General features: G+C 43.3%; 4 protein-coding genes across 15 annotated transcripts; 1 reads left to right on the forward strand and 3 right to left on the reverse strand.

The window, feature by feature from the left end:
* Positions 1 to 1,537: 1,537 nt before the first annotated feature.
* Positions 1,538 to 6,612, reverse strand: LOC135549537 (mucin-2-like). Its single transcript, XM_064979569.1, has 8 exons — positions 6,472 to 6,612; positions 5,558 to 5,661; positions 4,795 to 5,257; positions 4,526 to 4,627; positions 4,408 to 4,444; positions 4,237 to 4,308; positions 2,278 to 4,113; positions 1,538 to 2,180 (listed from the first exon to the last, which is right to left on the reverse strand). The coding sequence occupies exons 1-8, from the start codon at positions 6,568 to 6,570 to the stop codon at positions 2,083 to 2,085; spliced, it is 2,811 nt and encodes a 936-aa protein (XP_064835641.1). The 5' UTR covers positions 6,571 to 6,612; the 3' UTR covers positions 1,538 to 2,082.
* A 702-nt stretch (positions 6,613 to 7,314) lies between these two features.
* On the reverse strand, positions 7,315 to 40,333 carry LOC135549541 (transcriptional repressor CTCF-like). 11 transcript variants are annotated; one of them, XM_064979672.1, is made up of 17 exons: positions 40,116 to 40,333; positions 31,704 to 31,788; positions 31,237 to 31,358; positions 31,032 to 31,110; positions 30,828 to 30,851; positions 30,645 to 30,698; positions 30,265 to 30,414; positions 29,888 to 29,951; positions 29,677 to 29,720; positions 29,452 to 29,577; positions 29,016 to 29,164; positions 26,836 to 26,944; positions 24,558 to 25,250; positions 24,268 to 24,470; positions 23,837 to 23,939; positions 23,599 to 23,740; positions 18,613 to 18,729 (listed from the first exon to the last, which is right to left on the reverse strand). In XM_064979672.1, exons 3-17 carry the CDS (start codon positions 31,353 to 31,355, stop codon positions 18,710 to 18,712), a joined length of 2,079 nt encoding a protein of 692 aa, XP_064835744.1. In that variant the 5' UTR covers positions 31,356 to 31,358; positions 31,704 to 31,788; positions 40,116 to 40,333; the 3' UTR covers positions 18,613 to 18,709. The 11 variants fall into 11 exon arrangements, with proteins under 11 accessions (XP_064835675.1, XP_064835656.1, XP_064835664.1 ...); XM_064979646.1 differs by lacking the exon at positions 18,613 to 18,729 and adding an exon at positions 21,347 to 21,967 and having other exon boundaries at positions 40,136 to 40,333; XM_064979655.1 differs by lacking the exon at positions 18,613 to 18,729 and adding an exon at positions 21,347 to 21,967 and having other exon boundaries at positions 23,837 to 23,936.
* Positions 40,334 to 43,310: 2,977 nt separating this feature from the next.
* On the reverse strand, positions 43,311 to 48,839 carry vrk3 (VRK serine/threonine kinase 3). Of its 2 annotated transcripts, none has more exons than XM_064979694.1 (15): positions 48,689 to 48,839; positions 47,960 to 48,186; positions 47,708 to 47,851; positions 47,419 to 47,556; positions 47,147 to 47,287; positions 46,816 to 46,871; positions 46,643 to 46,709; positions 45,570 to 45,654; positions 45,143 to 45,245; positions 44,942 to 45,034; positions 44,725 to 44,857; positions 44,494 to 44,614; positions 44,316 to 44,374; positions 44,084 to 44,220; positions 43,311 to 43,776 (listed from the first exon to the last, which is right to left on the reverse strand). In XM_064979694.1, exons 2-15 carry the CDS (start codon positions 48,183 to 48,185, stop codon positions 43,753 to 43,755), a joined length of 1,527 nt encoding a protein of 508 aa, XP_064835766.1. In that variant the 5' UTR covers position 48,186; positions 48,689 to 48,839; the 3' UTR covers positions 43,311 to 43,752. The 2 variants fall into 2 exon arrangements, with proteins under 2 accessions (XP_064835766.1, XP_064835757.1); XM_064979685.1 differs by having other exon boundaries at positions 47,419 to 47,559.
* Positions 48,840 to 58,706: 9,867 nt separating this feature from the next.
* LOC135542323 (adhesion G-protein coupled receptor G2-like) lies at positions 58,707 to 59,607 on the forward strand. Its single transcript, XM_064969244.1, has 3 exons — positions 58,707 to 58,770; positions 58,848 to 59,128; positions 59,453 to 59,607. Coding segments are annotated over exons 1-3 (438 nt in total). The 5' UTR covers positions 58,707 to 58,768.
* The last annotated feature ends 11,597 nt before the right edge of the window (positions 59,608 to 71,204 follow it).

The following is a 71,204-nucleotide window of genomic DNA, read 5'->3' on the forward strand; positions in this document are numbered from 1 at the left end:
CAACAACATGCGCTTTTATCAGAGTGTTCTTCTCCTCCTTTGGCTCTGTGCCATAACTCAGGATGACCTGCTCTATCCAGGACTCCAACTTAGTCCTCCTACCCCGAGTCATGGCCACACACCCTAAAACACTGGAGACCGGCATTTACAGAATAATGTGACAGTTGAGAGTTGATGGCACTAGTCCCTTATACTATTTTCAGTATACTCGCTAGTTACCTGTTATTACACTAACTGTGGTGACTATAATATCCATACACAGTTGTGGATTTATTAACTAGCTAAACATTGCAGTGAAAAGCATCTCATGGTACTAACTTTCCCACACATATCTAGTTTACAAACTAAACTAAGATAAATTAGAACTAGGCCTAGCTAATAGAATAGATCATATCTAGAAAACATCAATACCAACTTTAACGTTAACGTTACTTAGCTAGCTTTGTGAACTGTACGGCGAAGTCTTCCTCCTACTCATGTGACAGCAAACTTAGCTGCTTACCCCTAACGTTAGCTAGCTACTGTAGATCCCCTAGGTCAGTGGTTCATAACCTTTTTTTAGTTACTGTACCACCAACTGAATTTTGCTTTGCCCGGAGTACCCCCTCGTGTGTATTTGGTCTTATGTGTCTACTCAATTACCACCCCTGGTTGGGAACCACTGCCCTAGGTCGTCATGTCGTTCAGATTTACACTATTACATTTGGGAACAGCGGCAATTATATATTGCAACTCACCTGATAGTAAAACAACGACAACCACCTTTGAGTCTGATTGAATGTAGCGGTTCCACTGACTGATGTTACTTTATTTACGTTCCGTTGGGGAACCTTTCCACAGCAAATGGTTCCCACTGCAATCCCCTATGATGGGAAACACTGTTCACGCCATTTCGATACCGAAGAGTGTCCTGTCCCACTGCACACGTTATATTCCTTTCCTTGTCCATTCATGACCCCTTATCTAAAATGTCTGTATTAAAGCACTTGTGGGGAACACCTGTATAGTCCCTTCATCTACCCTTAAAAAAAGAAAGGAGATGAGGAAATTATGGGGGCTGCAGGGTAGCCTAGTGGTTAGAGCGTTTGACTAGTAGCCGGAAAGGTTGCAAGTTCAAACCCCCGAGCTGACAAGGTACAAACAGGCAGTTAACCCACTGTTCCTAGGCCGTCATTGAAAATAAGAATTTGTTCTTAACTGACTTGCTTAGTAAAATAAAGGAAAAATAAAAATGTCTTTAGGAGTAACTTATTGGGAGCAACATCGCCTAGTGTAATTGCTCCCCTCTATTTGTCCTTGGAGACATGGCCAGACATGGTTCTGCAACCACATATTACCTTTATCAATCCAATAATTTCTGTCCGTCAACGTGTGTCGTTGAGGGAATAGGGCAATGATTCACTCTGGTACTACCATGAAGAAACACTTCTATCTCTCCCCTTCCACCAACTTTTGTCAGACATCTCTGGTTTAGGCTTAGTTATAGACATTCGAAAGAGATTGGGAGCTAGGAACTAACAGACGGACTGAAACATGATAAAGACATCATGACATTATGAATATTACTTTTAATTATCATAAGTACTGTATCTCATATCCATCTATTGTAAACATATTTCACCACAGTTGATGTATTACATAATCATACAATACGTGCAATGCAAATGTAAACATGGTTGAGAAAAAAAAGGACACGTTGCTGGGTCAGTCCATTTGTGTCACACAGAGGGGGTCTCAGTTCTTTGGTCCGATGTTCCACCCTCTGAGGTTTTCTGCTGTGATGCGGTCCCTGTACTCAGTCCCATGGACTCTCCCCCCATTTATTTTACTGTGGTCTCCCCTGCCTCTCTCACAGTAGTTGGTCCCTTGTTAGACTTGCTCTCTACCACCTCCTTAGTTTTGAACTCTTTTTCATCTGACATATTGGTCCCTCCTTCCCTCTTTTTATCCCCATCCTTTTTACACAACTCTCTTTCTTCATTTGATTTGTTCCCTTCTACTCCCTGCCTCATTATCTCATCTACCTTCTGCAGACCCTCCTCCTCTTTTATGGTTTTGCATATGTTGTGCGCCAATGATTTGTTATTTTTCTTTCTCTGTGGCCCTCCTGACATCCTCTTCCTTGCTACGTTTCTCTTCTGTCTCCTTGTTCCTCTCTACACTCTCAGCATTCAGGTCATCTGTAGGAGAGGAAAGGGAGGGACAAAATGTTATTTTCAACAGGTTAATTCCACATTTCAAGCAATATTATTATTACTATTGAACGCACACACTTACTTGTAGCCTTAGTCATGGACAGCAGTCCCATTGCAGGATTAAGGCTAATTCTCTCCTCAGGTAATGGTTGAATAGTGTTAGTTGGTGTAGGGCTAGCAGAGTTAGTGGGTGTTGGACTGGAAGAGTTAGTGGGGCTATGAGTAGAAGAGTTAGTGGGACTATGAGTAACATAATTAGTGGGGATTGAGATAGTGATGTGTGTAGTAGAGTTAGTGGTGTTGGTGGGATTTGAAGGGTTAGTGGGGGTGTTGGTAGTAGAGTTAGTGGGGTTGGGGCTACTGATGAGGACAGAAGAGTTAGTGGCAGTGGTGATATTAGAACAGCCTGTAGAAATAGTGGTGACAGGGCTAGAGTTAATGGGGGTGGGGCTAGTGGTCAGGCTAGTAGAGTTAGTTGGGATGGGACTAGTAGTGTTAGTAGTGGTGTGAGTAGAAGAGAATATGGGGGAGGAAACATTGGGGGAGTTAGTTGAGTGAGTGGCAGTGGGGATAGAAGTGACAGTGGGGGAGTGATTATTAGAGATAATAGGAATCGGACTGCTAGGGATAGTAGCAGTGTAAGCAGCACAGTTAGTGGAAGTTGAGCTGGTAGAGCAAGTAGGGATAGGACTAGTAGAGTTAGTGGGGCTTGAGGTAGAAGTGAAGTTGACAGAGTTAGTTGCGCTGGTATTGTGAGTTCCGGTTTGGGTAGTGTTGGAGTCCGTGGAGTTTATGGAGATATGGGTAGGAGTGGAAGCACCATTCATAGAATTAAGGGTCGAGGTTGTTATAGTAGCAGCAGGAGATGGAGGTGGGGTAACTGAATTAGTAATTAGGGTAGTGGGGGTGGGACACAGAGAGGTAGTGGGACACAGAGAGTTAGTGGGGGTGGGACACAGAGAGGTAGTGGGGGTGGGAGTAGAAGTGTTGTTGCCAGCAGAAGCAATTATGGAGATGGGAGTATTTAGTGTTGGAGTTGTCGAGTCAGTAGAAGTTGAGGCGGTAGTATCAGTAAGGGAAGGGGTAGAAGCATTAGTGATGGGGGTTGTTGATGTATGGGTATCAGTATTAGTGTTAACGGGTGTTGGGGCAGTAATGCTTGTAATGGTGATTGTGACTAGATTAGAGATGAACGACGCAGAGGTGGTTGGGGTGTTGGAGTCAGTGGAGGCAGGGGGAGTTTGGGTGGGGGTAATAGTGGGGATAGAGTGAAAGTTCATGTCAGTAGGGGGGGTGGAAGTTGTAATATTCATAGGGCCAGATGGAGTTGTGATGGAGGTATTGGTAGTGGTTGTGGCAGGGTTAGTACTGGGGATGAAGTTGGTGGTGTTGGGGGTGGGCGCTGTAGTATTGATAGGGGTAGGTGCAGACATTGTAGAGGGGATGATGTCATTGGGGGTTGAATTAGAGGAAGTAGCAGTAGTAGAAACGGGGATGGAAGAGTTAGTGGGATCTGGGACAGGGGAGGGAATGATGGTGTCAATGAGAATAGAAGAGTTAGTGAGATCTGGGACAGGGGAGGGAATGATGGTGTCAGTGAGAATATAAGAGTTAGTGGGATCTGGGACAGGGGAGGGAAGGATGGTGTCAATGGGAATAGAAGAGTTAGTGAGATCTGGGACAGGGGAGGGAATGATGGTGTCTGTGGGAATAGGGGTATCAGTGATACTAGGGGTGGGGTCTGTGGGGGAACATGCTTCTCCTTCCTGTATTTGGGATAGGTCATTCTCAGGGGTGAGATGACTGTAGATAGTGGGAGGTGGGGTTGGGCCTCGCTTAATTATTGGCTTAGGAGGCAGAGCAGGTTTCCCAGCTGACTCATGTGCGGACACACTCTGTCGGACCGCTCGTCTCGTATCTAAAGAGAAAGAAGATGAGCATAAAATACACAAAATTGTATACAATAGTGTGTGTGTGTGTGTGTGTGTGTGTGTGTGCGTGTGTTTGTCTGCATGAGTGTATTTGTGCATGTGTGTGTTACCTGATGAGATGGACATGGTCCGGGGCTTCATAAATGTGGGTGGGGGCTCAGGTTTATTATCGATGATAGTGCCTGAAACCGAGACAGAAAATGAAGGAAAACACACATCCATTACCACACACAGACTTGCACATATACTCTAGCAAGTGTTATATGAGTAAAAGGACTTACCCTCTGATTCAGCTTTTTTCATCTCTCCCTCCTGACTCTGTAGAATGGAATAAGAAGTTTTATGTTTTCCATTTAGACACACAACCACATACACACTCAGATAAATGCACATACACACCCGTGTCTCTCCTGGCTGAGCTTTGGACACACCAATACGTTGTAGCATGAGCTGGAGGCGCTGCTCAAAGCCATGATGGCTGTCAGACGAGTGTTTCTGAAACTAACCAGAACCAAGGAGAAGCAGTCAGTGCCGATAAGACCAAACTAAAGAATGCTCAAAATAAAAGCAAAAACAATCCTTTCATAGGCGGTGTAGAATTATTTACCAAATTGCTTTAACCCATCAAATTGTTTCAAAGGGTCGGTTGAACACATTTGAATATCTACCTTCCCTTGTGCAGTGTTCTTGGTGTTCCCAGCGTTGGCTGGGGATCCAGAGAGCAGAATGAGAGACTGTGACTTCCCCTCTCTTAGCGCACGACGGGGTAGAGCCTCACCCCTCAGTGAAGTGGGACCATCAGGAGGGGTTTCTGCTTCCACTGGATCTCCTGTCACAAAGCTGTCATCCACACTCTCCTTCTCTTTCACTTTTTCATTCTCCTTCACTTGATCTTTTTCAGCTCTGTTGGCCTCCCTAAGAGGCCGAATTAGGTCGGCGATGGAGGTCTTCTTGGCCTTCCCCTCTTGGCTTCCCTCTGATTTCACAGCCCTCCGCTTTTTAAGGGTGAAGAACTCGCCCAGCTTCCTCCGTAGGGTTCTGGAAGGGGCGGGGCAGGGGGCGGCGCTAGCAGGCGCTACTTCCACTTCCTGTTCAGTAATGGGAGGTTCCTCAGACTCATTCTGTGTTTTCCTGAAGGAAGAGTCAGAGTAGCACAGGATCAGCATGTGTGTGTTTGTCAATCATAGGGCCCAAGTTTTTCCTGGCCATGTGGCCTGAGCTGGACAAGCTAGGGCCTGCATGCAGGAAATGTGGTCAGGAAAATGTTATAAATTATATTCCTTGAATGTACTTATTGGAGGTTGTTATGAATATGAGCATCTCATAAATTACTCAAATTTAAAGAGGTTTATTGTGAGCTGGTTAAGTTGTGTTGGGGATGAGATAGTGAAGTGTCAGATTATCTAAAAATTAGTTTGGTCAGATACTCACATGGTGTCAACAGGAAGGACTCTCTTAGTAAAGAACTCTTCAACTCCCTCATCAACTCGCCCCATGTGATTAGGGACTGCATTTTCATTGTCAACCACCGATTCCTGTGTCACACCCATGCACACACGCACAGAGAAATACATGTGTTTTACGACATCTGTGATTATTAGGTGTTTGTGTGTGAGAATGTGTGTGAGTGCAGTTAGACTACCAGAGAAATAGAAAGCAAAAGGGTTTCCAATTCATGGAAAGAGTGCTATGTTGGATATCAGGTTACTGAGAGCAGTTTACTTCATATAGCACATAGTAATTATTACATAAAATTGTCACCTCATGGACTCAGACTTCCCTGACACACAGAATATACACATCAACACCTCATATATCCCCTAGATCTACATTATCACACTACCATTGGTATGTACAATTACCAATGACTGACTCAGAAAACCATTAATACCCTATGATGTCATCTCTTGTGGCACTAAGGCTGCCCATGTGATTAGGTTTGGTTTAGTTCATCCAACAAAACCAGCATTACATGTGCAACTCTGATCGTGACTGATACAGTACCAATGGCAGGCATACAATGGATAAGGTGATGATGGCTAAAGTAGAGAAAATTCACACATACCTACCAAGAAAAAGCCCACCAGCTTCAGACGAAGCATTATATAGCCCTAGAAATTAGCCACATACAATCACAATCCTATACACAAAGGCAATCCCCCCCAAACACACACTATTGGTGTTGAATATGCAAGCAGCTGGTTGCTGTTGCGATACAAGTACCTTGAATCAAGCAGGCACCAGGCATCTTCCCTCCATCCCTCCCTCTCCCCACTGTACCCTATCACATCTCCCCTCACCATTACGCCTCTACACAGCACCCATTTTTTTCCATCTCTCTGTACCTGTGGTCTGCTGGGGCGGAGGTGTTGGTTTTGTCGGTGTGGTCTAGGTCTGCTGCGGGTGTAGTGCCTCAGCGCCGGCCCACCCAATGGAAGCTCCATAAGGGGAGACACAGCACTCCGTTGTCGTGGTGCTCCGTTGCCGTGGCTCTGTTGCCGAGGCACGGTTGCTAAGAGCACCAGCAGCAGTATTCACTGCCTCCACCAAGGTAGGAGGGGCCAAGCTGAGCTAGACTGACATTTGACAACAAGGGGCCTCGCCTTTCTACCCCCCTTCCTCCGAAAGCGTGAGAAAGACCAAAAGAATGACAGAAAGAATGGAGTAATTTAGAGCTTGTGTTAGAGGGAGAGTGGTGCAGGTGCACAAGGCAGTCTAGCATGTATTAATTTATAATATAAATTAGGGTTCTTCATGGAACTGACCAAAATGCAGGAAGGGAACAATATGTGCTAAAATTACAAATTAATAATTGATTTTACATGGATGGGTTATAGAAAGTGATTGGCGATCTAGGCAATGGGTTTCTGGTGTGTAAATCTCCAAGAAGTGATTAAAATATCAAGCAAGGGAAAACCAGGGAGGGGACTAAAATTGTTTTAATGAAGCACTCAATATCAGAGGGCAGATCCTCTGAAAGAAATTCAACAGGAACAGCCAAAATATTCTAGTTCACCTACTACTCATAAGCCTTCTGTCAGAACCATGTAGCAGATAAATAGGGCAGATTATACTCTAGTGTAAACATGATCTAACATCCTATAGTGTCTATATTTCAGTACTACATGCCATACTAAATTAGCCTAATAACAGCTGAAACTGAAGCAAATTGACTCTTGACACCCCAGTAGGTTGATCTTTTTTTATTTGTATTATTGGCTGTACAGTCAAACATTCTCCCACCCCTCCAATCATATCTTGCCATTCAAGCCCCTAGCATTTCATTTCAATGGTACAAAAGAAAAAAGCATTAAACCAAAAAACAAATAAATTCTAAAAGCTTTAATTAACAAGAGCAAGGTATTGTGTTTCATTTGAAAACAGCATCACATTTTGTAAAAGCAGAATATTTCAGGTCCTCCTATCCCCCTAACCTTTGACCCCCGAACAGCTAATTCCATGGGTGAAAGCACATGATAATTGTTTTTAGACAGACAACAGAGCACAAGAGGGCCAACATGAAGAGATCAAATGTGGGCCAAAATATGCAACAGAGAAGGCATTCTGGAGGGCCTATAGAACATAATTGATAGCAGAATGAGCACATGATTTGACATAAGACATCATCATGATGTAAACCACCTCCCTCTCCTTACATCTTTTCCAGTGACAATCTGCATAATGATATCCAGATTCTGTATACAAACATAATTCAACATGAGGGTGTCAGGGGTTTCGCAGTGGGATGTAGATAGAGATCGCAAGAGAGAAAAATAAGCTCTTAAAAAAATAGAATGGGCTAAAGGTATCTTTAGACATGTCCCAGGCATTATCATCAACATCAGAGATAGATCTCAGGTTATAACTGGGGTGTGCATGTGTGGTATACGTGTATGTTTGATGGTGGGTACAATGGGGTGTATGTTAGTGTACAGATAGTGGACACTTTGTATTGTTAGATGTAGACAGAGACTTCGTCTTCATTACCGGTCCATCATACTAAGAATCATTTCAGGAGTGAGGTCACCGTTGGGGGGACCCTCTGTGACAGACAGTGCCATTTCCTGCACCACCTCCTCCCCCTGGAGTGACTCTACTACCTGATTGGCAGGTTCTCCTTTGGCATGCTCCACCTCTACTGCTGGCTCCTCATCCTCAACAGCTTCTTCCTCCTGGCTCGCCTGCTCGGCTTTCATCTCTTTCTTCACGATGATGTCATCCACCTCGCCTGTGGTCTCATCCTCCACCCGGATGATTGCCGCCACTGAGGGAAGAAGAAAACCACTTTTACACATCTGTCCAGCTGTTTTGGGACTTTTGAGTCCCTCGGGGTACTGATTACTGATCTGCACCTGATTAAATATGTGAAGGCCAAAGTATTCACTCTAAGCTATGTCTGCATGAAAAGTGATTCCTTCAAGAAATTAAGTAGGGAGGGTGGTATTTTTATTCCAACAAGGTACCAGAGTGACACTCACTTGGGGCAGGTTTGGCCTTGGGAGGTCTTCCACGTTTCCTCTTGGCTGGCGGGCCAACAGGGGCAGGGACAGGGACAACCGGTGGTGCCTGCTCCACCTCAATCTCAGCTAGCAGCTCCTCCTCCTCCTCTTCCTCAATGTCATCCAGCTCAGGCTCTGTGGAAGAGAGGAACAAGAAAAACCTGATTTTAGCGATGTACTCTTAAGATGCATAATAAACAATATTACATGATATTGTTGCATTGCATGTATAAGAACAATAAAGTGAACTGTGACATGGTCGTACCGGTGTCGTCATCGTCGTCATCCCGTCTGGAGCGCATCTTCCTCTTCCTGCCGCGGCGGCCTTTCTTGGGCAGGGTTCCGTTCTCATCGCCGGTGTTCTCACCGTTACAGTTCTCTGCGTGACGCAGCATGGTGTTCTGGGGAGCAAAGAGTCATATACAGTCACTTCAGAAAACAGTGAGATAATCGTCCAGCCCATTGACTCTCTTCATCAATCATCTTGAAAAATGTATACTAAAACCATGCAAATAAACCATTAACATAATGAAAAAATCGAATGATTTATTGAAATAGTATTGGCGACCCAGAAAAAATAATTTGTACAATTTAAGGCCATGTGGCAAATGCAGGTATTAGGGGATGGGGTGTGAGCATTTGGGTCTGGGCAGATGAGATGTAGTTGTTGTTCGTATGTATAACTGGTTTAAGAAGAATAATGGAAAATGGAAGAAATCAAAAAATGTAAACAGGGATTCATACCCGTTGACTTATTCCACTTTGTTGTGTTACAGCACTAAATTCAAAATGGATTAAATAGATTCTCTCGCACCCATTTAAAACACAATACTCCATAATGACTGAGTGAAAACATAGAAATGTTTTAGAAATGTTTGCACATTTAAAGATAAATACAGAAATCTTTGGAATGACACTCCAAATTGAGCTCATGTACATCCAATTTCCTTTGATCATACTTGAGATGTCACTACAACGTAATTGGAGTCCACCTGTGACTAATTAAATTGTTTGGGCATGATTTAGAAAGAAACACCTGTCTATATATGGTCCCACAGTTAACAGCGCATGTCAGAGCAGAAACTATACCATGAACTCCAAGGAACAATCAGAATTGTGATGAGACATCTGGGAAAGGGTATAAAACCATTTCTAGAGTGTTCAAAGTTTCAAAGAGCACAGTGGTCTCCATCATCGGGAAATTGTAAAAATACAGAACTACCCAAACTCTGCCTAGAACTGGCCGTTCGACCAAACTGAGCAACCATGCAAGAAGGACCTTGGTCAGGGAGGTGACCAAGAACCCAATGACCACTGACAGAAATACAGAGTTCCATGGCTGAGATGGGAGAATCTGCCAGAAGGACAACAGTATATACAGCACTTCCCCAATCTGGGCTTTATGGCAGTGGGCATACTGAAGCCATTACTGAGAAAAAAAATGCACCAGCATGCCTGGAGTTTGCAAAAAGGCACGTGAAAGACCATAAGTCAAAAGATTGTGGTCTGATAAACAATTTAACTGTTTGGTCTGAATGCAAAGCACTATGTTTGGAGAAAACCAGGCACAGCTCATCACCCCTTCAACAGAGGCGGCAGGGTAGCCTAGTGGTTAGAGTGTTGGACTAGTAACTGGAAGGATGTGAGTTCAAACCCCCGAGCTGACAAGGTACAAATCTGTCGTTCTGCCCCTGAACAGTTAACCCACTGTTCCCAGGCCGTCATTGAAAATAAGAATTTGTTCTTAACTGACTTGCCTGGTTAAATAAAGGTGAAAAAAAAAAAAAACATCCCTACCGAGATGTGGCAGCATCATGCTATGGGGATGTTTTTCAGTGGTAGGGACTGGGAGACTGGTAGGAATAGAGGGAACAATGAATGGAGGCAAATAAAGACAAATCATTGATGAGAACCTGCTTCAGAGTGCAAAATGACCTCAGAGACTGGGGTGAAGATTTACGTTCCAACCGAAAAATGACCAAGCATACAGCTGTATTTTTCGGTTGGAACGTAAATCTTCACCCCAGTCTCTGAGGTCATTTTGCACTCTGAAGCAGGTTCTCATCAATGATTTGTCTTTATTTGCCTCCATTCATTGTTCCCTCTATTCCTACCAGTCTCCCAGTCCCTACCACTGAAAAACATCCCCATAGCATGATGCTGCCACATCTCGGTAGGGATGTTTTTTTTTTTTACACCTTTATTTAACCAGGCAAGTCAGTTAAGAACAAATTCTTATTTTCAATGACGGCCTGGGAACAGTGGGTTAACTGCCTGTTCAGGGGCAGAACGACAGATTTGTACCTTGTCAGCTCGGGGGTTTGAACTCACATCCTTCCAGTTACTAGTCCAACACTCTAACCACTAGGCTACCCTGCCGCCTCTGTTGAAGGGGTGATGAACGCTGGAATGGCTTCAGAACAAGAATGTGAGAGTCCTTGACTGGCCCAGTGAAAGCCCAGACACGAATCCCATTGAAAACCGGTGGAAGATTGCTGTTCACCGCGCTCCCCATCTAACGTAAAGATGGCCTTTAAAAAGCAACGATTCCCTTTGAAAAACACCACGTGGCCCATATGAGTCAGAAACTCGCGTCAAAATTATTATTACAAGTGTAGACATGATAATTTGGGACAAAGTCAGTCGTCTAAAACATTCATGCATCACAATGGGTAAATTAAGATTGTTTTGATCTGACAATGTTCATTTGCCCACTATGGGATGAACAGCTACAGTGATTGCACTCAATCCAATAGCATAGACAGTGTGACAGACCTGCTCAACAGCTCCGAATGTTCACATAAAACACCCTGCAAAAAAAATGTTTGCTTGAGAAATACTGCACCAAACACCTTAGTTAGAAACAAAATTGTGTAACTAAAACATCCTTGGCAAAAACATACAAATGATTTACAGACTGAGTTATGTTAGATGTATTCAGTGACTCATGGTGGACAATCAATTAACCAAATGCAGAATTGGTCAGGAGACTGAAATCTAATTTTTAATAAGCAACAGAAAAAACACCTGACAATTGGTGTGTTCAGTGGCTCTTTAACAGAACTTGAGAAGATCTGGAAGAAATGTGAGAACATTCCAAATCCAGAAGGTGATACCAAAGACGACTCAAAGCTGCAATTGCTGCAAAAGGTGCTTCTACAAGGTATTGACTCAGAGGTGTAAATACTTATGGAAAGGAGATATTTCTGTATTTAATTTACAATATATTTGGAAAAAATTCAAAAAACATTTTTTCACTTTGTGATTATGGGTATTGCGTGTAGATGGGTGAGGGAAAAAATATTTTGAATTCAGGCTGTAAAACTAAATGTGGAAGAAGTCAAGGGGTATGAATACTTTCTGAAGGCACTAAGACCACAACACTGTGGTGCATCTAGGCTTCAATCCTCCCCAACCTGGTGGGAGGGTGTGTTTTTTGAGTGTCCTGTACCCTGCTCGGGAGGGTATGCATTTGGATGTGAATGAATCCTTTAGCCTGCAGTGTGGATGTGCGTTGTTCCCTTACCCTGCGAGTAAAGGTCTTGCCACACTTGCTGCAGACGAAGGCAGTGGGGATGAAGTTGGGATCATGGTAACGTTTGAAATGCATGTCCAGCAGCTGCTTCTGCCGGAAAGTTTTCTCACATTGGCTGCAGGCGTATGGCTTCTCCCCTGTGTGTGTGCGTCTGTGCATGATCATGTGACGCTCCTAGGAGTCAGAGGTTAAACATAGGACAGTCAGTGAATACACCGAGGTCTAGTCTCCGGCTGATTCCAAACATATCCATGGGAGGCATCTCAATTGTCTAAAGTGGCCTCTTCTCCTCATCTCTGAGATTGATGATGGCAAATATCTGGTGGACATCCACCATTTCAAATCAGGGAAGATTGTGAGGAAACAAGTAGAGGTGGTCTCTTTCACGTACCTGTCTGCAGCAATAGTCACACTGGTCGCACTTGAACCGCTTCTCGTTCTTGTGGGATTTCTGGTGCTGGATGAGTGCGTAACGCTCGTGGAACATAGCGTCACAGTAACGACACTTCCTGCCCATCTCCATGAACGAATGCTGCTTCCGCAAGTGCACACCTGAGAGTGAAAAAGGAAGGAAGGGATAATCCAAATGTAAGGAACACAGACTGATTCACTCAAGGTTACAAGACCATATTTCAGCAGAGGAGAAATGACTGTGCACAAGCGAGTCGCTTACCCAGGTCGCTCTTGCGGGCGATGACTGTGTCACAGTGGGGGCAGTGGAATTTGGCCACATTTTCTGTGTGCTTCTGCAGGATGTGCATCTTCATGGTGCCGCTCTGCGTGAAACGAGCATGGCAGATGTAGCACTCATATGGCTTCTCACCTGCCAGAGAGAGGGACGCTTTATTAGGTTGTATGTGAGGCAGATACACGTGTGTGTGTATATATAAACTTAGCAAAACAATAAATGTCCTCTCACTGTCAACTGCATTTACTTTCAGCAAACTTAACATGTGCAAATATTTGTAGACCCCACTCTCCGATCCAACAGGTCCCAGACGTGCTCAATGGGATTGAGATCCGGGCTCTTCACTGGCCATGGCAGAACACGGACATTCCTGTCTTGCAGGAAATCACGCACAGAACGAGCAGTATGGTTGGTAGCATTATCATGCTGGAGGCTCATGTCAGGATGAGCCTGCAGGAAGGGTACCACACGAGGGAGGAGGATGTCTTCCCTGTAACGCGCAGCATTGAGATTGCCTGCAATGACAACAAGCTCAGTCCGATGATGCTGTAACACATCGCCCCAGACCATGACGGACCCCACACCTCCAAATCGATCCCGCTCCAGAGAACAGGCCATGGTGTAAGGCTCATTCCTTCGACGATAGCTAAACTTGGATTAGCTAACGCAACGTGCCATTGGAACACAGGAGTGGAGGTTGCTGATAATGGGTCTTTGCCTATGTAGATATTCTGCCGTTTCCAGCTACAACAGTCACTTACAACATTAACAATGTCTACATTGTATTTCTGATCAATGTTATTTTAAATGGACAAAACATTGGCTTATTTCAAAAACAAGGACATTTCTTAGTGACCCCAAACTTTTGAACGGTAGTGTGTGAAAATAAATAAATATATATTCACACAAACAAAAGTATGTGGTCACCCCTTCAAATTAGCGGATTGGGCTAGTTAAGCCACACTCGTTGCTAACAGGTGTATAAAATTGAGCACACCGCCATGCAATCTCCATAGACAAACACTGGCAGTAGAATGGCCTGAAGAGCTCAGTGACTTTCAATGTGGCACCGTCGTTTTATTTATTTAACTAGGCAAGCCAGTCAACAACAAATTCTTATTTACAATGACGGCCTACCCCGGCTAAACCCGAATGACACTAGGCCAATTGTGCACCGCCCCATGGGACTCCCAATCATGGCCGGGTTTGATGCAGCTGAAATGCAGTGCCTTAGACCGCTGCGCCACTTGGAAGCCTCCTTTCCAACAAGTGAATTTGTCAAATTTCTGCCCTGCTAGAGCTGCCCCGGTCAACTATAAGTACTGTTATTGTGTATTGGAAACGTCTAGGAGCAACAAAGGCTCAGCTGCGAAGTAGTAGGCTACACAAGCTCACAGAATGGAACCGCTGAATGCAGAAGCGCATAAAAGTAATCTGTCCTCGGTTGCAACACAATAACTGTTCGTCGGGGGCTTCACGAAATGGGTTTCCATGGCCGATCAACAGCACACAAGCCTAAGATCACCATGCACAATTCCAAGTGTCGGCTGAAGTGGTGTAAAGCTTTCTGCCATTTGACTCTGGAGCAAGGGAAACGCGTGTTCTGCAGTGATGAATCACGCTTCACCATCTGGCAGTCTGTCGGACGAATACAGGTTTGGCGGATGCCAGGAAAACACTACCTGGCCCAATGCATAGGGCCAATTGTAAAGTTAGGTGGAGGAGGAATAATGGTCTGGGACTGGTTTCCATTGTTAGGGCCCTTAGTTCCAGTGAAGGGAAATCTTAACGCTACAGCATACAATGACAGTCAAGACTATTCTGTGCTTCCAACTTTGTGGCAACAGTTTGGGGAAGGCCCTTTCCTGTTTCAGCATGACAATGCCACAACATCAGTGCCCAACCTCACTAATGCGGTTGTGGAAAGCCTTCCCAGAAGAATGGAGGCTCTGTTATAGCAGCAAAGGGGGGACCAACTCCATATTAATGCCCATGATTTTGGAATGACATGTTCGACGAGCAGGTGTCCATATACTTTTGGTCAAGTAGTGTAGCATCGATCAACAGAACTACAATCAGGAATACTTGGGTGTAAGGCCGAGAGATTGGGGTGTGTGTTACCTGAGTGTGTCCTCATGTGTCTCTTCAGTTTGTAGGTATCTCGGCTGGCGTAGCTGCACAGACTGCACTGGAAGGGCCTCTCGCCTGTATGGGAGCGGATGTGTCTCTTCAGCTTACTCACCTGGGGCAAAGAGAGAGAGAAACATTTAAACAACATTCCAGTTATACATTGCAAATTAGTTCACAGCTAGATAACATGTAAAAATAGATCCGAGGTGCGTACTTACCTCCACACTAGCGTAGTCACACATGGAGCACTTGAAGGGTTTCTCAAATGTGTGTTTGTAGCGACGATGACGCACCAGCTCTCCACTGGTCACAAATGCCATGTCACAATCTTGGCATTTATGAGGACGAGTGCCTAAAACGGAGAGGGCAGTGGCAATAGTTAACATAAGTAACACTCACCCTATCCATTCAATAAGGATAAATACAGTTGAAGTCAGAAGTTTACATACACCTTAGCCAAATACATTTAAACTCAGGTTCACAAATCCTGACATTTAATCCGAGTAAAAATTCCCTTTCTTAGGTCAGTTAGGATCACAACTTTATTTGAAGAACGTGAAATGTCTGAATAATAGTAGAGAGAATAATTTATTTAAGTTTGTATTTCTTTTATCACATTCCCAGTGGGTCATAAATTTAAATACACGCAACGCTACCAAATACTAATTGACTTTAAAATTGTTTAACTTGGGTCATACGTTTCGGGTAGCCTTCCACAAGCTTCCTACAATAAGTTGGATGAATTTTGGACCATTCCTCCTGACAGAGCTGGTGTAACCGAGTCAGGTTGGTAGGCCTCCTTGCTCGCACACGCTTTTTCAGTTCTGCCCACAAATTTTCTAGAGGATTGAGGTCAGGGCTTTATAATGGCCACTCCAACATCTTGACTTTGTTGTCCTTAAGCCATTTTGCCACAATGTTGGAAGCATGCTTGGGGTCATTGTCCATTTGGAAGACCCATTTGTGACCAAGCTTTAACTTCCTGACGTCTTGAGATGTTGCTTCAATATATCCACATCATTTTCCTGCCTCATGAAGCCATCGATTTTGTGAAGTGCACCAGTCCTTCCTGCAGCAAAGCACCCCCACAACATGATGCTGCTAAACACGGGCTTCACGGCTGGGATGATGTTCTTTGGCTTGCAAGCCTCCCCCTGTTTCCTCCAAACATAATAATGGTCATTATGGCCAAACAGTTCTATTTTTGTTTCATCAGACCATAAGACATTTCTCCAAAAAGTACCATCTTTGTCCCCATGTGCAGTTGCAAACCGTAGTCTGGCTTTTTATGGCGGTTTTGGAGCAGTGGCTTCTTCCTTGCTCTAGCGGCCTTTAAGGTTATGTCCCATTTTACTGTGGATATAGATACTTCTGTACCTGTTTTCTCCAGAATCTTCACACGGTCCTTTACTGTTGTTCTGGGATTGATTTGCACTTTTCGCACCAAAGTACGTTCATCTCTAGGAGACAGAAAGCGTTACCTTCCTGAACGGTATGACGGCTACGTGGTCCCATGGTGTTTATACTTGCGTACTATTGTTTGTACAGATGAACGTGGTACCTTCAAGCATTTGGAAATTGCTCCCAAGGATGAACTATACTTGTGGAGGTCTACAATTGTTTTTCTGCGGTCTTGGCTGATTTCCTTTGATATTCCCATGATGTCAAGCAAAGAGGCAGAGTTTGAAGGTAGGCCTTGAAATACATCCACAGGTACACCCCCAATTGACTCAAATTATGTCAATTAGCCTATCAGAAGCTTCTAAAGCCATTATATAATTTTATGGAATTTTCCAAGCTGTTTAAAGGCAGTCAACTTAGTGTATGTTTACTTCTGATCCACTGGAATTGTGATACAGTGAATTATAAGTGAAATAACCAGTCTGTAAATAGTTGTTGGGAAAATTACTTGCATCATGCACAAAGGAGATGTCCTAACCGACTTGCAAAAACGACAGTTTCTTAACAAGAAATTTGTGGAGTGGTTGAAAAACGAGTTAATGACTCCAACCTAAGTGTTTGTAAACTTCCGACTTCAACTGTACATATATATATATATATATATTTTTTAAACAGCCTGTGACTGAACATGTGAGTCTGTAGATACCTGTGTGTGTGTTGAGGTGGTTCCTCAGCAGTGTGACCGTTCTGAAGGCCCTCCCACACAGATGGCATTTGTGTGGCCTCTCATCTGTGTGGCTCTTCATGTGGCGGTCCAGGTTAGAGCGCCGGGGGCAGGTGTAGCTACACAGCTCACACTGGAACGTCTTCTTCACACCTGAGACACAAAAGAGGTTATTAAACACATAAAAAAATTGACTCAGCGAAATGACGTTGCCACGAGCAGCACCACAAATATTGAGACGAGCGAAATTCATGATGCCGCGCTCACTGTGACACAGTGTCTGCACAGGCTCGCATCACGCTGCTAAGAGAGTGGTAGCCACGGGACCAAAACAGCACAGAAGTTGAGCCTTGCGCCTCAACGCTCATCGTTGTTGCAGAAATTTACCCTCTATGCGTTCTACTTGCTGCATCTACGTCATCGCCGAGTCTCCCTTTAACACACACAAATCTCCTCCTCACACCCCAAAAGAGGGGTTGCCATATCCCCACCGAGACACAAAACTTGACCTTTCACACAACTCTGACCTTTCTTTTTTATCTTAGTGGGTTTGGGTGGCTTCATGTTGCCCACAACCTTCTCAGCATTGACCTCAGAGAGCATCCCCTCCTGCTGCTCCTCCTCAAAGTCATACACAGACACGTCCATGTCTCGCTCCCCCTCCCCGTAACGCAGGCGGCTCTTCTTGCACTTCTTCCCCTTGCGGATGCCAGCAGTTGGTTGGTAATCTGGGTCTTTTGACCATGTCTGGTCCTCTACTTGGGGCTCAGCTTCCTCCTCCTCCTCCTCCTCCCCCCCATGGATCACCTGGAGCTCATCCTGGGCTGCCTGCAGTTCTTCCTGCTCAACTGTCTCCACCTCTCCATTCGCCCCCACCTTCACCACCTTCACCAGACAAAAACAATTTGCCAGGAAGGGGTTAGAGTTGTATTATAGTCAGTGCATCTCACCAGAGCCTTCAGGCCAAAGTGTGTATAGAAACATTAAGCAGGATATTAAAATTCTTGTTTAAAGTGTGTGTGTAGTTGAGTAGCGTCCGACCTGGAAGCCCTCGGGCAGAGGGAGGGTGTGGCAGATCACTGGCTCTGCCTCAGTATTGCCTGCTGAGGCGTCAACGAAGCTGGCCTGGAGCTCTTCCACGGTGGCTGTAGTGACAGGGACCTGCACCAGCTGCAGCTGTCCAAGCCCCAGCGCTGCACTCGTCTGATCCATGTTCCCCTCCATGTTCACCACCTAAAGTCAAGACACAATCAGGGTCAGTCAGTTCTCTGAATAATTTATGCCTACAAGTTTGGCTTACAAGGGATATCTTCCAAACCTCTCTCAACGTAAACTCACACTAACCTGCAGGGTGATGATCTGTCCCTCATCTCCCCCGGTGACCGTCACTGTTCCGCCCCCTTCAAGGACCTCAGTCTTCATCTGTAGCAGGGCAGGGTCAAGGGTCGAGTCCAGGGTGTCCATCACCATCATTTCAACATTCCCCGTCACCTCTTGGGGTGCCACACCCCCCTCCATCAGGGAAGCCTCTGCAGTCTGGAGCAGCTCTGCTCCCTCCCCACTGTCCTGGAGACCCTCGACGTGAGCGGTCTCAATGGAAACGACATCACCCTCCATAGAAACGACCTGATAATACCAGAAGAATTGTAAAATAAATAACTTTGAAGCATAGTGGTTAGAGCGTTGGACTAGTAGCCGGAAGGTTGCAAGTTCAAATCCCGAGCCGACAAGGTACAAATCTGTTGTTCTGCCCCTAAACAGGCAGTTAACCCACTGTTCCTAGGCCGTCATTGAAAATAAGAATTTGTTCTTAACTGACTTATAAATAAAAAAGCATGATACACTATATACACACAAAAGTATGTGGACACCCCTTCAAATGAGTGGATTCGGCTATTTCAGCCACACACTTTGCTGACAAGTGTATAAAATTGAGTGCACCGCAATGCAATCTCCATAGAAAAAACATTGTCAGTAGACAATTCTATGCTTCCAACTTTGTGGCAACAGTTTGGGGAAGGCCCTTTCCTGTTTCAGCGATACATAAATGGTTTGTCGTGATCGTTGTGGAAGAACTTGACTGGCCTGCACATTGTGCTGACCTCAACCCCATCCCAAAGGTGTTTGATGAATTGGAAAGCCAACTGCAAGCCAGGCCTAATTGCCGAACACCAGCTTATTATTTGATCTTTAATCCTGCTTCTCTGTCTACCAACCATTTGACAAAGTCCCAATAAAAAAAACAGCACTCCCAAAATAAGAAGATCATTTTTTATATATATAAGAAACTCACTGATAAAAGGAACCTACCCCGTTCACCCTCATGTGTCTTGCCCCGGTATTGCTGATGTTTTTGTAACATTACCGTGCGGGTTATAGAGGGAGCTCGAGCTCTCATGACAAGTTTTAAATCGAAAGGCGGCTGTAGGCGGACCAGGCTGGCGAGATGGGACGTGGTGCCGATAGCTTCTGAAGAAGAAATCTACTCTCCGTGCTCGCAGACATATTTGGGCTACATATTAAGGGATGACTCTACATTCCCTCATTCCGTGTTTACTCTCGGGAACCTTTGTGAAACGTTACCTAGTTACCGAGCCAACTTAACTAGAGCCCCATTTTGTGAAGCCGTAAAATAGCTTGAATCCATAGAAAGTATTATACAATTAGTGTTGATATATTAGAACCAAAGGATTGTTGTAGAACATCGACTAAAATAACTACCCATGTAGTAAATCTGAAATACTACAGAAGAGATTTATTGATTACATTTTTTTTCTTCCGAAGTGTTGCACCATGAGTGATTGATCACATTAAGGATGTGACATTGATACAACGTATACATCGACAAAGTTTAAACTCAATGTTAACCTTTCGTTCTGGAACCCGGAGACGCAGGTTCTCTCCTCAAAAGAGGAAACAAAGGGCACGAGAAGATGGACGCCTGGCCTAAACAAGCCACTAAACATTAAGGCGTTTATAACGCGATCGGTGCCTAAATACGAACCAATAGCAGTCCAAATACACTAATACGTTTAACAGAAGCTCTAACTTCTGGGTTATAAATGTTTTTAGTAAATTTCGATAACGATAGAGGGAGACAAACACCCCCCCGCCAGTCGCCTGGACCGCGAGCCCCACCGTGACACCTAGAGGCCGACGACAGCTCCTACAAAAATGCCCCCCTTCATCGGAGAAAGTGCCGTTTTACCTGCTCCTCGGTCTTCCTTTTTCTGGTAAATTTGCTTGAGCGCTCAGTGCTTGTTCGGTCTTCCTCTGGCAACGGTAGGGAAGATTGCCCTTGCGTCCCAGCGCTATTAATCTTCTAACGCTTTGACAGAGTTATCTCGACACAAAATGGTGGCCTGGAGCGAGCGAGTGTGCATGCGCAGACAGAGGCCCGACGGGAGAAGTGGGAGGGGGGTAGTGCAGCAGTTGTGTGGCAGTGACGTCTGAGCGCCAGTTTTGAATTCCAGGGTTCGTGGGCGTGGTTCTGGGTGAACAGTTGTTTCCACATGACAAAAAAAGTTGTATTTTTTCTATAATTAGTTTGCGTTACCGTAATAGGGATATATTTCACTATGAAAAGCTAAATATTTCAAGACTACCATGCAACCACAGCATAAATGCATGCTTGTAAGAATAGTTTGTGAAAGATGTTGCTTTCATTATATAACAAATATGTATTGTGGGGCAGGGAAGGATTGATGCAGGCTATGATAGTGTATGCTTGACTTGGGCAAGAGCTCACTGGAGCTGAGTACCTGCACCTCCAACGTTCTACTGCTTGAGCTCCTAATCCTTTTATAAAATATTAGCTCAAAGGTATTGTGGAGCTCTTACACCTAAAAATATACAGTACCGGCACCAAACATTTGTACCAGCACCTATTTTAGCCCAAGTCAAGCACTGTGTATATCCCATATACCTCCTTCCAATTATCAATAATTTAGTTAAAGGTTAAAATAATATTGTGGGAATATGTTTGGCCTCCTCCATCATGACCCAGGAGAGGGCAGTACAGTTTAGAAAGACATTAGACTGGAAGTCATGGATGTAAAAGTGCTGCTTTTTGGGTATTGGATGCCAGCACAGAACATTTGAGGGGTTTTGTTTCATTGTTGTCATTCTCAAATACTGATTTTAAAGCACACCGAAAGTACTCTCATAGAAATACCATCCAATGTAGTAGGTTAACCAACAGATTTTTATAATAAAGTTTAAACATCTGAAAGCAGGCAACATATTTGCTCAACATTATTTATTTATATGAAACAGTAAATAATTGTATCTTTTATAGTGCACAATCTGTAAGTCATCCTGAAAATAAACAACGTATCAAAACTCTTCTTTATACTCATTCATATTCTTCTCTGGTTCGTAATAAAAATATCATTTTCTTCATGTATTCGTTAACTGACAATCCCTCTTTCTGTAACTTGAGGCACTTTCTGATTGAAGAGGCTCCATTAGACTAAAATTGTATCTTCACTGTAAGGTGACTGTGTGTGTACACGTGGCCTTTGGATGAGTGGACAACAATAGTCATTCATGTTTTCAATCACGAGTGGAGTGAGGGAGGCAAATATATTTATGTTCATTTGCGCAATCTCCACCTCCATGGCAGAAATTGCTTGTCTGATCTAGAAGAACTCCATGGCAGAATTTGATTGTCTGATCGAGAAGAGGAGCAGAGCTCTTTGATCTGTTAGTGGTGAAATGGTAAGGATTTCTTAAGAGAGTGGTGGGATTAGGATGGCATCTGATAATGGTCTGAAGAAGTGGCATCTCCATTATGTTAAAGGACAGTGGTGGCTATACTGCTGTGGGTTGAGGAGCGGGGTTTCAACACAGGATGCCTCATCACCTGCATGACGCATAAATACAACTTACTCTCCACCAATGACACCTCCACAATCAATACAGTGCATTCAGAAAGTTTTCAGACTCCTTGACTATTTCCAAATTTTGTTCCCGGTACAGTCTTATCCTAAAATGTATTCAATATTTTTTTCCCTCATCAATCTACACATAATACCTCACAATGACGAAGCGAAAACAGGTTAATAATTTTTAGCTAATTTATAAAAAATAAAAAACAGAAATAACTTATTTACATAAGTATTCAGACCCTTTGCTTCGAGACTTGAAATTGAGCTCAGGTGCATCCTGTTTCCATTGATCATCCTTGATGTTTCTACAACTTGATTGGAGTCCACCTGTGGTAAATACATTTGACTGGACATGATTTGGAAAGGAACACACTGGTCTATATAAGGTTCCACAGTTGACAGTGCATGTCACAGCAAAAACCAAGCCAAGAGGTCGAAGGAATCGTCCGCAGCATTGAAGGTCCCCAAGAACGCAGTGGAACCATCAAGACTCTTCCTAGAGCTGTCTGCCTGGCCAAACTGAGCAATCGGGGGGGAAGGGCCTTGGTCTGGCCTTGACCAAGAACCCGATCGTTACTCTGACAGAGCTCAAAAGATCCTCTGTGGAGATGAGAGAACATTCCAGAAGGACAACCATCTCTGCAGCACTCCACTAATCAGGCCTTTATGGTAGAGTGGCCAGACGGAAGCCACTCTACAGTAAAAGGCACATGACAGCCCGCTTGGAGTTTGCCAAAAGGCACCTAAAGGGCTCTCAGACATGAGAAACAAGATTCTCTGGTCTGAGGAAACCAGTATTAGACTCTTTGGCCTGAATGCCAAGCGTAAAGTCAGGAGGAAACCTGGCACCATCCCTACGGTGAAGCATGGTGGTGGCAGCAGCATCATGCTGTGGGGATGTTCTTCAGCGGCAGCACCTGGGAGACTAGTCAGGATCGAGGGAAAGATGAACGGAGCAAAGTACAGAGAGGTCCTTGATGAAAACCTGCTCCAGAGTGCTCAGGACATCAGACTGAGGGAAGGTTCACCGTCCAACGGGACAATAACCCTATACACACAGCCAAGGCAATGCAGGAGTTGCTTCTGGACAAGTCTCTGAATATCCCTGAGTGGACAAGTCTCTGAATATCCCTGAGTGGCCAAACCAGAACCCAGACTTAAACTCAATCAAACATCTCTGGAGAGACCTGAAAATAGCTCTACAACAACACTCCCCATCTAACCTGACAGAGCTTGAGAGGATCTGCAGAGAAGAATGGGAGAAACTCACCAAATACAGGTGTGCCAAGCTTGGTATATTTTTATTTAACCTTTATTTAACTAGGCAACTTTTATTTAACTTGTAGTGTCATACCCAAGAAGACTCAAGGCTGTAATCGCTGCCAAAGGTGCTTCAACAAAATACTGAGTAATGGGTCTGAATACTTATGTAAATATGATATTTCAGTTTTTTATTTTTGATTCATTTGCACATCCTACAAAATAAGTCTGACTACTTTCCAAATGCACTGTATATACAAATTACACACACATCTCGATCAACACCACTCACACTTCAAACCACTCTCAAGTCAGCAGATTCCCCTGTGTTGACCCTCCCCCTCACCATGCTCCTGTGTGGCAGGGATGTCCATCTCTGTAACCTGCTCCTCCTCCTTCTTGTCTTCCACTTTCTCCTTCTCTTTTTCTTCCTCTTGCTCTTCCTTTGTCTCACTGGAGGCCTGCAGCTGCTCGCTACTCTCCTCCTCCTATGTAAATGTTACATGCAAAGTTCTCTACAGTTCAGAACACTGAAACATAAGGCACTATTTATACAGGCATAAACCCATGATCATTATCATTACCTCAGAGCTGCAGTCTGCATCTAGAGGAGGACAGTCCTCATTCCGGAAGCCTTCAGGGGCCTCGACAATGATTTCTATAACATCGTCCTCACACTCATCACTGCTGAGGAAAGCAAAAAGTAGAATATTACAGACCACAATCTGACACACTTAATCTGACACACACACCCAGACTCTGACTCACTCTGTGTAATACAAAATATTGAGCAAACAGTTCTGTCTTATGAAATGGATATGAAGGATTTGGGCACATTCAACGTAGCGTGAGAGTAGAGCATTAGAAAACAGCACTATGCAACTTCACCCAGTATTATACAAACTAAATCCACCATCCAGATTCAACTAAATTCACATACCATTCCGCTTTTCAAACACTGGATGGCAGGATGAGTTCAGTTAGAGCCTGATACATAATAGAAGGGAATGCTGACCTCTCAGCAAAGTCCCTTGTCTCGTCTTCCTTCTCTTCTTCCTTCTCCTTCTCATCCCTCTTCTGTTCATCTTCTTCCTCTTCTGCTTGTTCTTTCTCCTCCTCTTCTTCATCATCAAGGTCAGAGCAGTTGAGAAAATCAAAGCTCTCCAGGGCAGTCTCAACTTCCTGAGTGAAGCTGAAGGACCGACTGTGAGATCGACCCTATGGAGGAAAGAGACTTAGTACACACATCACACAATTACATGTCTACCCACACACAATTACATGTCTACTGTCACATACACTCACAGTCACTGTCTCTTCAGGTAGTGTTAGCTCTTGTGGTTGAGTAGATTGGAGTCTGTGAATGTGTTCCGCGGAGGACTTTTCCTCCCTCAGTCGCTCTCCCAGTACACAGTCTGTGGGAAGAGGCTCAACTCCAGCCCTAGGCTTCTCGGCCTGCAGTGTTGAGGCTGAAGGAGCATCACCTTGATCCACTGGGGTTGAAACACATGACTCTGGGCCCCCAGACTCAAGCAAATCCAAGGCTTCATGCATGTCCTGGTTAGAGCAGTGAGAAGCCACACAGGAGACTTCAAGGTCTAAGCAGGGTAGGGGTTCTGGAGTTTCAGAGGACTCAACTGATTGGTCAGACAACCTGTTAGTCGAAGCACAGTCTATGGCTCTCTCACTGACATGGCTGAGAGATCGCGAAAACTTCAAATGGCCATTCAGCAGTGTACACTTCACAGAGTCTGTTTTACCAAATCCCTTGGTGGCGTCTGGCTCCCCTTCCTCCTGATTGGACAAGAGGGATGGGGTAGAGACGCTTGATAGGCGGGGATTGAAGGAGATCTGGATAGTGGGTGTGGTCTGCAGGCTGTGAGTGGCCATCATCCTGTGTGTGTGTCCCATGGCTGGGCTGGAAGAGTCGTCTGATGATTCAGAGGAGTTTGACCAGACTGTACCATTCTCCAGCTCCCCTGGTCTCCTCAATAGATACTACACAGCGATAAATGAGAGAGTGAAGGGGTGGGGCAGAGGAAGAGAGAAATATGTCATCAATAATAGGCGAATCCATCTGACAAGACATGGAGGAAAAAAATATATTTATTTCCATCTGGAAAGGAGAATTTAAATTCCTATTTTGATGACCCGGTGTTGCTGTCATACAATTTTTTGCTTTGTATTTTTCAGCCCTTTTTCCTCCCCAAATGCGTGGTATCCAATTGGTAGTAGTTACAGTCATGTCTCATCGCTGCAACTCCCGTACTGACTTGGGAGAAGTGACACACAACCCAACCAAGCTGCACTGCTTCTTGACACAACGCCCATCCAACCCGGAAGCCAGCCGCACCAATGTGTCGGAGGAACACCTGGCGACCGTGTTAGCGTGCACTGTGCCCGGCCCGCCACAGGAGATGCTAGTGCGCGACAAGACAAGGATATCCCTTCCGGCCAAACCCTCCCTAACCCGGACGACATTGGGCCAATTGTGCGCCGCCCCATGGGCCTCCCGGTCGCGGCCGGCTGCGACAGAGCCTGGACTCGAACCCAGAATCTCTAGTTGCACAGCTAGCACTGCGATGCAGTGCCTAAGACCACTGCGCTACTCAAGAGGCCTCCTGTCACACAATTAACTTGGCTAAAACATCATTATGACAGAACAATTACACCAGAACTGCGCACTGAACATATGCTTTAAATACAAATATGATTTTCTATATATCTGAAGGACAAAATAATAAAATTCCGTAGATGGCACTGCATTTCAGAAAATTGCAATGATCAGACTACATTGACCAAGACTCACTCACTGGCTAGTTCACATTTACCAAGTACAGAACACTGAAAATCATGACTTGATGACAAAACCACCACACACTAACCAGACCACCATATTTCAACTACAGACAACCACACTTCTTCAACTGTATGCAGCCACACACCAACTGTGAGTGTATTCGGCTGGGTGGAGAAAGCCTGTCCGTCAAAGTGTAACGGAACACCTCCAACGTTGACCAGCGTTGGCCCAGTCTGGCCCTGCTCTAAGGAGAAACGCTCTTCGGCGTAGCGAGGAAGAGGAGGGAGAAATTGGACTACTACTCAATCACTATTAAACAGCTAATCGGACCACAGCTACATTCATACTCACTTCTGGTCTCACACATATCACTGGTACCCTCATTCACTCCACAACCAGATCTCCACACAACTCACTCCTATCCTCACACACTTCTCTCCTACATTCACATAGCTCACCAATACACTCACACGCACCACAACCCACTCTTGTACGCTCACACAGTCCTCTCCTACACAGCTCACTGATATACTCACACACCTCTACTACAATCACACACACACACACTACTGTTACCTCTAGAAACACAGCAGCCAGGGAGCAGCTGAAACAGAGCAGCTGAAACATAATTTTTTTAAACTAATAATAGCAAGTAGTAATCAATGGTTATAATAACAACAATAAAACAATACAATATTTAGGTTTTACAGACAATTATGAACTGCTGACTTAAGCATAGGTTAAAGCTGGGGAGAGAGGCAGGGAGGACAAGGTGTGACTCACATAAAACACCTGCTCGCGCATGGAAGGTGTGTCTGGAGGGCTCTGATTGGACAAAAAGCGCTTCGAAACCGTACTGGAGGACGAGGTCTGGTCATCTTTATCAAACGGACTGGGTGAGAGAGAAGGATAGTGTGTGAGAGAGCGAGAGAGAAAGTGAGAGAGGGCAAGATACAGTTGAAGTCGGAAGTTTACATACAGCTTAGCCAAATACATTTAAACTCAGTTTTTCACAATTGCTGACATTTAATCCAAGTAAAAATTCCCCTTAGGTCAGTTAGGATCACCACTTATTTTAAGAATTTGAAATGTCAGAATAATAGTAGAGATAATTATTTATTTCAGCTTTTATTTCTTTTATCACATTCCCAGTGGGTCAGAAGTATACATACACTCAATTAGTATTTGGTAGCATTGCCTTTAAATTGTTTAACTTGGGTCAAACGCTTCGGGTAGCCTTCCACAAGCTTCCCACAATAAGTTGGGTGAATTTTGGCCCATTCCTCTTGGGCCTGGTGTAACTGAGTCAGGTTTGTTGGCCTCCTTGCTCGCACATGTTTTTTCAGTTCTGCCCACAAATGTTCTATAGGATTTTAATTTTTTTAAATTTTACCTTTATTTAACCAGGCAAGTCAGTTTAGAACAAATTCTTATTTTCAACGACGGCCTGGGAACAGTGGGTTAACTGCCTGTTCAGGGGCAGAACGACAGATTTGTACCTTGTCAGCTCGGGGGTTTTGAACTCGCAACCTTCCGGTTACTAGTCCAACGCTCTAACCACTAGGCTACCCTGCCGATTGAGGTCAGGGCTTTGTGATGGCCACTCCAATACCTTGACTTTGTTGTTCTTAAGACATTTTGCCACAACTTTGGAAATATGCTTGGGGTCATTGTCCATTTGAAAGACCCATTTGCGACCAAGCTTCAACTTCCTGAATGATGTCTTGAGATGTTGCTTCAAAATATCCACATAATTTTCCTGCCTCATAATGCAATTCATTTTGTGAAGTGCACCAGTCCCTCCTGCAGCAAAGCACCCCCACAACATGATGCTGTCACCACGTGCTTCATGGTTGGGAATGTGTTCTTCGGCTTGCAAGCCTCCCTCTTTCTCCTCCAAACATAACAATGGTCATTATGGCCAAACAGTTCTATATTTCATTCATCAGACCATAGGACATTTATCCAAAAAGTACGATCTTTGTTCCCATGTGCAGTTGCAAACTGTAGTCTGGCTTTTTTATGGCGGTTTTGGAGCAGGGGCTTCTTCCTTGCTGAAAGGCCTTTAAGGTTATGTCGATATAGGACTCGTTTTACTGTGGATATAGATACTTTTGTACCTGTTTCCTCCAGCATCTTCACAAGGTCCTTTGCTGTTGTTCTGGGATTGATTTGCACTTTTCGTACCAAAGTACATTCATCTCTAGGAGACAGAACGCGTCTCCTTCCTGAGCGGTATGACGGCTGCGTGGTCCCATAGTGTTGATACTTGCGTACTACTGTTTGTACAGATGAACATGGTACCTTCAGGCATTTGGAAATTGCTCCCAAGGATAAACCAGACTTGTGGAGGTTTACATTTTCTTTCTGAGGTCTTGGCTGATTTATTTATATGATTTTCCCATGATGTCAAGCAAAGAGGCACTGCGTTTGAAGGTAGGCCTTGAAATACATCCACAGACACGCCTCCAATTGACTTAAATTATGTCAATTAGCGTATCAGAAGCTTCTAAAGCCATGACATAATTTTCTGGAATTTTCCAAGCTGTTTAAAGGCACGGTCAACTTAGTGTATGTAGACTTCTGACCCACTGAAAAGACTTGTGTCATGCACAAAGTAGATGTCCTAACAGACTTGCCAAAACTATAATTTGTTGACCATAAATTTGTGGAGTGGTTGAAAAACGAGTTTTAATACCTCCAACCTAAGTGTATGTAAACTTCTGATTTCAACTGTATTTACATTCGAGATATATATTATAGAAACAGCTGTATCGTGTGTTATTACTACTGACAAACTGAGTCAGTCTTGACACAAACAGTACTCTTTCTCTCACAAATGGCCTGGTTTGGCTATCACCAATAGAATGGGGAGATAGATGAAGGTGGAACAGGGGTTGAGGTGGAGGGAGGTGAGACAAGGGGATGAATTGGTAAAGAGGGATGATTGAAGTGAGACTGACCTCCAGTTGACCTCTAGGTTCAGTTTTACTGTCCCCAAGTCATTGATATCCACAGCAACCGTCTGAGGCAGTGGACAGAACAGGTCTAGTGTCTCACAGGACACGCTGCCAACCACCACGTGATTGGCCAAGCTCTTCAGCTCAGTCACCTTGGCAACCACAATGGACAAACAACCACAGTCAGTTGAATGGTAGCGGTAAGTTATGTTTTTTAGGACTATTGTTAAGTTCTGGGTATTTTTGCTGTTTGTGTACAATAATGTGATAATAACATGGCAATACAGTAATAACATATCGTTATTATAAACATGTTTATAATATCTATATGTTATTATACATGTTATTATAAACACAAACACGTTTATCCAGAGTTAATTATAGTAAATACTGATTTGATCATAAACACTATCATGCTCCTTCCAAAGGGCTTTCTCACCTTGATTGACAGGAGCTCTGTGATAAGAGGCAGGAAGACGTTGTCTTCACTGTCCCACACCTGTTTACTGCTGACCTCCACGCGGCCTTTCATCCGCCAGCGCTGACGCCCGTAACGCATCAGAACCTGGGGGTCAAGGATACCGTCAGTTACTCATGTGTGTGCGTATACTGCATGTGTGCATATGTCGGTGTAGGTGAGTGTGTGTCAATTAGTTATTCTCACCTCATATTGGTCTCCTGCACACAACCGTGCATAGCCAATCAGACCTGCAATACAAGAGACATACAGTTACAGCACATAACATATGCACACTGGGAGAACACTAGAATGAGAGAGAGAAAGAGAGTGAGGGGGTGGTAAGAACAGATGGGAGTGAGGGGCAGAACAAATTGGTGGGAGAAGGAGGTGGGGGGGGGGTGAGAAAATGATTCACCTTTCATCTTGATGTGAAACTCTCCCATCTGGTTCTCCAGTTCACTCTCCAGCGAACACATGTGCTGCAGAGAGAGAGAGAGAGACAAAGGAGAAAGAGGCGAGAGAGAGAGGCGAGAAAAAGAGAGGCGAGAGAGAGATCGAGAGAGAGAGAATGAGCCATTCATATCAATAATAATCTGTGATGTTTGTTGTCAAAGCAACATGACATTGCGGTCAAACTCTTATTTCTGATATGTTACTTATTTCAAGACTTACTTTACCTTACTTTCCATTCTGTAAATGGCTATTTTAAATGTTAAAAGGCTCTATGAAAGAGAGAATAGCCTTGTTCTCTAACACGTCTCCCCAGTGTACCCATAAGCCCCTGCCCCTTACCTCAGTGTACTCCCTGTAGCCCCTGTTGGCCTCATTCAGGCTCTCCCGTGCCTCCTTGCTCCCTGTGGCAGAGTTAAAGGCTGCCACCATCTTGCTGGCCCCATCCCTCAGCCTCCGCTGCATACAGTAAGCATCGTACAGCTCCTCTACCTGGAACGTTACAGCAACATTACAGCTGTGCAGAAACACTATGGTGATGCAGACCTGTAAAGCTCCTTAATCTGCTACCAAAAAGTATTAGAGATGGTTACCCTATAACAAAACAGAGTCTACTCTGTAGTTACAACATTATGACAACACTATGACAAATGTATGGCTAACAGGTATCTTACTGCACTGCAGATGCACACACACACACACACACACACACAAAGTCATACCTTGCTGAGGTGGAACTCCAAGCGACGCATAAATCTCTCTATAGCCTTCACTTGCTGATAAAGCACAAATATCAAAGACAAGTTATTTGGTCATTAAATCACCCCAAAATGTACATATTCATTAGTTTATTAATAGAGTTGTGAATTAATACAGTCATCTCCCCTGGTGTGATTGAAACCCACCTTATCCAACTCATACAGAGACCCCTGCAGAGAGGAAAGGAGGTATATAAAAGTTAACATCATATTGCACACAGTATTACTCTAACAGAATGTCCTGAGAAATTAAATGTCCCCTAAGTGGGATGGTGCGAGCGGCATTGGCCAGTGTGGTGATGATGGGTTAGTACTTGTCAGACTGGTGTGATTGGTGGTGTGTGTTCTCACCAGACGGCCATTTCTCTTGCTCTCTCCTATCTGCTGCCCCAGGCTGCCCAGCTCCAGCTGGTGGACCTGCAGGAATGACCTGAGAACACAGCATTGTGATGTCATTTCCTGTTTCACTTTGAATAATTTCCTGTATCGCTGTAGACCTGTCTGCTACAACAGTCAGGCCAGTCGTGTGTTTGTGTGTGTGTGTGTGTGTACTCACTGTAGGCCTCTCCTCAGTGCAGAGTACACCTCGTCCAGTCTCTCAGGCTGAGGTATTTTAGGGGTTGGGTTCTTGGTAGCACCTGTAAACATCCTGGCTCCTTTAGAGGGCGATGCCATGAACTAAACACAGAGAGAAATATACTTTGTAATAGACATAGTGGAGTAATGAAGATTAAGAGAGAGACAATAACACACACACACATGCAATGGTGTTTGCTTGTAGTGGCTTCATACTCTACAGGGGGTGATAAGTGGCTAGTCCACACACAGACAGCCAGACACACACAGACACACTACTGCCAATGAGTAGATTTGGCTCAATGAGGAAGATAAGGTCACAGTTCATAGACACTGCAGGGTGGACTTGCTTTTCTCTGCGCGCCAGCCGTCAGTGTGTTACAGCATTCAGGTCTGGAGAGTCTGTCTGTGTGTGGGTGTGCGTGTGATTGAGTGCATGTGTCTTACCTGTGGTGTTAAGGTGGACCGCCCCTACTGCATGCTGGGAGGACTTAGCACGGCGGGGTGGCTTCCACAGATCCTAGGACACATCCTGTAAAGGAACAGGAGGGAAGACATTACAGGTCGGACACACACGCTCTCTTCCCCCCCTTACCTTCTACCATACTCCATCCCACTCCATGGCTTATTTTCAAATGCATCCTTTCCTAATATTCTTTCCTTCATGACCTTTGATGAGAAATGACGAGATAAGTGATATTGGAGAAGACAAAATGCGTATGGGGAAGGAGAGCCATTTAACAGACCTGTTAGGAGTGTGTATTGGAGGCGAAGTCAGGTGCAGGAGAGCAGAGTGTAGTGAACAGGCACACTTTTTATTCCGGTCCAAAGTGACAGCACAAAGTAAAATAAAATGTGCCCAAACACGGAACATAGACAAAACGTAATGCGCGTAACAAAATCCACAATTCCAAAATACACGTAACACAAACAATCTTACACAAAGACATGATGGGGAACAGAGGAATAAATACATATGGATTGATTGGGGAATGAAAACCAGGTGTGCAGGGAACAAGACAAAACAAATGGATACATGAAAAATTGAGCGGCGATGGCTAGAAAGCCGGTGAAGTCGACCGCCAAACCGAAAAAGGAGAGGAGCCGATGTCGGCCGAAGTCGTAACAGTATCACCCCCAGTACCCCGCCCGCCCCCCGACGCGCGGCTCCAGCAGCCGGCGAAGGTGGGACTCACGCAGTAGTTCAGGATCTAATACATAAGCCACTGGAACCCAGCACCTCTCCTCCGGACCATACCCCTCCCACTCCACGAGGTACTGAAGGCCCCCCGCCCGACAGATGGAACGGAGTACACCGGGGCCCCCTCGATGTCCAGAGGGGGCGGAGGAACCCCCCGTACCTCAGACTCCTGGAGCAGACCAGCCACCACCGGCCTGAGGAGAGACACATGGAACGAGGGGTTAATGCGGTAATCGGGGGGAAGCTGCAACCTACTTCGTTCACTCTCCTCAGGACTTTAAATAGCCCCACAAACCACGGACCCAGCTTCAGCAGGGCAGGCAGAGGGGCAGGTTTCGGGTCGAAAGCCAGACCCTGTCCCCTGTTGTGAACACCGGGGCCTCACTGCGGTGATGGTCCGCGCTGGTCTTTTGGCGCAGCGCGGCCTGCTGGAGGTGACCATGGGTGGTTTCCCAGGTCTCCTCCGCGCGTCTGAACCACTCTTCCACTGCAGGAGCCTCGGTCTGACTCCAAAGCTACGGTGCCAGAACCGGCTGGTACCCCAATACACACTGAAAGGGGGAGAGGTTAGTGGAGGAGTGGTGGAGCGAGTTCTGCACCGTCGCTGCCCAGGGCACGAACGCCGCCCACTCCCCCGGCCTGTCCTGCAAATAGGACCGCAGAAACCTGCCCACATACTGGTTCACTCTCTCCACCTGCCCATTACTCTCGAGGGAAGGCTGATCGAGACCCCCAAACGTTCCATGAACGCCCTCCAAACTCTCTAAGTGAAGTGGGGACCTAAATCCTCAGGCACCCCGTAGTGCCGGAAGACGTGTGTAAACAGGGCCTCCTCAGTTTGTAGGGCCGTAGGGAGACCGGGCAGAGGGAGGAGACGACAGGACTTAGAGAAACGATACACAACGACCAAGATTGTGGTGTTCCCCTGTGAGGGAGGAAGATCCGTTAGAAAAATCAACCGACAGGAGTGACCAAGGTCGTTGTGGAACGGGTAAGGGATGTAGCTTACATCTGGGCAGGTGTCTAGGAGCCTTACACTGGGCACACACCAAGCAGGAGGAAACATAAACACTCACATCCCGAGCCAAGGTGGGCCACCAGTCCTTCCCAGACAGACAGCGCACCGTCCAAACAATCCCCGGATGACCAAAGGAGGGTGATGTGTGGGCCCAATAGATCGACTGCTCACGGACAGCAGACGGAACGAACTGAAATCCGATGGGACACTGGAGTGGAGCAGGCTCAGTACGCAACGCCCGCATCCAGCTCCCACACAACCGGCGCTACCAGGCAGGAGGCCGGGAGAATGGGAGTCTGATCCATGGCACGCTCGTCCATGTCTTACATCCGGGAGAGTGCGTCTGCCTTAGCATTCTGGGAACCTGGTCTGTAGGACAGGGTAAACACAAAACGGGTAAAGAACATGGCCCACCTTGCCTGACGAGGATTCAGTCTCCTAGCTGCCCGGTTGTATTCCAGGTTGCGGTGGTCAGTCCAGATGAGGACAAGGTGTTTAGCCCCCTCAAGCCAATGTCTCCATGCCTTCAAAGCCTTAACCACAGCCAACAGCTCCCGGTCCCCCACATCATAGTTCCGCTCCGACGGGCTGAGCTTCTTTGAGAAGAAAGCACAGGGGTGGAGCTTCGGTGGTGTGCCTGAGCGCTGAGAGAGCACAGCTCCTATCCCAGCCTCAGATGCGTCCACCTCCACTATGAATGCCAAAGAGGGATCCGGATGGGCCAGCATGGGAGCCGAGGTAAACAGAGCCTTCAGGTGACCAAAATCCCTGTCTGCCTCAGCTGACCACTGCAGACGTACAGGACCCCCCTTCAGCAGTGAGGTAATGGGAGCAGCCACCTAGCCAAAACCCCGGATGAATCTCCGGTAGTAATGGGCAAACCCTAAAAATCGCTGCACCTCTTTTACCGTGGTGGGAGTCAGCCAATTACGCATGGCTGCTATGCGGTCACTCTCCATCTCCACCCCTGATTTGGAAAAGTTATACTCTAGGAGAGAAGACGGACTGTTGAAAGAACAGGCACTTCTCAGCCTTGACGTACAGGTCATGCTCCAACAGTCGTCCAAGTACCTTGCGCACCAAGGACACATGCTTGGCGCGTGTAGCGGAGTATATCAGAATGTCATCGATATACACCACTACACCCTGCCCGTGCAGGTCCCTGAAAATCTCATCTACGAAGGACTGGAAGAATGATGGAGCATTCATCAACCCGTAATGCATGACGAGGTACTCATAATGCCCTGAGGTGGTACTAAATGCCGTCTTCCTCTCGTCTCCCTCTCAGATACGCACCAGATTGTACGCACTCCTGAGATCCAGTTTAGTGAAGAAGCTCGTCCTGTGCATTGTCTCAATCGCCGTGGCGATAAGAGGTAGCGGGTAACTGTACCTCACCGTGATTTGATTGAGACCTCTATATTCCATGCACGGGCGCAGACCTCCATCCATCTTCTTCACAAAAAAGAAACTTGAGGAGGCGGGTGTAGTGTACGACCGAATGCACCCCTGACGCAGGGATTCGGAGACATATGTCTCCATAGCCACTTTCTCCGCTTGCGACAGGGGATACATTTATCGCACAATCCCCCAATCGATGGGGTGGTAATTGAGTCACCTTCTTCTTACAGAAGGCGAGAGCCAAATCGGCATATTCTGGGGGAATGTGCACGGTGGGGACCTGGTCTGGACTTTCCACCATGGTAGCACCAACGGAAGCCCCTACACACCTCCCCGAGCACTCTAGCGACCACCCCGTGAGAGCCCTCTGTTGCCAGGAAATGGTGGGGTTATGACGAGCCAACCAGGGAAGGCCTAGTACCATGGGAAACGCAGGAGAGTCAATGAGAAAGAGACTGATTCTCTCATCGTGACCCCCCCTGCGTCTCCATGACCAGGGAGATGGTGGCCTCCCTGATTAGCCCGGACCCTAATGGTCGACTATCCAGAGTGTGACAGGAAAAGGTCTATCTACAGAAATAATGAGGATCCCTAAACTAAGTGCTAACGCTCTGTCAATAAAATTCCCAGCTGCGCCTGAATCGACAAGTGCCTTATGCTGGGAATGCGGGGAGAACTCAGGGAAATAAACAGGTACAAACAGGTGGACAACAGAGGACTCTGGATGAGAGTGGTGCATACTCACCAGGGGTGACGTCAGAGTGCCCTGCCTGCTGCCTCGACTCCCAGAGGGACCAACCCGGCACCGACCGGCAGTGTGCCCTCGGGGGCCACAGATGGTGCACGTGAAGGCCCCTCCTCCAGCCTTCCTACACGCAGTCCCTCCCAACTCCATAGGCACTGAAAATATCCACCAGTTGGTCAAAGGTGGTGGTGGCATCCCTGCAGGCCAGCTCCCGTCTGACGTCCTCATGTAAGCTGCATCGATAGTGGTCGATGAGGGCCCTGTCGTTCCACCCTGCTCCGGCGGCCAAGGTCCGGAACTCCAGCGCCAATTCCTGTGTGCTTCTCGTCCCTTGCCTCAAATGGAAGAGTCTTTTAAACTCCTCGAAGTGGTCAAATGCCCCACACAGTGTTTGCCCACTCCAGTGCTCTCCACGAGAGGCATGAGACGAGGGCGGATACTCTCTCCCTTCCTGAGGGAGCTGGGTGAACAGTGGGCAGGTATAGGACCAGTTCTAAAAAGAACCCCGGGCACTGTGTGGCTGTCCAATCATTTTCCCTGGGAAGGGAGAGACGTATTCCACTGGAGCTGGTTCTGGATGAGACAGGTAGAGATTATCCCGGTTGAGCTGGTCGAGGCGCTGGACAGACTTCCTGTCTCTCCCAGCGGTCCATGGTCTGGACAATGAGATCCATCATGGCACCGAGATTATGTAGCATAGCCGCGTTCCTCGACTCCTCTGACCGGGGTACCTGCTCCTGCTGACTCCATGGTTAGGTGTAAGATTCTGTTAGGAGTGTGTATTGGAGGCGAAGTCAGGTGCAGGAGAGCAGAGTGTAGTGAACAGGCGCACGTTTTATTCCGGTCAAAATGACAGCACAAAGTAACATAAAATGTGGCCAAACACAGAACATAGACAAAACGTAATGCGCGGGGGCCTCCCGGGTGGGGCGCTGTACTGCAGTGCCAGCTGTGCCATCAGAGACTCTGGGTTCGTGCCCAGGCTCTGTCGTAACCGGCCGCGACCGGGTGGTCCGTGGGGCAACACACAATTGGCCTAGCGTCGTCCGGGTTAGGGAGGGCTTGGCTGGTAGGGATGTCCTTGTCTCATCGCGCACCAGCGACTCCTGTGGTGGGCCGGGCGCAGTGCGCGCTAACCAAGGTTTCCAGGTGCACAGTGTTTCCTCCGACACATTGGTGCGGCTGGCTTCTGGGTTGGATGCGCGCTGTGTTAAGAAGCAGTGCGGCTTGGTTGGGTTGTGTATCGGAGGACGCATGACTTTCAACCTTCGTCTCTCCCGAGCCCGTACGGGAGTTGTAGCGATGAGACAAGATAGTAGCTACTAAAAACAATTGGATACCACGAAATTGGGGAGAAAAAGGGGTAAAATTCAACAAAACTAAAAAAAAAAAAATCCCCAAAAAAGTAATGCGCGTAACAATATCCACAATTCCAAAATACACGTAACACAAACAATCTTACACAAAGACATGATGGGGAACAGAGGAATAAATACATATGGATTGATTGGGGAATGAAAACAGGTGTGCAGGGAACAAGACAAAACAAATGGATACATGAAAAATGGAGTGGCGATGGCTAGAAAGCCGGTTACGTCGACCACCGAACGCCACCCGAACAAGGAGAGGAGCCGACTTCGGCAGAAGTCGTAACAAGAACACAGCCTTGCTCCCACTCACTTACTTCCCCTCCTTCCCTCAGAGCTTGTCTGCTGTTTCATGTCCAATGCTATGTGGCTGCATTGTACATAGCTCAACAACCACAACAACCAACACTGAATCCAGCAAACACTCTGTGCTTTAGCTTCCTCTCTCTTTCTCCTTTCCTTCCCTGTCCCCCCCCCCCCCCCCGACTTCCTCCCCCTCTGCATCCAATCCTGAATACAGGAAGTCTGATGGCTGTCTCTACACAGGACATTCTACAGAGGAGCTTGGGCCAGGAATATAAAACCATCTGTGTGTGCAAGTGTACACATATGAGTATGACTGTGTGAAAGAGTGTAAAACTGCCAATCTTCCTCCAGCTCATATATTCAAGGCATTTGTTAGATTGCATGTGTGTCCACTGTGTCATACGCATTACACACACACTACAAAATGTTCTAGTTGAAGTACTTTGGAAAAGAGAGTACAATAACAGTCTAAACAAGCAAGACACCAGCCACATGTACAGTCACCATGAACAGAGCCTCTCCAAGAAAAGAGCGTACCGTAATAAGCATTACAGCCACCCCACAGGGTAGGTGTCTTAGCTATGATAAGACAGTAACACAAAATGATTAAAGGCTAAACTTGATCTTACTAGCGAAGGCCAAACCTAAATTAACACAAAGATTCAGTAAATGAGCTGAGGCGAGGCTAAAACTCCACATGCCTGTAGATGAAACTGACATGACGACTCAGCAGCAGCCGACCTTTTACACAGAACACTCAGACCACTTACTACCAATTGCTATCCCAAACAGTGTCAGTTACCCTTACTCTATCCTGCATCTTTATGGTTGGGTGTTTCTGTGAGAGAGTAAGTGGTTGGCAGAGAGAGAGGGAGAGAAGGACAGATGGACAGATAAACTAAAATAATCTTAATTTGAAGCCTATTTAATATAATGTACACATGCAACCTCTACCATCACCATGGAACTGTCCAAGTGATTTTTGGTCTAAGATTGTGAAATCCTTAGACCATGCTGAATTCCAAGCGTCCAGTTTAATCCTTAATCCAACCCGGATGCTGAGAGGATTAGTTTAGGTTAGTCAAGGTCAGGTTTAGTTTGGATAGAGGTGTGGTTTGGGTAACAAATCTGATAAATGAAGGCTGTCTTTATTACATTTTTGGATTATTTTTTTACCAGCCAACACATTCACTAACATAGACATACATAAACACACATACACAAAACACAGCAGTCCCCATATGCACTTCTCATCTCAGACATGAACCTCCAAACACACACATGCCGAAACGCAATCCCTGCCAGTGCCACCCCTTGATCCAGGTGTAGACTGCAGTAGATCTATATTTGTGATGTTTATGTTTTTCTGTGTGTGTACCCCTTTCTTCACCAGTGTTAGTGAGCAGTTGATGGGATCATTAGCTATTATTAATCCTCTCCACAGGCGGCTCGCACACAAAGGACAGATTGTAAGAATTAACCCACGAGGCTGAGTTTCCATAGAGCTGTTCCCACACACTCAGCAGGCCAGAACATGAGCAGCAGGGCACTCTCTCACACACAAACACACGAAGCCATACTCTATGGACTTTATGCAAACGCAGGACGGTCAAGAAATATTGGATGGTTTGCATAAAGTCCACAGAGTATGGCTTCGTGTGCGACAGAGTGGCCTGCTGTTCATGCACTGGCCAGCAAGACTTACTTCACTATAATTTTGTAAGATTTACAAGGCCTTCTTGTGAACGATCTCCCTAAAAAGGGTTAGAATTACAGTAATAATGTAGTCAGTGAAGAGATTCATATATTTATTTTTTACCTTTATTTAACTAGGCAAGTCAGTTAAGAACAAATTCTTATTTTCCATGACGGCCTTGAACAGTAGGTTAACTGCTTGTTCAGGGGTAGAACGAGAGATTTTTACCTTGGCAGCTCAGGGGATTCAACCTTCCAGTTGCTAGTCCAACGCTGTAACCACTAGGCTACCTGCCACCCAAGAGATTCATTAATTCAATGAAACCATGAGGTCATCATTGAGAGACAGTGGCCTTTCACTGTTGTGCATGTGGAACTTTGTCATAAATTCATTCAAACTATCCTCCACTGCACAAGCAGTGAGTTACATTCAGGGTAGGGGTGATGGGGACTGGTCACCTGCATGAATAAACGATTTAACACAGATTATAAAGGAAGGACCATGTGGATAGATGCAGATAAACCCATCGACAGATTGACAGACACCTAGTGGTGTGAAAAAAAAAGAGATTGAGGATAATCCTTTAATCTCTAAAGACACAGACATAAATGGAAGACAGGCCATGGCGAACAACTCCAAAACAGCGCACTTGCGCAGCGTTTAGGATGCTCCACTAAGTTGGAACATGGCCTCAAAGTTTTCCACCCGGTAAACTCGAGATCCTGGACTCAGTGATTGTGGATGTTTTCGCCTCTGGGTCACCAAAAAAGAAAATAAGAATGTATTGTCGGTCACGTTACCGGTGATAACCACAGCGTGACATCTTCTCCCCAACCCCAAATCTCCATCCACCCCGTAACGTCCAACCTGGCAACATTTTCCAACCCCCCAATGTCCGGTAGAATGAAAAGAAGAAGAAGAAAATGACTTGGCTCTTTCAATTTGAACAAAACCAAGCCTAGTTAAAAACGTTTAGTAGCCTACCAGAACATTTTTTTATGCGCAATCTGTCACTTTGCCACATAGCACGAGAGTTTGAGAAAGCCGTAAATAACACTGTAAACTGTAAATTACACTATGAATGCAAACCCCCGGTTTAGAAAAGAGGAGGGAAATTATTCTTACAAGTTGCTGTTGTTACGTACATGTCCAAAGGATCCGATTGTTTCATTCGCCGCTATTCCGACCGGAGAACGAGATTCCGATGTTTCGATGTGAGAATATAAAGGTAGGCCTATCCAATTTCAGCATGGGCGCTGTCCTTACTCCGACTCCCAACAAATTTTTCACTTTGTCACTGTCACTCTCGCTCATCCTCCCCTCCCCTCCCCTCCCCCTCTTCTCCTGGCGACGCCACGGGGCTACACCCCCCCCCTAGTAAGGGGTGTGGCGTTCGGTGTAAACGGAAAAAGCGCGTCTGTTTCTGACGACAAGAATCCCGTTATATATCGGGAATAGGAAGGGGAGGTGAAAATAAGTTTTTCATAAACATCGACGTTTCAGGATTTTCTTGCAGTGTTCTGGCGCCATCAAGCGTCGCACATACCCATCTGCACTTGGGGCCAATAGAAACAGCTTCTCGCACATATTTCTTTCCGTCTCTTTTCTCAATTCAATTCAAGGGGCTTTATTGGCATGGGAAACAAGTGTTTACATTGCCAAAGCAAGTGAGGTACATAATATACAAAAGTGAAATAAACAATAAAAATGAACAGTAAACATTACACATACAGAAGTTAAAAAACAATAAAGACATTACAAATGTCATATCATATATATATATTAAAAGCGCAGAGAGCATCATGAAGAACAAGGAACACACCAGGCAGGTCCGAGATACTGTTGTGAAGAAGTTTAAAGCCGGATTTGGATACAAAAAGATTTCCCAAGCTTTAAACATCCCAAGGAGCACTGTGCAAGCGATAATATTGAAATGGAAGGAGTATCAGACCACTGCAAATCTACCAAGACCTGGCCGTCCCTCTAAACTTTCAGCTCATACAAGGAGAAGACTGATCAGAGATGCAGCCAAGAGGCCCATGATCACTCTGGATGAACTGCAGAGATCTAGAGCTGAGGTGGGAGACTCTGTCCATAGGACAACAATCAGTCGTATATTGCACAAATCTGGCCTTTATGGAAGTGGCAAGAAGAAAGCCATTTCTTAAAGATATCCATAAAAAGTGTCATTTAAAGTTTGCCACAAGCCACCTGGGAGACACACCAAACATGTGGAAGAAGGTGCTCTGGTCAGATGAAACCAAAATTGAACTTTTTGGCAACAATACAAAACGTTATGTTTGGCGTAAAAGCAACACAGCTCATCACAATGAACACACCATCCCCACTGTCAAACATGGTGGTGGCAGCATCATGGTTTGGGCCTGCTTTTCTTCAGCAGGGACAGGGAAGATCGTTCAAATTGATGGGAAGATGGATGGAGCCAAATACAGGACCATTCTGGAAGAAAACATGATGGAGTCTGCAAAAGACCTGAGACTGGGACGGAGATTTGTCTTCCAACAAGACAATGATCCAAAACATAAAGCAAAATCTACAATGGAATGGTTCAAAAATAAACATATCCAGGTGTTAGAATGGCCAAGTCAAAGTCCAGACCTGAATCCAATCGAGAATCTGTGGAAAGAACTGAAAACTGCTGTTCAACAATGCTCTCCATCCAACCTCACTGAGCTCGAGCTGTTTTGCAAGGAGGAATGGGAAAAAATTTCAGTCTCTCGATGTGCAAAACTGATAGAGACATACCCCAAGCGACTTACAGCTGTAATCGCAGCAAAAGGTGGCGCTACAAAGTATTAACTTAAGGGGGCTTAATAATTTTGCACGCCCAATTTTTCAGTTTTTGATTTGTTAAAAAAGTTTGAAATATCCAATAAATGTCGTTCCACTTCATGATTGTGTCCCACTTGTTGTTGATTCTTCACAAAAAAATACAGTTTTATATCTTTATGTTTGAAGCCTGAAATGTGGCAAAAGGTCGCAAAGTTCAAGGGGGCCGAATACTTTCGCAAGGCACTGTATATATATATATATATATATACACACACACACACATACACACAGTGTTGTAAGAATGTACAAATGGTTAAAGTACACAAGGGAAATTTCTCTCTCACACACACACAGAAACACAATGTTTAATACAAGGTTGTATGGGCCATGTGTGGAGGCTATAGCCTTAATGTGTGTCTGCGCATTAAGGCACTACCTATTTTCCTTCTCAAGTACAGTGAGCGCCTGGGTTTTGTAAGCGTTTTGTGCAGGGAGGGGTTGAGAGGTCAGCCAGTCTCTCTGAATGTGGGTTTAGTTCTTCCTTTACTGAATTATTCAAAAGGTCTGAAAATACCCTTCCACAGCATAAACTAGGACACTAAAGTTTGATGTTTCCATGACAACATTATGTGGTCTCTGGTGCTAAATATAGAACCGTTTCACAGATTTTTTTTCTTACACCAACACGGTGGTTCACACAGAGATCCTATTAAATTACTAGAAGGGCTATGTCATAAACCCTCAAAGTTCCAGAAAGGTGTGAACATGGCAGCTATATTGGTCAGGGAGAAATCCAAACCAGTCTGTCTAATAGGAATGAATGGCAATAAAGGTATAATCAGAGGTTTACTTATGCAGGAAAATAAAAGGCATATAAACAATTAACCTATAACAGCACAGAGGTTGAAGAGGTAGCCTAACATCTTTATGGAACACCTAACATTTTAGACATCATCCCTAAATATTTATTTTCTCAGAAGAACTGCTATGGGAGGAGGATGGAATATATGCAGAGGGAGTAAGAACCACATAACTTTGAAAATGAACAGGATTTCTCTGCTCCCCCCTTTCATGGAACTTAAAGGTTCTCTCCGTCTTATAATAAATCTGCAGCCAAACTTTTTTTTATCATAGCCAGCAGCCTCACAGGGAGTCCCCACCGTGGAAGTGTCCTGACCTAGAAACTGTTCCATCAGGGAGGGACCCTCTGTTATACAGAGGGGTCGTAAGAGATGCACAAGTCTAGATGTGACAAGAGCATGTTGGCTAGTCTGTGTTGTTTAGCTCCATCTGGCCTCCATACACAGTCTTCCACCATGTTGCTCACATCACAAACGTCAACTCCTGACAGATGAAGGGGGTCAACAACTATCTAGGCATGTGAGCGGGGAACTGGTTTGGAATTGGGCCATGATATCTACTCATTAAGATCAGTGTACTGACCCCGAGCACTCAGGGGTACACAAGTACAGTGTTTCACAATCAACACCAGAAACCCGAAAGAAATGGGCACATACAGATACACAGTTTAATTAATAAAAGCTCTTTAATAAAGTATTATCCTGTGATCAAAACAATACAAAAAGTAAAACGCATATCATGAACTTCTACAACACCTAACTGGAACAGTGCACATAATTGTACTTACAATCATTACAACCCTGACCAAAGGTTCTTTGTTATAAACTGTATTATTTCATAGCTTAAACATTAACGACACACTCACTGACACAGCGCCAACCACTGCTGACAATAACACAGTACAGCAGTGCTCACTAACCTGGCATACCCAGGAGTTTCTGTGCACTGCACCTCCAGTGAACTTAATGAAATGCACCTTCACACACTCCTCCTTGAGGGTACTCCAACATAATAAAAACACAGCAGGACTCACACCACATACAGTCAAAGTCAGCATTTTAAATACAGTTGGCTAAAAATCTCATGAGTGAACTTTCATCCCGAAGGATCATCTTCCTCCGATTGCTTTCATCTGAAGAGAGATACAGAAAAACATTCAGACTGGTGTAGAGGTGTAAATTAGTTCAGTAGATAACCTGAACAGGTAGCGGTGTAAGGATGAGTGGTCTAACCAGTTGGAAGGGACAGGTTTCTTGTCAAACCTGCTGTGGGGGATTAAGAGAAAGTAATGACTAATGTCAACTAAAAGATGTTGGACCCCACTTGTTAAGTGGTGGTTGTGGGGTGAGGGAGGTTCCAGGTTTCTGTGGTCATCTGACGGTTTTCTCAACTGGAGCTTGTGGATAGAGTGGAGGTTGTGTGTGTGGGGGTATTCTGACCTGCAGGTCAAGGGGTTGCTCCAGTGACCCTCCCAGCTTCTGCAGTGCTGCACTAAGGCCTGCCCTCAGAGCCCTGTAGTCTGGCTGGTCAGAGTACTGCAGAGCCATCACCTGAGACAGGTACACCTGCAGCGCACCTGATACATAGTACATACAGATGCATTATATCCCACGCACACACAAAACATATTACGCTGCATACAAAAACTAATCACTAGAAAACTGGACTTACTCGAGACTTTCTTCTGTCCGAAGCAGTGACTCAGGAGACCTGGAACGTCCTCCATGTATCTGGACCATTACAGTGAAGGGTGAAGTTTGGCCACTCACTCAAGGCTTTACCATTTCATAAATACAGAATAACATTATCACAATGGCTTTGTTGCCATAGTGGGAACCTCAGCTCTCACCTCTCCTTCTCCGTGGCAACGCGGGCTGGTGTGTGTGTGAGGGAGGTCCAGGGCAGTGCCCCTGTGTACCAGCGCAGCATGCAGTAGCCCAAAGCCTGCAGGTCACTACGGCGAGACGGACCTAGGAGGTACGATCACACACAAACACTTATGGTTGGTTAGAGGCAACTTGTACCTCCTCCACAGTATCTGAAGGACTGCAGATGATTGACAGGCTGTAAGATGACTCACCTGCTCCCTTGTGAGACTCCAGGCTTATAAAATCTATGGCTCCTTCATGTGGTGTTCGGCTGCCCTCACGGTACTCCACATGCCGGCCACCAGGAGAGTACCGGAAAGCATGGCAGTACCCTGCAAGGTATACCTACATACATGCATGCAGGAGTAAGAGCATAGCAGGGGGGTCTGGCAGCTACACAAACACACAACTATACAAACGCACTCTAACCTGTGTTTGTTGTGCTGGGCTGATGTAGATGTTTTCAGCATGGATATCTGCGTGAACATACTCATTTTCATGGATGAACTCCAACACATCCAACTGGAAGAGGAGGGAGAAAGGCAGAGTCAAACAGGAAGCACATCAGATAGGGAATCCTATTTTTGAAGTCATATCAGGGCCTCTATATGAGCCCGAGAGATCACTCACTACTCTGCAGGCCAGCTGAAGGACCACTTTCTCAGACAGGAGCCCCTCCCCCTCATCCATGAAAGACTGAAGAGTTTGGCCCATGCTGGAGAAAATCAAAAACCTGAAACAAAAACACAAATCAAATCTTATTTGTCACATGCACCGAATATACTTATTGTAGACCTTACAGTGAAATGCTTACTTACAAGCCCATAACCAACAATACTTTAAGGTGTTAAGTAAAAAATATAAAATTAAAATAATTCAACAGCAGCAGTAAAATAAGCGAGGCTACATACAGGGGGTACAGGTACAGAGTCAACAGAGAGAACAGTCTAGCAGTAACAGAGAGAACAGTCTATGATTACACATTCAAAACACACATATCCCCACCATATGTACAAGCAGGCAGCAAACACATCTCAGTGTACGCACACACACACACCTGTAAGAGTCTGCATGGAGACCAAATCCAACACAGGTAGGAATCCCAAGGAAGTCCATCTTGGCGTGCTTTATCCACTTGTCCACTAGGGGGAGACAGCATCACAGCAGTTGGAAAGGCTCATTAGTAACTAACAGAGGCTCTACAATGGGCTTCCACCACCAGTAGTCTAATCAGTCATAAATAAACCAAACAATTCCTTCTACTCTATACCTCAGCTTACACAACTTACATTGCTACCTCTAGGTACCCATCTGAGTTGCCCATTCACATGACAGTTTGCAGCTTTGCATTAATATAAGCATGTTCCTGCCAAGTAGTACCCTACTTGAAAGTACTACTTAAGTCGTTTTTTGGGGTATCTGCACTTCACTATTCATATTTTTGACTACTTTTACTTCAATACATTCCTAAAAGAAAATTATGAACTTTTTGCTCCGTACATTTTATTTGACACCGAAAAGCACTCGTTACATTTTTAATGCTTAGCAGGACAGGAAAATGGTCTAATTCACACACTTATCAAGTGAACATCCCTGGTCATCCCTACTGCCTCTGATCTGGCGGACTCACTAAACACATGCTTCGTTTGTAAATGATGTCTGAGTTTTGGAGCGTGCCCCTGGTTATCCGTAAATAATAAATTATCCCGTCTGGTTTGCTTAATGAAAGGAATTAGAAATTATTCATACTTCAATTTGATAGTTAAGTATATTTTAGCAAATCCATTTACTATTGATACTTAAGTATATTTAAAACCAAATACTTTTAGACTTTTACTTGGTGACTTTCACTTGAGTCTATGACAATTGGGTACTTTTTCCACCACTGCCTATGGGGTAAACATCAGTGATCTGCAAGCCCTCTCTGTGACCTGCTTATGAAAGGATATTGTAACAATCTTGGCTTTGTATTCTTTTTAGTTTCTGTCAAATGTGTTACTGTACGGCCAGACCGACTTAAATGTGTTGATAGCTATGGTAAGAGAATGGGTAATAAAGTCAGGGGTCCGTTTAGAGCTGAAGTCAAGCTGAGGGCTGGCCAGGTATACGAAGGCAGATCTTGACACTCACCAGATGAGGGCTTGGCAGCTCTCTGGAGGAAGTTCTGCTCATTAAACATCTTCCCGTCCTTAGCCCCCTGCAGAAGAACAGACATCAGTATTCACCACATAACACGCAAAGCAACACTGTAGCCAACATAATCATTCTATATTAGAGAACACCGTCTGTGCAGTTACACTCACTAGTTTGAGGATGTGCTTGCAGTCACTGGAATTGGCACCTGGCCCATTCTGCAGGACTGGGGAGAGATTGAATATAAGAACAAAAAAAATAAGTGTCTGATTAAATCAGCCTGGTCCATGTTTGACACTCCTGTGTGAAACTATTCTTCAATCCTGGTCCTCGGGGTCCCACAGGGTGTTGCAGATGTTTGTTCCAGCCTAGTACTAACACACCTGAATCAGTGAATAGTCAACTAATCATCAAGATTTGTTGGTGCTAGCCTGGAACAAGAGCCTATACACCTTGAAGGTACCCTGGACCAGAACTGAAGAGTGCAGTGTGACATCTCACCTCCATAGAACATCTCTGCATCGCTCTGACTCAACAGTTTCACAAGCCTCCATTTCCTGCCAGTTGTGTCACAAAGCTCCTCCCCTTCCTGCAGTGGCTCCACAGCACATGCTCGCTTGGCCTTCTTCGCCTTCCCCTTGACTACACACACACAGGAACATGCATATACACGCACACATACGAGGGAGGAAAAAAAAGGACCAAAACCATGAGGACAGGCTGTTGGGAGTCATTTGTTTTATTAGTTGTAAGTGGCTGTAGTTTAGACTCACCAGTGGAGGGGGACCTGGGGAGAGGTGAAGAGCCAGGAGAGGAGGCCAGCTCCACAGACGGTTCCTTTTTTATCTGTTCCACTTTTGGGGTGACAGCACGTCGTTTTCGTGGAGACATCACAGATTTGTGGCTTTGATCTGCTGATAGGGAGGACACACGTTTTCCATTTAAAAAAATGTTTTTAAAGCATCAATGAGACAATTACATTTCCAAAGCCAGTCAATGGCTACGATCATTACCTTTCCTTCATTACCACTGATGATAATCATACTGCCACCGTCCCCTTACCTGTAGTACGTTTCGGGGAGGCAGTGACAGGAGGACTGGCTATACTACTAGGAGTTTCATCGTTCCGGGACACGGGGACTGAGTTACGGGTCCTACGCAGTGGGGGACGGGTCGACACTGGACTGGGGGTGGCACAGACGAGACCTGTAAACAAATGAGAGATGTGACAAGAGCATCTTTCCATCTCCAGAAAAAGCCTTTCGGTTACTAGTCCAACACTCTAACCACTAGGCTACCCTGCCGCCCCATTACCTTCTGTGTCCCAGCCAGTCAGTTGTCCTGTGCTTGGAGTAGGACTGCTTGCATTTGCAGTCATGGTTACACCATCAGTGACATGAAGCAGAGAGACTCCAGAGGAAGCAGCCTCCACAGGTCCAGAGGGGTCCACAACACACTGCAACTTGTCCCCACAGGAGGGGCAGAACCGGAATCCAGGCTGTAGTTTGGTGCCACACTGGGGACAGAAGTGGAAAAGCATCCTGGAAACACAAAATTAGTTTTTCAGACAGACAAGATCATGCTGTTTAACATACTGAGCCAGAAACTTTAGCTACAAAAGGTTTTGACCATGATTGATGACTGTCCTTAAAATGTTCAAAAGCTCACAATGTAGCTAATAACATTGTTTTGTTTACATTTTGGCTTAACTCTCAAAGCTATCACAACGTTGATAGCTACGTTAGTTAACTAACATTACAGAACGATGTCTAATGAGATGTTCTAGCTATAGCTAGATATTGTACACATTTCCCCTTTGACTTTATTTGGTCTGATCTTGTCGAAAAACACAAGGTGACATTCTTTACCATACAAATATACATAGAAAACCAAGCTAAATGCTCACGCTAAACCTAGCTAAATGCTCACGCTAGCTATCTCAACGGTGTTATTAGCAAAACAAGTTTAGACAGTTGCCATCTGTCTCCTATCGCTAGCTAGCGAAATAAATTGGTCTAGCTTCAGCTTTTTCTGCTCTGGTACCTTGCTCTTTGCAATCACGGGGACCTAAATTTGTCAGTAAAGATACATCCACCGGGTTCTTATTTCTAGCACATTGCAGAGCTGGAGATCCAGGGAGAGAGATTTTTTTAAAACGAAGTTGCTGTGTGAGCCAGTAGACAAAGGAAAAGTGGTGGAGACCGGAAGCAGGTGTGTTTTATTTTATTTTATTTTATTCATAATACAAAAATAAACTTACATTGCTACATCAAACATGTCTAGCAAACCAATCACCGGTATTAACAATACTCAAACATACAAAAAATATCAATAAAATAATACAAAAAATAAACAATTTAAGTGCAATTATATTCTCTCTGAAAATATCTTATTATAATGATTCATGAAGATGTTATTCTTGTTGTTATTCACTGGGGTTAATGTTTTAATAAGATAATTAAATTCAATCAGAAAAATTTGTAATTTGGGTATAGAAGTTTGGAATTTATGTTTGTGTATAAAGTATTTGACAACAAGAATTTAAAAAAAATAACAATAATTTCAGTGGTTTTGTTATCATTGCAATAGTAACATATTATATCTTTCATGTCAAAAATATAGGCAGTGTTCATAATGGTAAATAAGTACTTTGCAAGGTTTCCCCAAAATTCTGACACAAATTTACATTCAAAGAACAAGTGAGACAGATTCTCACCTTTTTCACAGAAAACGCAGATATCATCAATAGCCACAAATGTGGAAATCATAGAATTACATGGATATATCTTGTGTAAAATTTTGAAGTGCACTTCCTTAACTTTGTTTGGTATACAGTATTTGTAAGGCATTAACCATGCATTTTTCCAGACAATGTCAGGAATCAGCATGTTCCAAAAAAGCTTTCCTCTCGGTGTGTGTTAGTTTTGTGAATGAAGAATTTGTCTTATATATTTATTACAACAAGATCTCTCAAGTAAGCCCACGCTTCTAGACCGCCTTCAGCTCTTTTGTTAGAAAGGACAGATTTTTTTATTTTGTGAGACTTATTTTTCCAGATGAATTCAAGAAAGATCTTATTGATCTCTTCACAAGTAGCTGGATTTACACATAATGATAATGAGGGGTACACAAAACTGCCTTGGACAGAAGTACTCTCCCAAGTATAGAAAGATCTCTTTGTAGCTAATTAGTAAATATATTTTTAATTCTCTTAATTTTAGGAGAGAAATTCAAATGTTGTCTGAGTAAGTGTTTCTTTGACAGATGTATTCCTAAATATTTAACACAGTCCTTTACAGGAATATTTTGTATTTCATTATCATCAGAGTCAAATAAACATAAGATTTCACATTTAGAAACATTCAGCATTAATCCTGATGCATTAGAAAATGCAGTTATAGCATTAAGGGCATGTGCGACCTGGTCATTGTCTCTTAAGAAAAGAGTAGTATCATCAGCCAGTTAGGAAATTTGATTTCTTTGTTAAAAATGGTTAAGCCATACAAATTTGCATTATTCAGAATATCTAGAGATAGAAGTTCCACAACCAAAATGAATACAAATGGCGGAATTGGGCCTCACTTATGTTGACACTAAATATTTTGGAATAATTAAGGTTTAGTAGCACAGAACTATTTATATATTTGTAAAACATGCAAATTACTTTTATAAAATGTTCACCAAATCCAAAAAGTTTAAGAGACCTAAAGATAAATTAATGTTCAATTGTGTCAAAGGCTTTACAGAAGTCCAGAAATAGGACAACCGCATCTGAGTCTATTGCATCTGAATAATCTATAAGGTCTATAAGGTCCAAGACTAAACGAATGTTAGAGGTTATGTGGCGGCCCTTCATAAATCCTGTTGAGTCTGCTCCAGAAACGGTCATGCATGTACATGTATTTACCTGGAGTGCCTGAGGGTGCGCTGTTAGTAATTACGACGCGATCATCTGTACTTGCACTTGATCCATGAAATCAGATTTTATTTATTTCTTTAAAAAAATGTAACTAGGCAAGTCAGTTAAGAACAAATTCATATTTACAATGACGGCCTACAGTGAGTTAACCGCCTTGTTCGGGGGCAGAATGACAGGGGTGACAGGGGGAATGACAGGGGGCAGAATGACAGATTTTTACCTTGTCAGCTAAGGGAATCGATCCAGCAACCTTTCGGTTACTAGTCCAACGGTCTTGGTTACCTGCAGCCCCAGATGAACATAGTTCTTTTACCTGCCTCAGTGTGCTAATATATTACATGTTGTCACTAGTTAAAAAGTAATACAAAGAAAAGCTCAACATTACAAAACAAATGACACCACCAACTACTCTGAACCTAGAGGAAAATCTAGCCGAAAATTGGGAGTGTGGATCCATAAATTAAACCTTTATATCCCAGCTATATCATCTATCATCATATATCATCAGCTGTCAGAGCAGCTTACCGATCACTGTACTGTACACAGCCAATCTGTAAATAGCACACACAACTACCTCATCCCCATATTGTTACTTATGCTCTTGCTCTTTTGCACCCCAGTATCTCTACTTGCACATCTATCACTCCAGTGTTAATGCTAAATTGTCATTCTTTCACCTCATGGCTTATTTACTGCCATACCTCCCTACTCTTCTACATTTGCACACACTGTACATCGATTTTTCTATTGTGTTATTGACTGTATGTTTGTTTATGTGTAACACTGTGTTGTTGTTATTGTCGCACTGCTTTGTTTTATCTTGGCCAGGTCGCAGTTGTAAATGTCAACTTGTTCTCAACTGGCCTACCTGGTTAAATAAATGTGAAATAAAAATAAAGAAAATAAAAGCTAGTGGCATCTCAGAGAAATCCGAAAAAGTGAAGTGTGCCACATTCCTGCACGTAGCCGGAATACGTTTGATTTTGACGATGATGTAGATGACTTGGATGTATTAAAGTAGCTTTTCCCCGAACGTACTGTGAGACAAATCGGAAGTACCCGAGGCATATCTTGTAATCTATTGTCTGTGAGAGACTTGAAAACGCTGAAAGTGTGTGCCGATTCCATGCAAAAATCCAACTGCAAGGTAGTGACGTATTCTGGCCACCAGCTAGAGCCAAAAGGCAAGAAACTCCAATGTCAATACAAAGACAGTGTTCAAACTGGAATTTCAAGTGACATAAGATGCACCTGCAATACTTGGAAGATCAGCTTGTCTGCAAATCGGCTTAATAAAGAGTATATTCAAGCTTGAACAAAAGGACAGAGACTAACATTTGGAGTTTATATGAAGATTTATTCACAGGACTTGGATGTGTTGCAGGAGTTCATCACATGCAAAAAGACCCAGAAGTCACACCAGAAAAGTGCATGTAGCACAAAAAAAACATGAAAAGGAACTGAACTGCATGGAAAACATGGATGGCAAACTGAGCCTACTGAATGGGTAAACAGCTTGGTGACAATCGTGAAGCCAAACAAAATATGGGTATGCATTGACCCACAGGATCTCAACAAAACCATCAAGAGAGAACACTATCCTTTACGTACCATTGAAGAGGTAGTTGCTAAAATGCCTAACGCCAAGGTATTTTCAGTAGTTGATGCAAACCAAGGATTCTGGCAAATCCGGATGAAGAGAGCTCCCGACTCTTCACGTTCGATACGCCGTTCATTCAAGATACTGCTGTTCGGAATCGCGTCTGCTCCAGAGGTGTCCCAGAGGTGCCTCGCACAGCATTTGGAAAGTGTTGTAAACATCATGGATGACATTCTTGTCTGGTGTGATGACACATAGCAGCACGGCCAGAGACTGAGACAGCTACTGGACAGCAAGAGAAGCATCAACTTGAAACTGAATAAGGACAAGTGCAAACTCAGAATGACAGAAATTCACTACATTGCACGTGTTAAACAATGAAGGCCTGAAACCAGACTCCGAAAAGGTCAGACCAATACAATAAATGCCAGAGGACAAAGCAGCACTTCAGTGGTTCATGGGAATATTGCAGTATCTCAAAGTTCATCCCAAATCTCTCAGAATGTGCAGTCTGCAACACACACAAAAACAACAACCAAAGAGAGTCACTCATGTCATGCAATCCCAGAGAGAACTTGGGCCAAAGTTGGAGTGGACTTCTTCCATTAGACAGTTGGTGAGTCCAGAAATGTCAAAGTTCTTTGCCAGCTGGGAGTTCAAACATGTCACGTCGAACCCGAGATTTCCACAGTCAAAACGGCCAAGCTGAGAGAGCAGTTCAGACTGTGAAGAACCTGTTGAAAAAAGCACGAGACAGCAACAGATATCCTTACATAGCTCTCTTTGAGTACAGAAACACACCCCTGGATGGAGTAGGTTTCTCACTTGCATAACAACTAATGGGAAGAAGGCTGAAGACAAAGATTCCGACATCAAAGAGATTTTTAAAGCCAGAACTATCTAGTGAGAGAAAGAGAACTGCAGGTTTTCAGTGAATTTATGTTAAATGCGCTAAACCTAGCTAAATGCTCACGATAGCTATATCAACTGTGTTATTAGCAAAACAAGTTTAGACAGCTGCCATCTGTCTCCTATCGCTAGCTAGCGAAATAAATTGGTCTAGCTTCAGCTAGAAGCTTCAGCTTCTGCTCTGGTACCTTGCTCTTTGCAATCACGGGGACCTAAATTTGTCAATAAAGATACATCCACGGGTTTCTTATTTCTAGCACATTGCAGAGCTGGAGATCCAGGGAGAGAGATTAAAAAAGAAAATTCTCTGCGACATGAGAGATCAAATTAAGATATTATACCTGTAGTTGAAATAATTTAAGTTATGCTGACCTTTGACCTGTCCACAACATTATTTACACTAATAACAAATGGTTCTAAGGGTTATTTGGCTTGTAACCATAGTGGATCCCTTTTCGGTGCTATGTAGAACCTTCTTCTTTTTTTTACATAAAAAATAAATAAAAATAAATGTAATATTTTATTTTTGCATTTTCCAATTAAGAACATTCAAAACAAAAGTGAAAGGATATTAGACAACGATAGGACAAAGTGACAGTAACAGACGAGCGTAACAAAAAATAATTCTAATTAAAATTATATAATACAAACATACAATAAGAAAAAAATAATAATGAGACATTGGATCACCTGCCGTAGGCTACATATTATACATTACCTGTGAAACATTATGTGAGGATTATATATAGATTCAATCAATGAGATGTGTTTATGAAGGTTCTATAAACAACCATGGTCGAAATAGCACAAAAAAGGGTTCCACTATGGCAACAACCCTTTTTGGGGCCATAAAGAACCTTTATGGAACCTTTATGGTTCTTTATGGAGAATGGTTCTATACATCCTTCCTCAATCTCAAAGGTTCTTTGTAGATACTTTTGAAGACCCAGGTTTGTTTTTAATTCTGGTTAGCCATATTATATTGTAAAAATTCCATAACTGATATTCTTGTGTTAATTTATAAATTGAATCAGGTGCGCTAGCTCTGGAACTGCTGGGGGGGGAGACAACCGTTCTCAATTGACAAAAGGCCATACGTGAGTCTTTCACAAGACACGGTCACTGGTCATATACTGTATAGTGGCATAACACTACACATTAGATAAACTGGAATGACACTCAGTCATGTTTGCACAAAAAGAGCTGTGAGGAAACCACGCCTCAAAATATTCAAATGAGCCGCAGCCCAGCGACAATCTATTTATCACTAAAAGAGCAAAGAACCCCTTTGTGAACTGAAAGAACCATTGAAAAGCTAAAATGGTTCTTGGAGTTATGGTTCAACATAAAACCATCACCCTTCCCAAATAACCCTTGAGGAACCCTCTTTTCTTAGTGTGCAAGTGAATCTATAGTCCACAAGATGCTGCAGGCCACCTGGAGAAAAACAACAATTATTGATAAATGTTATACCCGTGGCACACCAGGTATAATTAAAACATTTTTTTTTAAATCTGCTGTTGGGCCCTATATATATACAGTGCCTTGCGAAAGTATTCGGCCCCCTTGAACTTTGCAACCTTTTGCCACATTTCAGGCTTCAAACATAAAGATATAAAACTGTATTTTTTTGTGAAGAATCAACAACAAGTTGGACACAATCATGAAGTGGAACGACATTTATTGGATATTTCAAACTTTTTTAACAAATCAAAAACTGAAAAATTGGGCGTGCAAAATTATTCAGCCCCTTTACTTTCAGTGCAGCAAACTCTCTCCAGAAGTTCAGTGAGGATCTCTGAATGATCCAATGTTGACCTAAATGACTAATGATGATAAATACAATCCACCTGTGTGTAATCAAGTCTCCATATAAATGCACCTGCACTGTGATAGTCTCAGAGGTCCGTTAAAAGCGCAGAGAACATCATGAAGAACAAGGAACACACCAGGCAGGTCCGAGATACTGTTGTGAAGAAGTTTAAAGCCGGATTTGGATACAAAAAGATTTCCCAAGCTTTAAACATCCCAAGGAGCACTGTGCAAGTGATAATATTGAAATGGAAGGAGTATCAGACCACTGCAAATCTACCAAGACCTGGCCGTCCCTCTAAACTTTCAGCTCATACAAGGAGAAGACTGATCAGAGATGCAGCCAAGAGGCCCATGATCACTCTGGATGAACTGCAGAGATCTACAGCTGAGGTGGGAGACTCTGTCCATAGGACAACAATCAGTCGTATATTGTACAAATCTGGCCTTTATGGAAGTGGCAAGAAGAAAGCCATTTCTTAAAGATATCCATAAAAAGTGTTGTTTAAAGTTTGCCACAAGCCACACCAAACATGTGGAAGAAGGTGCTCTGGTCAGATGAAACCAAAATTGAACTTTTTGGCAACAATGCAAAACGTTATGTTTGGCGTAAAAGCAACACAGCTCATCACAATGAACACACCATCCCCACTGTCAAACATGGTGGTGGCAGCATCATGGTTTGGGCCTGCTTTTCTTCAGCAGGGACAGGGAAGATCGTTCAAATTGATGGGAAGATGGATGGAGCCAAATACAGGACCATTCTGGAAGAAAACATGATGGAGTCTGCAAAAGACCTGAGACTGGGACGGAGATTTGTCTTCCAACAAGACAATGATCCAAAACATAAAGCAAAATCTACAATGGAATAGTTCAAAAATAAACATATCCAGGTGTTAGAATGGCCAAGTCAAAGTCCAGACCTGAATCCAATCGAGAATCTGTGGAAAGAACTGAAAACTGATGTTCACAAATGCTCTCCATCCAACCTCTCTGAGCTCGAGCTGTTTTGCAAGGAGGAATGGGAAAAAATGTCAGTCTCTCGATGTAGAGACATACCCCAAGCGACTTACAGCTGTAATCGCAGCAAAAGGTGGCGCTACAAAGTATTAACTTAAGGGGGCTGAATAATTTTGCACGCCCAATTTTTCAGTTTTTGATTTGTTAAAAAATTTGAAATATCCAATAAATGTCGTTCCACTTCATGATTGTGTCCCACTTGTTGTTGATTCTTCACAAACAAATACAGTTTTATATCTTTATGTTTGAAGCCTGAAATGTGGCAAAAGGTCGCAAAGTTCAAGGGGGCTGAATACTTTCGCAAGGCACTGTATATATATGTTATTATTTTTGTTATTATTTTTGTTGCCTCCGGCCCCCCACGGGCCTGGGCCCTAGCGAAGAACCCTTTTGAGTGTACATACAGCATATCAGATATACGCAACCTCTACCTTCCAATACATATCAGCACCAAACGACTGTCAACTCCAACCAAATCCAACAACCCACGGATATCAATACAAAACTCCTCTCAATTATATACGATAACAAGAACATCTCAACACAGCATTCATCTGTACATCTCAAACTAAGCATATAATACATTTACAACTACTCACTCTTCATGAAGAATTTCTCAATAAATATTGGTGTAAGTAATATACAGACCTATGTATCTGAGTAGGAGATGGAGTTGTCACTGGTACAGTAAGTGCATTAGTGTACATGTAAGTATCAGTATGAGGGTGTTTATGCATCTCTCCCTAGATCTCATTCAACATGGCAGAGATTTTGAACCCTGAACTCGAGGTGAACCTGCCCCCCAACCTTCTCTCAGGGCTAAAGCGTAGACACACCCCTGACATACACACCCCTGACATGGTTAAGTTCATCTTCTCTGTGCTTAAAACCTCACCAAATTGGGTGAGTTACCATGCACTCCCAAGTTGCACATCACATGGCTAAAACATCTTAAACTTTTGTCAGGAATAATGTGTGTGTCTGTGTGTAGACCGTAGAGAGACAACTTGGTAAGATTCTCTTTGGTATTGAAGTTGAGAACATAACCATCTCTCACCTGTCAACACCATTCAACATGACCTTCAAACACAAATCTGAACTACAGGTAGCTACTGTCAAAATCAACTTACCAGTGGTAAGATTTAAACAAGCTGCTTACACTGTCATTTCCTTTTCTTCAGGAAAAAGAGAATACAACGTGTCTACCACAACCGGAGTCGTAAATATGGACTGCATATATTTGCATAACTAATGAGCAATTGTGTATCAAATCAATAAATATGGGCTATTGCTTCGATTTGATACAGCATGATATAAAGCAGAATGACTTATTCAAGAATGACTCGGTTGATCTGTTGTATACGAACGTCTGTTTCTTATTGTTGAAGGAGGTGAATGGGTCACTGATGGCTGCCACACCCTGAGGCTCACTAACCAGACCATCTGTAGCTGTGACCACTTCTCCTTTTTTGCCCTCATGGTGAGATGATCCTACTTTTCATATTACTTTCCAGATGATATCTTAGTGTTTGCCATTTCCTTTCCTGACATCTATTCATGGGCAACATTTGCATATTTCCAGACTCAAAAAGTCAGCTCGTTACCATAGTGCCCATGAGAGGAATAGTCAATGCATTGAGGTTGTGTTCCAATATCCATGCCCGCTTCTTGTTTAGTACGCACAGCCAAAATAATATACAAATGGTGTGCAGATATCCTTAGGGTACTCAAATCCTTATAAAAGTTATGTGCAGCATGATGTCACTGCTCCCACAGATCCCTGATGTGAAGCTGAGTGAGGTCCATGCCAGGACGCTGAGTGTGCTCACTTGTGTGGGCGGAGCCATCTCTGTGTTCTTCTGCACCATCACCTTACTGACACACTGTCTTCAGCATTCGTGAGTGACACCTATCAAGCAAACACACACTTTTTAAATACTTCAATTGAACCCACAAATCACATTACAGTCGAGAAGGATTCAAACATCTAATAGGTTATAGATACAGTATATGGACACTTATGGGTACAGAATGCACATTCTTCTCCATACAGCCCTGCTGCCCATGACAGCTGACACAGAGCAGTACCTCGCTAGCTGCTTTGTCCTACGCAGGTCTGCAATCTGAAGCCCACATACTGTCAGCCTATGTACATTTAAAAAAAAAAACATTTTAATGGCAGAGGCTCCCAAATATCAGCATTACAAGTCAAAAGAGCAACTGTATACAAGAAAACATCAAACCAGCCTCCTCTGACAAGTGTGTTTGTGAATAAGCACTAATGGTGGTACTGTCTGTCTCACCTCACTAGCTATCAGGTCAATGAGGCGGTCATGTTTAGCTATTTATAAATCCTTGTATGAACGGTAACCAACCACACACACAATCTTTCTCTCTTTCAGACGGAAATCTACTGACCATGCCATGCTGGTTCATCTCCAGTTGGTGGCATCTCTGTTGTTACTCAACATGCTGCTCTTGACCAGTGTGGGTTTGGCCTTTGTGGGCCCTGCATCTATGACCTCTGGCCTGTGTCCTGCTGTGGCCGCCCTTCTGCACTACTCACTGCTCTGCTGCTTCACCTGGATGGGCCTGGAGGCTCTGCATCTGTACAGGCTGCTGGTCCTGGTCTACAACACCTACATGAGACACTACCTGCTGAAGCTGAGCCTGCTGGGCTGGGGTAAGAACAGCACTGTCAAAACAGATACCACAGTTAAACAGTCAACAACAGTTAACATGTACAGACCAGCAGTAAACTGACAATCAAAAGTCTCAAATCTGTCTCCTCTCATGTGTTCCTGCTTTGGTTGTATCCATAGTCGCCGCTGTCAGTACAGATTTCTATGGGCTGAATAACAGAATGTGAGTTTATTAAGAAAACACATCATATTGGTGCATTGCATACCAGCCCTTAGAAGGACTTTCTCCCTGATACACAGGTGCTGGATCAAAGACTCTGGTGTGCAGTACGGCTCTGTTGTGGCTTACCTGATAGTGGTCCTGCTCTTCAATAGCACCATCTTTGCCATCGTCATCACAACGATGCTCAAGCTGCGCTCTGTCACGTCGCCGCAGGGGAAGAGGCAGAGCCGCAACATCATCTGCAGCGTTCTTGGGTTGACCTGCATCCTGGGCCTCACCTGGGTGGTGGGCTTCTTCTCCATGGGCTACACCAACTATGTCATCCTCCTCATCTTTACCATCCTCAACTCACTGCAGGGTAAACTCTCATCCTTATCGGAGGGAGCCAACGACATACTTTATTTTCTATCTTTCCATAAGAGTGAGAAAACAAGCAAGTAACATAGGGGTGAAAGATATCCTGTACATACAATCTAACATCGCAATTTTACATTTCTAACACTGCAGATAGCAATAATGTACTGCTGAGCTCCACAGACAAGTGTGGCTGTTCTACACAGTATATTTCTTTCTGAACATTCAGCAATGTTGCGTTCTCCGGATACACCTCTGCTCTGCTAGTTTATGACACTGCTTCCTGTTTTCCACAGGGTTCTTCCTGTTCCTATGGCTCTGCGTTAAGAGACTGCGGAGGGCAGAGCAGAGTTCCATGACAACTGGACAGAGCTCAAGCACCCACATTCTCTCCGTTGGAAGCGAGGTCTGGCCCTCTTCTGGAAGAACAAGGCAGTCCGAGTGCAAGAGGGAGCAATTGCTGACAATACAGCTAAGTTCTGACCAAAAGCTGACTTTAGTTTGTGATGCTTTAGCTCACTGAGATGAAAGGAAATCCACAAATGGAAATGAAGTACCGTGAAGGAATTGTTTTGCTTCCGTCCCATACAGTACATCACATACTTAAATAAATAAATGTTAAAGCAGATAATTCTTAAGAAAGAACGTGTTGTACTCCTATCGTTTAATTTCTTCCTGTTAAAATGAGATTTGTTGTTTTATATGCCATGATTTATATGCCACCTTTCACCTAAAGCCTTCTATTATTATTATTCTGGGATGGAAAGGGGAGTTGGAACTGTTCTCAGAGATGAAACGTAAGTGAATTGTAATGATTGTAAACTAATTCTGTAATAAATATACATATACAGTACCAGTCAAAAGTTGACACTGTCATGACGTTGGCCTGGGGGATGGGTTTATGACAGTCATAAATACCTCTTCCCCCCTTTATCCTCTCTCTAACCTACTGAGGTTACATTTAAAAAACCCTTGGTTAACATAGAGATTCTGGTAACATCAGAATGTGGGGGGAAATGAACTATATTCTGGTAATCCGAACAATTGAACATATGCGGTGGTACTTAATGAATATGATGACAGTTCGGTTGTCATCTGAGACATTCTCATCAGTGATAAGATGACAAACTCTACAGTGGAAAGTCTACACATCAGAGTTATCGGATTCACATGGAATTGTTGTTCAATTTAAATGTTTGAGGCCTCCCGGGTGGCGCAGTGGTTAAGGGCGCTGTACTGCAGCGCCAGCTGTGCCATCAGAGTCCCTGGATTCGCGCCCAGGCTCTGTCGTAACCGGGCGTTACCGGGAGGTCCGTGGAGCGACGCACAATTGGCCTAGCGTCGTCCGGGTTAGGGAGGGCTTGGTCGGTAGGGACGTCCTTGTCTCATCGCGCACCAGCGACTCCTGCGGCGGGCCGGGCGCATTGCGCGTTAACCAAGGTTGCCAGGTGCACCCTCCGACACATTGGTGTGGCTGGCTTCCGGGTTGGATGCGCGCTGTACGGCTGGTTGGGTTGTGTATCGGAGGACGGATGACTTTCAACCTTCGTCTCTCCTGAGCCCGTACGGGAGTTGTAGCGATGAGACAAGATAGTAGCTACTACAACAATTGGGGAGAAAAAGGGGTAAAATTAAAAAAATGTAAAAATAAATAAAATGTGAGATGTGGGTTTTCATAAGATATTGCTGCTCACTCAGTGGCCCACCTCTATAAAACTTTTCAAACACGACCTCTTCTCCCTTCCTATATAAAGCCTTGACGACAACAGAACTTCCTGTTCCGGTGAGGTAGGATGACGGTCCTGTGTCAGAATGGTTCAGATAATAACTACAGAACGAAGCCAACATCAGCATGAGCAACCAAATTGCGAATGGTATGAACTTTGAACTCTTATTCACGACAGAAGTGATACCTCCTAGCCGTTGAGTTAGTGACCGCAGCTGCAAACGCAGGTTAGGAAGGAACAGACAAAGTATCCCGTCTACCACACAACGACGTTACTACAACGTATCCAATTGACCACCAGAGACATTCTTCAAAGGACAAAGGACTCGGGTGGGCAACACGGCCTTCCATCTACAACCAACCTACTGAAGCACAGCTCAGAGTAAATATTTATTGCATTTTCCTTTTCCAAATGGGTGGTAATTTAGAATGCATAAGATACTGTATTTACGATAGCACAGCTTCACATTTGTTCCGGTCTTCCCGTTCTTTCACTCAACCCAGCCCCTTTTCCTTTGTGTAACAAGCTGTCATATCTGTTCCGCCCGCTAGGGACATTTTCCTTTATGACGTCATTTGTAATCAAGTTATGATTTAATTATGTGCATGTGTGATTCTGTGTGATTAGTTAGGTATTTAGTAAATAAATAATTAAACCCAATTTTGCGTTGCTGATTCAAATTGTTAGACAGGGTACTTGCAGATAACCAAGAATTTACAACTTTCAGATGAGACTGAATTGAGGTGACGATTGATATCGACTGCTATAGATGTAAAATATTACTAGGTCTTTAAGAGTTTATTCGGAAGATAACAGCTCTATAAATATTATTTTGTGGTGCCTGACTCTCTAGTTAATTACATTTACATGATTAGCTCAATCAGGTAATAGTAATTACGGAGAAATTATTTTATAGAATAGCACGTTATATCACTTCATCCGGCATAGCCAGACACGACAACACCTACTTTATTTTTTACTATTTCCTACATTGTAGAATAATAGTGAAGACATCAAATCTATGAAATAACCCATGGAATCATTTAGTAACCCAAAAAGTTAAACAAATATATATATATATATTATATTTTACATTTGAGATTCTTTAAAGTAGCCACCATTTGCCTTGATGACAGCTTTGCACTCTTGGCATTCTCTCAAACAGCTTCATGAGGTGGTCACCTGGAATGCATTTACATTAAACTGGTGTCTCTTGTTAAAAGTTAATTTGTGCAATTTCTTTCCTTCAAAATACATTTGAGCCAATCAGTTATGTTGTGACAAGGTCGGGTGGTATACAGAAGATAGCCCTATTTGGTAAAAGACCAAGCCCATATTATGGGGTCAAATTGCTGCAAAGAAAACACGACTAAAGGACACCAATAATAATAAGAGAATTGCTTGGGTCAAGACATTGGAGCAATAGACATTAGACCGGTTGAAATCTGTTCTTTGGTCTGATGAGTCCAAATTAGATTTTTGGTTCCAGCTGCTGTGCCTTTGTGAGCTGCAGAGCAGGTGAACGGATGATCTCTGCATGTGTAGTTCCCACAGTGAAGCGTGGAGGAAGTGGTGTGATGGTGCTTTGCTGGTGACACTGTCAGTGATTTATTTAGAATTCAAGGCACACAACCAGCATGGCTACCACAGCATTCTGCAGCGATACGCCATCCCATCTGGTTTGCGCTTAGTGGGACTATCATTTGTTTTTCAACAGGAAAATGTAACAACACACCTCCAGGCTGTGTTAGGGCTATTTGACCAAGAAGGAGAGTGATGGAGTGCTGCATCAGATCACCTAGCCTCCACAATCATCTGACCTCAACCCAATTGAGATGGTTTGTGATGAGTTGGACCGCAGAGTGAAGAAAAAGCAGCCAACAAGTGCACAGCATATGTGGGAACTCTTTCAAGACTGTTTGAAATATATTCCAGGTGAAGCTGGTTATGAGAATGCCAAGAGTGTGCAAAGCTGTCAAAGGGTGGCTACTTCGAAGAATCCCAAATATATTTTGATGTTTTACACTTTTTTGGTTACTACATGATTCCATATGTGTTATTTCATAGTTTTGAGGTCTTCACTATTATTCTACAATGTAGAAAATAGTAAAAATACAGAAAAGTAGCCAAACTTTTGACTGGTACTGTTTAATAATAAAAAAAATTTGTTATACTCCTAACTCAAATGTGTCACTTTGTTCTAGAGTACAATGATTTAATGCTACAATGTAGAAAATAGTAAAACTACAGAAAAACCCTTGAATTAGTAGGTGTATTAACTATGTTATTGTTAAGGGAATTTTTATCAATGATGACTAATTATGTATACAGTTCAACCAGGCCTGACAAATCAGAATACTATTATGTTACTGCATATGTACTAATCAGAATACTATTATGTTACTGTATATGTATGAACTTTCTTTTTAATCTTAGTTCTGAATATAATGTGTGCAAATAATCAAGAATGAGAACAATGACGGTCTGTTCCTTGGTAGAAATGAATGAACTATATCTCCAGACTGACTAGAATGCTTATCTACACTGGCTGACCTTGGCTCTAGGCGAGGAGGGAAGGCTTGAGAACTATAGAGCCTTTCTACCAGTGTCAAGAAGAGACGGAACATTTAGAAAACGCTGACATCATTTTCAGTTTATAAACTGTGGTGAAATGTGTAAGGAGCAGTACTCTTGTGAATAAAGGCTGCTATTTGACTTTAAGACCGGGCTCTGTCTATTTCTATAAAATAAGGGTCATACAAATTCTTATGAATTGACAGAGTGTTTAATTTGAATTGGGAATTAAAACAGAGGAATTAAATTCCTTCAATAATTGGTCCTTCGAACCGGGATCTAAAATACCCGTCTCTGCCATCTGGAGGTCGCACGCCGAAAAAATCGTGCACGAGCGGGTCCCTGAATTGAGGTTAAAAAGAGGCCGGTATACACCCCAGACGGCAGGTACGGTGACTAGATCCAACGAACAATGCTTTTCCCAGTCGGCGGCAAGGTTAGTAGCCTATATTCTCGATTCTGGGGGGATTTGAGTTCTTTGATTGATATTCTAAAATTTTCAGAATTCATCAATAATGGGAGCTTTGCTATTCCCACAGGGTTTTGTATGACCAACATACACTGGGTTTTGTATAACCGATATACACTGAGCAGGTTCGAAAATAACCTGTGGTAATGTGCACTACCGTAAATAAACTAAACTTAATCATGAGAGGCATATTCGCCCGAGATTAAGATGGGATATTAAATAGGTGCTTGGGGATAGGACGGTGATCTTGTACAAATACTAGGCGTGGGGAGACAGGAAGGGAATGCTCAAGATAACTGGAATGGTAATTTGTGGCAGTATTGATCATCATTAATTGTGGCAGTATTGATCATCATTCCGATTCAACAAATACTACTGAAATATCCAAATAAAGAGGAGAGGGAACCAAAATCTAAAGGAATGGGACAAAAGCCAAATCTATAGACAAGAGGTTCCATGCGAGAGGGAAGCCTAAGAGATAGTGGCGTGAGATAACGATTATGAGCGTTCTTTAAAAGCCCTCTGACACAACCGGCAAATAAGATATTAACTAGGGATTTACAACCCCTGGGCTTATAGTTGTAAGGTAAGACCTAATATCTGATTCAACAGTCAAAGCTATTGATAAGATTTCCATAAAAGAGACACACACATAGTCAGACAGAAAAGTCACCTAAAGTTAAATGTAGGGAATAATGAAGAGATACGATAACCAGGATGTTATATTTTTATGAATCGACGGATATACGATAAATTTAAACAGAGAAAATGGGTTGTGGCATTTAGAGGGAAAATGCGTGTATTATAGCTTAGAGTTACTTTTCAAAAGTGGCTAAAAGTTCCAAATACATTTTTTTTAAAGGAGCTAAATATCGTAAGGATAGTCTGAAAAGATGCTACAGCTAGCAACGGAATTGCTAGGCATTCAATGGGGCTATATAGTGCAACACTTTGGACTATAAAATAGGTAAGAATAGTTTAATCGTAAAAAGTTGTGATTGTTTTCCCGAGTATTGATTTTTGGTTAGGTAACGCCAGTGAATTCGAACAAGAAGTTAACGTATTCTAAAAACACTATCTGTTTTCATTACGGGGAACAAGTACATGTCTTATCTTAAAGGGACAGTACACGTTTATCACAGTGGTTTGAGTGTATGGCAGTGTATAAAATATTTTGGGACGACAATTTGAAGATAGACTGAACGAGTTACATGAAACATCGAGAGATTTAAAACGAATGATGTGAAGGGATTATCATAATTATTAGGTTTCGTTGTTGTAGTAAAAGTTTGGGTTGTAGGGATTTCCCTGTTACCAGAGACAAGATATCTTAAAGGGGTACACTCACGTATGGATTATTAGGAGTTTTAATTAGACAAGTGAATAACGTATTGGGAATAGAGTCGTAATTAAAATGCTAAGTCAAAAACGAGACAGTTACTTAAATCAAAATGAATTCTAAATAATAACGAAGAGACAATTACGATTTATTTACATTTTACATTTAAGTCATTTAGCAGACGCTCTTATCCAGAGCGACTTACAAATTGGTGAATTCACCTTCTGACATCAGTGGAACAGCCACTTTACAATAGTGCATCTAAATCATTTAAGGGGGGGTGAGAAGGATTGCTTTATCCTATCCTAGGTATTCCTTGAAGAGGTGGGGTTTCAAGTGTCTCCGGAAGGTGGTGATTGACTTATGCCATTCGAAATGTTTTTATAAAATTAGCGAATTTAGAGATATTGGTTGGTGTTGTAAATTATTATTCAAGATTTGGACAGATGTGATAAATTAGGTTTGGTTTATCGAACCCGTACTACTGTTGTTGCAGACAACCAACAATTATTTACAATTCATTGAAAGTCGTTACGGATTGGGCCGAGGTTGAGCGCTTGTTGATGACATCACTCGCAAGGCACTTTTGGTCGCCACGGAAATTATGTTGTGACTGGGGGAAAATTGTTTGTCTTTTAGAAGGAAAATGTGTGCATTATTGTTTTGAGTCACATTTCAGAAGTTGATACAAATTTCAAAATACATTTTTAAAAGTAATTTGAGAGTCGCCAGGATAGTCAGGAAAGATGCTAAAAACTAGTAGCTGATTCGCTAGGTGGGCATCATAGATTTGTGGCGTTTATTTGGACTGTATTAGGCTATGAGAAAGGGAGACTGGATGTCTGAATCGTAAAACATTGTGATAATGGATTCTGATGGTTATTGATTCCTGGTTTGATTGTTTATGTAACACCAGTGAAATTGAGCGTTGTTTCCATTATGTGGAACAATGTTGAGGAACAAGCAGATGATGATTTGTTTTATTGTGATGTAAACGTGAGTCTCTGAGTAATTTTGTCATCTGAAGCATTATAGTAGTGAGTTTTGTATAGTTTTTTGCTGATAAAAGTGGTTTGTTTATTTGGTTACTAGTGTTAATGAATATAATATGGGAAATGAGATCAAGTTGAGACTCTGGACAAGGCGGATAAGGTATAATAAAAGACCGTTTATTCAATGCGTAATGATGTCTGGCGAAGCGTGCGCACGGCTCCTTCGTCCAGCTCTTATGGAACTTTCGGAAAAAGAGAGCGAAACATGATATGCAGTCCCTTATACTCAAATACATTGAAATGACGTAGGTAGATTCTGGTAGTCCTGGCTTCTGGTAGGTTGCTTGTAGGTGATAGACAGTCCCCTCCAGTCTGGTGTCCGTATCCCATTGGTTCTCTTTGTCTTTGGAGCCCATCCCGAAGGAGGTCGGGTGTTTGTGTTTTAGGAATTTCAGTATATATGTTCAGTATATGTGTTATCTCAGTCAGTCACCCGTACAGGGTTGTACCAGTGCAATTAGTATCTAGAGAAGAACAGGGGGAGGGTAGGGTTATGACACAGTGTGCAAGCCACAATTGCATGGTTAGGCCACAGGCAGACAACAGTCAGTGAATGCGTTATTACATGCGTTTAATATGTTTCTTACACTGGTTATGGTCAATTTTAGGGTTTGATTTAACTTAGTTAAACATTGTTTTCTGGTGTGTTTAAGTAGGATTCCTTATTCTGGGACGGATGGAAGTTATCTAAAATATGTAAATTGAAGGAGCCATTGGAGAATGCGATTGCATTTTTATTAAATATCTGGGATTAAATTACGGATTTCTTACACTGAAAAATGTACAACATTTGCGGCAGAGGGAAAAAGTAATACATTGGATAATAATGTTATCAGGTTAATTGTATCTAAGGGTAGCATGTTCATGTAAGTAAACATATACATAGACATTGTTTAAAATTTATGATTAATGATTTGAGTCAAAGGGGAATTATTATTAGGCTTAGTTTATAGTTCACTTTTGAGTTTCTGAATTGAAGTAGCATAGTGAATGCTAGTTAGGCGTGTTGTGTTCTTCTGGGAAAATTGAGGTTTAAGTGCCTCACTTTTAGATGTTTCCTGGGATTATAATCTTGGGGAAAGTGGGTGAGATTGCGGTCATAAACGACCAAATTGAAAAAGGCCTGGAAGTTTTGATTATCCATTAAGGTTTGCAAATATATACACATAAAACATTTGTTAGGACTATTTGTTTTAGTGCAAAGGTATTTTAAAGAGGCATGCTCACATATGGAACTTTATGAGTTTTTATTTTATGAGTTTTAATTACACAAGTGAATTTTTTTAATTTTAAGGATAAAGGGTTCTTTAATATGTCTAAGGTAGTATGGAAAATGACTATAAAAGGGTGGTATGACCTATTGACCTTATCATGGCTATCTTTTGAGGTCTGATCAGCCTCAGGGGAGAGTCATTTGTATAATGAATGTGGTCATTTGGGTTAATAGTTAAGGTAAATTAATTATAATGGAGTTTTAGTTTGGGGTTAGAATAATTGTTTGAACCGCAAATGAGAAAGTGGTTCAGGATTCTGTTTTACAACATTAGCTGTGAAGTTTTTGAATGGGCTATTATTGATTTGGTATTATAACAGAGAAAAAAAATCCTATTTATCATTGAGAATAAATAGGTGAAGATAAGATACATTGAGGTTTGGATAGGAGATATATTAAGCCAATAGGGCAGGGAATTACATAGAAAAATAAGTTTCAGTTCTTAGGGGTGGTAAATTACTGTAGATAAGGTATTCCACACTATGCAACATATATTATATTCATGTTATTGTCAGATATAATACTGAGGGTCCCTGAAGAAAAGAGCTTGTTAGTATAGGAAGGATTTTGATATGGTTAGCATTTGTTTTGACTTTGTTTGACTATTAGGATGTTTTTTAAATAGTATTACATTTAACAGGAATATAGGACATCTGTGATGATTTAGGATTATTGTTAGGATTAAGATAGATTGATTAAGGAAATGTAAGGACTTTAGAGATTGCCACTCATAGACATGTTTTTCTAAAATCAATGATTTTTGATAAAGTCAAACAGTTAGAAGCTTAGTGGTATTTGAGAGATATGAGAGAAAAGGGTTACGGTATAAATCGGTAAATATATATATTTAAGACAATATATAAGTAGCACAGATACTTCTCAAAGTAGATAAGAAACTTGACAGAGAATTGGTACAGGATTGACATGAATGGACGCCCAAGGGAGAATTGGACATGTGGAAAATTAAAGGGGCTCCTACATGATGATGTCAGACATAAGGATAATTTACTAATCTTACCTAAGTCATTGTTTAAGAGTAGGCAAGGTTGTTACCTGGGCAGAGCTAGGTAACAAAGGGGGATGGGTAAATTGTGTTCTAGGATAGGATGTGACCTACGGGATAATTAACTGATAAAAAAATAAAATAATTAGCTAACAAGTAGGTATAGAAGTTAAAGATATAATCAGATAGAACAAATGAGAAACTGTTTGTTAACCAAACCTGTATGTCCAAGATTTTATGCACTACAGGTGAATTAAAGGTGAAGTCACTCAATCCAGTCCCTGAGGCCTGTTGGGGGGATCATACCAAGGACTCCTGGTGACAGCTTGCAGAAAGAACTACCCGCAATAACAGAGTTCGAGAGGAGAACTGGAATTAACAGAATTCTGGGGGCCATCTCTCGAATGAAAAATACCTTACCTGTCCTTTCCTCACTGTTCTTGTTCAGAGAAGTGAAAATGTGTCTGACTCTTGCTAATTATGTGTTTTCTGGAAGAGGGTGGGGCTTTATAGGTGAGCTGTCCATCCTAAGCTGTATGGTTGGAGACCTTATTCCTACACCATGAACCCGAGAAGGCCAGAGGGTAATATTGACATAGTTAAACAAGGAGAAATTAGTATTAACCAAGCATAAGAGATCACTTGATCTGGATAAACAGGAAGTGAGAGTAGGATAGGGAGGGATGTCTCAGTGGAGTTCTATGTAGACCAAGTGGTGTCTCTGACTCCTTGGCAGTTCAGGACAAAAGAGTAGCTATTTTGGAAGACATCTATGCAAGTCTCTGTGTAGTTCATGGAAACATGTTATAGGTCACATCATGTGAGAAGGCTACATAAATCTACATACCCAGCATGGAAGGAGATGGAGTGTAGTGAAAGTAAGGGTTTCAGTTGATAACCTAATGCATTCCAGGTAGAAAAAGTTAGAGCAGCTGATTGCTCTATAGTCAGCAGAATACAAGCAGAGTCCCTGACAAAGCAGATACTGACTGTGGAGTTGTCCAGAGCCAAGAGCCGGTGTGGATAGTTCAGAAATGTAATTATTCACCTAAGGGAACAGCCTGTATGGTAAAGCGATTCATGGAAGCAGGAAAGCCAGATAATAAGTTGTATGGATTTGCACTATTTATATCCACATGTTCCTCTGAAATCTGAGCTTCCTCCTTTCACAGAAGCAACGGGAGACTGTTTTTTGTTTGATTCAGTATAGTACTCCTGAGAAATATGTGGGGTAAAATCAGTACTGCAATAGGACAGCTAATGTTACTTCTGATGCGACCAATGAGTGATTTGGCAGGCTGGTTGAGATCTGGGGATTTCAGTAAGATAAGGAGGCCCAGGGCTCACATCTGTTGATTGTGTGGGAGAATTACATGATGGCCAAGTATTACTGGCTAATTGAACAGAGGTATGTGTACTGGTACATTTGAGAATGCCTTTCACACTCATTCAACACCATGACATGGTGTTGACTAAACTGGAGAAAATAAGTACTCCGACTGGGTCATTTGATGATAGGTTTTGTATTAATAACATTGTGGTTCCAAGGGTGGCAGATGAGATCAAAGCTATAAATTAGATCCTGGCAGGATTAGAGTCAAGTATTTTTGGGTGGTCCACTCTCAATGAGAATGTGGATTGGATCCATTATATCTATTAAAAATCCACAGTGCTTCACCAATTATATTAGAGATGTAATGAATGACTTGACAGAATAGAATAGTCTTGGATGTTTGCTGGCTGAAGAAGATGGGAGTGTATAGGTAATTTGACTCCAGGGACATACAGTTAGGATGGATCAGTGACCAAGGCCTTGTCTGGTTTACACACCCTAGTTCACGAGTTGGAAATAAACTCAGGGGTGGATACTTCTCTGACTAATTGGGTTGACAGTGTGTTTGGAAGATGGAAAAATGATTATGATGATTATGATTACAGTGTTATGGGCTACCTTCACCTGTGTGACTGTGTTAGTTTTGTACGGACGTGGTTGATTGCGTGTATGAAAGTTATCATTTCCAGGACTCTGGAGAAATCGATGACACTTCAGATGGTGATATATGGACCAATCCTAAACTCTGTCCAGTGGAATACAAAATACATGGCTTGGACGTAATAGAAGAATCCAGATCCTTTCACTCGCGAGGAGACCATATTTGATGTTTAGGGAGGTTAGGTTGTATCTTTTTTTATTTATAATATGTTTATTATTTTACAATAAAAAATAAAAAATAAAAAGACAGCAATACTAACAATGACATTCATTGTACTGTTGAATGGGATGGCCAATTTAGAGGACAAAACAAAACTTAACTCACACATACACAAAATAAAACAAAATCCTATTAGGTGGTACATGTATAAGAAGACAGCATATAGTCATTACAAGCAGTGTAGTTAAGCCCAAAATAGATATTGAGTGGAGTACAGTACAGAGTAGCAGCAGATCGTCAACCCAGTTATGAAGCGGGACTAGACCATTTATCCAGTATCGGCTGCCATATTTTGTAAAACATTAGACTTCTATTGGAGGTAATATATCGTATCTTTTCCATATGTATTACATTCCCTAAATCCCGTAACCACATTTCAAAGGTAGGTACAGTCTCCAGTTTCCAAAATTGCAATATGAGTCTTTTGGCT

The sequence above is a fragment of the Oncorhynchus masou genome, chromosome 1 (assembly GCF_036934945.1).
Source record: "Oncorhynchus masou masou isolate Uvic2021 chromosome 1, UVic_Omas_1.1, whole genome shotgun sequence".
NCBI lineage: Eukaryota > Metazoa > Chordata > Actinopteri > Salmoniformes > Salmonidae > Oncorhynchus > Oncorhynchus masou.

What these genes read in the sequence shown, in the direction of transcription:
- LOC135549537 (XM_064979569.1), bottom strand. Translation starts at nt 6,570, where the DNA reads ATGGAGCTTCCATTGGGTGGGCCGGCGCTGAGGCACTACACCCGCAGC. An exon ending in GACCATGTCCATCTCATCAG is followed by an intron (nt 4,114 to 4,236) that starts GTAACACACACA and finishes CTTTCTCTTTAG; the next exon opens with ATACGAGACGAGCGGTCCGA. An exon ending in GTCCATGACTAAGGCTACAA is followed by an intron (nt 2,181 to 2,277) that starts GTAAGTGTGTGC and finishes CCTCTCCTACAG; the next exon opens with ATGACCTGAATGCTGAGAGT.
- LOC135549541 (XM_064979584.1), bottom strand. Translation starts at nt 23,856, where the DNA reads ATGCAGACTGCAGCTCTGAG. An exon ending in GTGACTACGCTAGTGTGGAG is followed by an intron (nt 15,091 to 15,196) that starts GTAAGTACGCAC and finishes TCTTTGCCCCAG; the next exon opens with GTGAGTAAGCTGAAGAGACA. An exon ending in CGCCCGCAAGAGCGACCTGG is followed by an intron (nt 12,713 to 12,833) that starts GTAAGCGACTCG and finishes TTTCACTCTCAG; the next exon opens with GTGTGCACTTGCGGAAGCAG.
- LOC135542323 (XM_064969244.1), top strand. An exon ending in CATCCTCAACTCACTGCAGG is followed by an intron (nt 59,129 to 59,452) that starts GTAAACTCTCAT and finishes CTCTGCGTTAAG; the next exon opens with AGACTGCGGAGGGCAGAGCA.
- vrk3 (XM_064979685.1), bottom strand. Translation starts at nt 48,185, where the DNA reads ATGCTTTTCCACTTCTGTCCCCAGTGTGGCACCAAACTACAGCCTGGA. An exon ending in TGCAGAGATGTTCTATGGAG is followed by an intron (nt 46,872 to 47,146) that starts GTGAGATGTCAC and finishes ATCTCTCCCCAG; the next exon opens with TCCTGCAGAATGGGCCAGGT. An exon ending in CGGACAGAAGAAAGTCTCGA is followed by an intron (nt 44,221 to 44,315) that starts GTAAGTCCAGTT and finishes ACTATGTATCAG; the next exon opens with GTGCGCTGCAGGTGTACCTG.